We start from the raw sequence: 69,960 nt of genomic DNA on the forward strand, positions 1-69,960 counted from the left end.
ACAATTGTAAGACGGTATAATCTAAGAATCCAGTGTGAATCACTGTAAGCTTTTTCCACCATCCTCGACCTGTTTATCAGAAAACCAGTCGTATGTCGGGAGATGGAAAATTTTAAAAATATACAATTAAAACAAACGAAAATTTAATGTATAAAAGGGATTTCTGGTGTTCTTGTCACTGTCTTTCCCGAGCTATAAATTTTACTTAGTCATAAAAATATACTCTTAGTTACGTTCTTTTGAGCCTTCACGTTGATTTGATTATCAAGACATAGAATCACATACTACGCGTTGGTGGCATATAAGGAAGCTTGATCTTTACGAGATGACATTCATTTCTTAGTTCTTACCCCTAAAATGCATGTTCTTAAGTATTTTCACTTTTTTAGACTTCCTCTTTTATCTTCACAATTTTTTTTCTTATTGAAATAAGACCATTTTCATCATTAACCATATTGCTGTACGAAATTTCTTGCACTAGCACAGCATACCTAACCAACGTCCCCTTTTTTTATTGAAGCTGCTTATATGTGCTATATTGATGCATGATTTTTCATGCGTTAGTATGGTCAATGACTAAAATATCTTTAGTTTACACCTGAAACAAACTTTTTCTAAAGGCAAAATTGAAAATTAAAAAAAAATAAGAAACTATAGAAGACATTTCTTTTTAATAAATTATCAAAATATCATTTTCTCCTTTACAACTGCACACGGTGCATACCTTGAGCCCTTGGCTCCTTATGCTGCCCTTAGGTTCACTAACCCCTCTCCATGTGTTGGTGTGTCGTCGTCTTTACGTGGCTTCTCCTTGCTCTTCTCGCCGTCCTCGTTGCCCCACTTTATAGTTTATACTTCTGCAGCCTGCCTTGCTTCCTTGGTGCTGCTGATTGCTTATTGGTTGTTATTTGTCATAGAAGCACGTGTTGGTTTCTCCCGATAATTTCCTGTCGTGTTTGTGTCCGTGTGACATCACCCAAAATATTTAACAACAGCGTATCTTCCTGAGGTAATATCTGAGAAGCGGAAAGCGTATGAACAGGTGGTGCTCTGAGAGTTTGTTTGATTCACTCCGCTTGTTTGGTTCGTCAGGCATGAAATCATATGAAAACTAAGAAAGTTCTTCATTGGTATGAGTAATTTTCTATCATCTGGAAGCTTATAGGAAAGAACATTTTCTTTTCCCGGCCCCGCATGCAGGTCCAAAATCGTTCTGCGCTTGTCCTGCAAATGGTTCAAACTTCAAACCAGCAAACTCTGTTTGTTCAACAGGCATGCTCCTTTAGACACTTCCTAGTCTCTTATGTACCAAGAGCAATCAAGGCCCTTAGCGAATTTTGTGGGTCCCCTTCATTAGGTGCCGGTACCATCATTATGGCTCTCTCTCTCTCTCTCTCTCTCTCTCTCTCTCTCTCTCTATATATATATATATATATATATATATATATATATATAGTGTCCTGCCCACCAACCGTTCTCTGCAATTCACTTGCCAAGATTCTTCATTGGATCCATTCAGTCATATTAGGATCGAATCACAAACGTCCTACCTAACCTTCTGATGCTATTCCCGTCGGTGGCGTCATGTTACTTCTACTGGCAATTCTTTGCAGTAATATAAGAGGCCATGGTTGGCTCTACGTCACTGATGACTGCAGCCATATGTTTTACAACACATATACCCAAAAAGTCACCAGTTTGGTCGAAATTCAAATCCATCTGATAGTTAGCTGTGGCGGAAATTCTGATTCTTCTTTGGTGATTTTAAGTATATATTGCATCATATGAAAGAAAGACTTCTGCTTCCATATCGGTTTGTAATTTGACACGTCATCAAAGTGGGAATTGCAGATCTGCAGAAAAGACTCTCTTACAGCAATGTTTCATCTGACTGGTGCCTTAAGGAAGGCATTGACTGTAAGAGGCCAATGTGTGAAAGTTAAGCATAGAAGTGTCTGCTCATGATTCATGAAGTCGGAGTCTAGAAAAAGATCTATCTTAACCATTATTGAACACAGGACTACCGCCACCCGTTACCGATTCCACATCCTCTGGTCAAGCTTACCAATCTGCAGATATCTAAACTTCATTTTCTGCTTGGCTGTTTGCATTTACAATACGGTATTTCAGCAACATAGGCTGTATGCCCACCTAACAGCATCAGCAATTAAATGCCTTCATGTTTCAATAACGATGTTATAAAAAGCAAAATTCATCCTTGGAAGCCTCGTAGTGGCACCATGGTTTGTTAGCTTTGCAAATTAGTCTTCTAATAAATTATAGCAAAGCCGAGGCAATGGGGAGATTTTTCTTGCAACAGGAGAAGGGTGCCCGGCTGGGGATTTACAGTAACATTGTATTGAGTAAACTCGGCAATCCGCCGTATAAAAAAGCTCCTACCAATCGGAGATCAGTGATATGATTGATACAAACAGAGGAATTTAATAAACAATACAATTTTACAGGTCAATCAAAGGCATCAATGCAATTGCATGCGGTCCTCCACTGCATTTATTTCACCTAAGTTTCTGATCAGACTAAGACGACCAGTTGGAAGAATTCCTTTGCATTTCCCATTCACATTTACCTGAAAGCCCAACTAGCTCAGCAGCTACACTCAGGTTAATTCCATCTCTAACTTCCATTAATAACACAAATTGGGAATGCTGTTTATTTGCATGTCACAAATTTCCACTTGGGGCTTGCATCTCTGCTTTCTGCATGCTGTGTTATGGGATGAAACCAAAATTTAGAAAAATTAAGGAGCAGCTCAGATGGGGTTTAGTTTCTAGAAAGCAAAAGCAAATCTCCATAAACCAAATTCATTTCGATTGTAGTTTGAGGCAGATGGATCAGTATATCGGGTCAGGTATATTATAAATAATGGATCCCCAGGATTAACGCACGTTAATTTATGGTTGTAAACGGTTCATGTTTGAGTTAGGGCGTTTCCATCTTTAATTGGTACTGTAACAAGATCCAGATCTGATTCTGACCTAATTAATCTCTAACATATATTTCCCGGATTTCGCAGTTTGGAGATAGAATAATACTCCAACTCGAGTGCTTAATTTTCCCTATCAAAAACATTTGCAGCTAGCTTAAGCTCCAAAATAATGAAAAACTTTGTGGGATCCATATTTTCACGTTACTGTACTGCTGTTATTGGAGGGGAAGACATATATTTGATTAATGTAACCTCTCCTCATAATTTACGTCCCTAGCTGGGTGTAAAGGGGAATGGGGCCATTTCCTTGCCACACATGCAAGGATGCACGTGGCTCAGATTCGAGGCAGGTCCATTCATTCATCGAGTCCATCCTCCTCGTCCGATTCCAAGAAAGAATTTGGATTCAGACATGAACTCGTACCTTTCTCTTGCCAAACCAAGCGTATGATCTCATTTGTTATAAAGATGTTTATGGGCCAAATCCAGGATAGCAAGATGCATCACAGATCTGTTCAGATCATGAGCTGGAACAAGTAAAAGGAAAACAAAAAAAAAAATTAGAAAAAGAAACATATATAAGATTCAACCTGCAGTTTGCAACCTTACTTTCATCCTGAATACTCTCAAAACCATTTTAAGGGTTGAATGCAAACGAATAGATTTTAGTTGTGAGGTTTGATTTCTTCTGTTTGGTTGTGTTAATTGTAAGTTCGGAAATTTATTTCTTGGGCAATTATCTTATTCAAATCCGATTGGTTTGCACCTTAGTAAGAGAGCGCAGGCGGACAAGCGTAGGTAAACAATTAAAGAAGAAATTTCGTACTGATAAAATAGAAGCATGGATGACGTCTGCATCTTCCATTTATTCCTCTTGGAAGACTTCCAATGAGATCTCTTCTAAACATGTTCACCTAACAGTATGCAGGCCATGGCGTCCCATGCCAACTCCTAAAAGTCATTCAGTACTTTTTGTTCTCTCGCTCTCTCCCCCTCTGATCTGCCCCACTTTTATAATGACCTGCTGGTGGCTTCTTCTTCCTATACAAGGCTGCCAAGGCCGGTTGGTGACCATGTAAGCATCCTTTCATATTATTGGAGCATATTCATTTGAGTAATTCCTTTCATATATTAATAATTTGTATGTTGGGGGATTGGATTTCATTTGACTGTCTGAGGCTCCCTTATGTGTGCTAGGGGTATTTGTATAAATGTATGGCCATGTTATATATGTATAAAAGTGATCATAGATAGTTGGTGGAAAAATTAAGGTATGAGTAGGGGCAAAAGGGGAAGGCTCGAGTGAATTGAAAAAAAAAATTGCATTGAAAAATTTTAATTGCATCATGTATTATTTGGATTAAAGTTCAGTTTGACCCCACCTAAATCAAAAGATAGGACTTTGGTATACCCTTAAAAAAATTCTTGGCTTCGCCCTTAGGTATGAGGCTCCAACAATAAAAGAGGATTCATTAAGTAAAACGTTAAGCTTGTCTTCATGGCTCTTCAAACAGCTACTGCAACGGCCAGTACTACACCTCTAAATGAAAGAAACAATGAATTTGGACATTGGGTTGCAAAACAAATTAATAGCAAGATAATCTCAAAATAAATTAGATTCCCTTCAATGATTGCGCTGCTGTTTACTTATATTGAAGGTTATAAAGAGTAGGACATTTTCTCAAGCATACATGGGATCAATTTAATTAGATTAAACATTTTTTCTCGGGATTTGAGTTTCAGTACAAAATTAATATTGTTCAAGTGTTTCTTGAAACAGCTGTCAAGAAATTTTAATTTGTGTGTGTGTGTGTTTGTGTGATATACAATGGATGCCAGTGTACAGCCTGAAAGAAGACGAAACAAGAGAAGAAGCGAGAAATAACATCCGGCGGCCAGAAAGCCTTCACAATAGCTAGAAGCTCCACGTGCAAAGAATGGTGGAAATCAAAAGCACGCGCTACGAAAGATGATATCATTCTGAGTGAGCTAATTCTGCCACCAAAAGATAAACCATGTACGCCAAAGAAATAGCCAACACTTAGACTTGCGGAGAGCCAGCAGTTTGACATGCAAAGGAAGATGGAGAAACCACCAGAGCAGGAGAATGACAAGAAGCATGAAAAGTAGCTGAACCTCGTGACAATCCCAAAGCAAGTGATAAGAACTTTCGACAACCCGTTCACAAAGAACACAACTACTAGCAGGGGGCCAACCCTATGCTTGCAGGTTGATCTAAGTCTGAACTTTATCCTGTAAGACAAACCAACCACGAAGACGGGTTCGAGGTGAGAATCCAAGAGCCCAAACGAGGCATTTAGGAAAGGGAGCAGGGACATGGGGAGCAGAGAAGCATAAACAAGGGAAGTGGAGTAATGTGCACCAAAAGTCTAATGAAGCGAAAGAGAAGGAATAGAACACCAGTATGAGAAATAACGCAACTCGTAACCAGACACCGAATAGATAGATTTGTGAAGTCGGGGCAAAGAATATGGAAGAGCAAAGAAGGAAACAAGAAGAGATACTTTTGGTGCAGCAGCAAACAAGAAGCAGGGTCACCATGGGCCAAAACAAACCATCGTTTAAGAGCTAACACAATACTCTTAGATCTCAAATTAGACACCGATAAACCTCCCAGGGCTTTGGATAGACAGAGCAACGGCCTTGACACTCGATGTTGCTTGGAGGTCGACAACAGTGGATCATCCCAAAAGAATATTTGCAAACAAGAATTAATGGATTTCACCAACTAGTGATATCAGATGCATAGGAATAGTACATAGAACATGTTTAATAAGAGTGAGATGCCTAGCCATAGAGAGGTATTTGCCTTGTCATCATAGAAGTCGACTTTCAAGCTTGTCCATATAAACAGCCAATCAAAAGAGGAGGTAACGGCAATGTGCTCGGAGAGAGAGAAAGAGAGCTACCAAAGTGAGAAAGACGAGAAAATCCTCCATCTTAAGCAATTCAAAAGCTTGAGAAGCCATTGGCATCCCTAGATCTAGAATATTTGGATGATATATAAACAGTGGCAGAGACACATACAGGCTTGTGTTGGCAATTGCTCAAACAAGCAAATGCCCGATGATCATTTAATTATTTACATATTAGTTGCTCCTTAAAAGTTACAATTCCAAGTATTAGCGTTGCTCCAATCAGCCAGAAATTTCTGGCTCTACCAATGCCATCATATAGCAAACAATTTCCACTGCTATTCTAAATCCAACCAATTGACAATAAAAAAAAAAAAAAGAAGAATCCATGACATAAGAAAACAAATGAATCGGATCCTACTTGTGTGAACACAAAATCTTATAAAAGAACAGCTGCATATAATGCATATCCTCGAGTTTGTTGCAGCTCATGCTCATTCTTGCATGTGAAGCTGTTATATGTACAAGCCTGTCCAATGTGCATCTTTGCATTGCACATAGGACCATGTGCATAACACACATACCCTTAGGAGTAGCCTAGAGGCCCAATGGAAGTGGGTTAGGAAGACAGATGTCGTGCACTAAGGGCTGTGCGTTGTGCATGCCCATGCAGGTAACCATTGTCTCATGTTAACTACTAATTCAAGTAGCTCTAGTTGATTGGGCCCAACAAATTTGAAGCCAAGTAAGCGCATACCAAGTCCTGACTTCTTCTAGTGTTGGCTGCTAATGCAGATTAATCTTCATGTTACTTAAGTAGATTTTTTAGAGTACCATAAACCGATATATCCTCGTTTAGGGATTCTTCGACATGGACCTCACAATAGTATTTGAATATGTGAATGCTTTTCCCTTAATATATCATGTGACGATGTTGCGAAGTTCATAAACTTACGACTTTCTATCACTCATCAAACTTTCTGATTTTGCTAACGGTGATGTAACAAATACTGCATGCAGCCTACAAACTATGCATTCTGAATGCAGTACCTCCGGCATGCGTAATTTAAAATTTGAAAATGAAAAACTGCGTCTAATTTTTGAATGTATTAATGAGATTATGAAGACAAATTGCAAAGATCATAAAGAATACATAAATGCTCAAAATAAATGTATAAATAAGTCGCTGAAAGCCCTTTTGAATATCTAAGTTCATTTGGCTAGGGATACAAATGAACAGAAAAACAATTTTTTATGGTATTCTTGTCTTTACACATAGATAAATTGTTATTTTTGAAGGGAACCTAACCAAATCACAGGGACGAAATTACTGTCGCTTTCTTCTTCGTTTTTGGTTCTGTTCTCTTTCTTCCTGCACGCACGAGTCGAAAACAAAACGAAAGGCGGAGATGGAGAAACGTGCTTTCCTAGTATGGAGATAGCGGGCTGCCCGCAGAAACATCGGAGGATTTAAGCCCTCTGACCGTTAGATTGGGTTTTGTAATGGTTAGATTGGTGGGAGGCTGATGTCGGTCGTCTGCTTCCATCTGCCAATTGGCTTCGCTTCTGCCCTATAAAATCTCTGCTACATATTTGAATAATGCACTCAGACCTCACCTTCCTCCTTTTCATCTTTTCTCCTTCCTCTAACTAATATACGCCAACAAAAGTTAACTCTCTCGTTCTCTCTCTCGTGGGGAACTCTGTGTGGTGGCGATGGCGGTAGCCGAGTTCCTGTACTCCGCATGCTCCATCACCGCCACAGCCTCCACCGACCGCCATTGCTCCTCCTCCTCCTTCCTTCCTTCCAAGGCGTACCGCCTGTTGAAGTACCACCCTCCTGGATTGCAGCTTACCAGCTCTCCTCGACGCCAACAAGCGTTCAAGTTGGTCTGCTCGGCCGCACCACAGTGAGACTTTCGCTTTCTCTCCCTCTGTAAAGCACGGTTACAAACTAAATTATAAGTAGGAAGGAGGAAGGAGGAGTACTTGCTCAAGATTTACTACTTCCGGTTGAGTAGAGTCGAGTCGAGTCGACGTTGCAAGCGTTGAAACTCTACAACCATCACTTTGTTCATAGATGGAAGACTCCTAGCCGATTCTTACAAAGCCAGGAAATATTATTTTGATAACCATCTAATGCTTCAGTCCAATCAAGAAAATAAACTTTTCCGGTGAACAAGGAATGGAACCCTATTATTTGGATGTGTTTCTATAAAAACGGTTGTACTCCTATTTAAAAAACTAAACAAAGAGTGAAATAAGAGAATTGCAATGTTGTTTCAGTTAGTTGGTAGCGGTGTATATACAGTCTTGGATGACAATTTTGTTGTTGGGTATGTAGGATTTTCATGTCTGGAAGATTGGTCTTGCTTGGTTTCACTTACTTTAGGTATTTGAATTTCAGAATGTTGGTTGTTCAGCATTCTTGTTTTTCCCTGTGCTTGTAGGCAAGTGGAAGCCCCGGCTCCGGCTGCATCTGCTGCCGTGTCTCCTTCGCTTAACGGGAAGCCTAAATTGGAGAGTTCCGAGTGCTACGGTGTTTTCTGCCTCCATTATGACTTCAAAACGGTAAGATGCCCTTCTCAATTTTACGTTCCATTTTTTTTTTTTGAAAGAGAAAGAGAGATATCTATCTATTTGAATTTCAAGGGCATAAAATCGATGGCTTTCATTGGTCCAAAAGTTTTCCTTCTTTTTGTCCGGGTGCTCCCGCTTTTCTTCTTTTTGAGAGGTGTTAATGTTTTCTGCAAAAGATGCTCCGCCTTACCCTAATTTTTTTTTTGAAACTGCTTTGTTTTATACGAATTTGCAAAAACGATCCTTTCTTTTTGCCAAATCTCTCCAAAGGGCCCTAATTTCTAATTAAGTTGACGGCAATCCCTTATAATTCCCTTCAAAGGGTTAAGATTACGGGGTATTACCACCTTCCTTAGCTATCTAACCTTGATTGACATCCGACCACATGCAGTCCCTGTTCTTCCCTGTAGTGGAATCACAAAGCTGACACGGTTAAACAAGGCATCCTTTTGTCGAAACACTTAGGCAGAGGTTTACAACAAAACCATGGTGAAAAAAAAACTTGGGGGGTTTTCTTAGAAACCTCTTTTTTGAATGATGGGTTGTTTTATTTTCTAGGACCTGGAGTGTATCATCCAAACACAAAAACACAAAAACTGAAAACTCATTGAAGAACTTAACTTTTTATGAAACTAAATTTTCGATGGTGTCATCCTAACGCCCCTTAAAACTCCTTTGACATTATTGGGCAATGTCATTGTGATTGACTTGTAATACTCAAGCCTAGATTTCCACTTGAAAGCGGCCGATTCCAGTTTATTGTTTCCTTTTCGTTGGCCGATATCCCATAGGCAGCATGATCACGTTCATATAGCTACCTGTCATTCTGCATTGACTGGAAGCTAACCATGGCCTCTTTTTATTGTCCCAATATATATATATATATATATATATATACATATATATATATATATATATATATATATATATATATATATATATATATATATTATGGCAGACGAAGGAGAATATTAATGAAGGGCATTTGCAAATGGGGGCCAGTGGGAGGAGACGACTCAGACGAGGCCCCCTTGATTTTAATATTTTAAAAACGGATCCATTTCATTTGAAAAAGCTTTTTAAGTTTGTAGAGAATATGGTTAGGCTTCCCTTAGAAGTTGTAAAAAAAAAAAAACATAAGCCAGTGTGCCACCAGAACCCACTGATATTAATCTGATAGTTTGACGATATTCTGACTTCTTATATGTCCTAATGCACTTAACTTTAAGAGCACATAGCCTTGGAAAAGTTATTTTACATCTTGTAAACAACCGCTCTCATAATTCTCATATTTTCTACGGTACATCTTTTAGAAGCCCTCATCCACATGCATACACATGCTTATCGTTTAATCTTCTTTTCCATTATTTCTTCTATCTTTAATTTTCAATTCAAAAACTTGTCGGTCACATTGCTTCTTCTTCTGGAATTTTCTCTATAAACTTTCTCCCACGGTTTGTGTTTTCCACTAGATATACCCTTCAGTTGTTGAATACATAATGCGAGTTGGAGACGACTAAGAAGCATAAGCAGAGCTATGTTTCTAATTTTTTCTCCTAATTTTCCTTTTTGGTAGGATGGGGAGACAAGGGCATGGAAGAAACTGATAAAAGTTGCAGTTTCAGGTGCTGCTGGAATGATTTCAAACCACCTACTCTTCAAGGTAAATCATGTCCATCTTATTTTTGTGTTAGGTATGAAGTTAATGAAAAGTCGATAGTTTAGTGGCTTTTCACAATCTTTGGGACCAGATCAAATCCAATGATCTTTCTACATTATCACCACATACATTTTCAAAATATAATGTGTTTAATTTCCAACTCAATTCTATCTTCATTTGAATGCCAACTTCTATGTTTGTAATAACGAGTCGAAAAGTGAGCTATCTGTCCTCTTCTATGCGGCTATCCCCATGTCACAAGTCTGAAGGCGTCATCTTTCCACGTGAAGTTCATTGTTTTCTGCATACAATGTAGCAACCTACTTTTTCTTTTTCAGATTGCATCTGGTGAGGTGTTTGGACAAGATCAACCAGTCGCGTTGAGATTATTGGGTTCTGAAAGGTCGTTTCGAGCTCTTGAAGGTATGTTTATTTGGAAAGTAATAGACAAACATATTAGGGAGATGGCACTAGAATGTATGTTACCGTCGAAAGTAACTCATGTACCTCATAATGTGGTGCACGTCACTGAGCCTCGGAAAAAGTTTCTTCTTTTGTTCTTGGGACCTGTTAAGCAATCTCAATATAGAACAAGTGTACGGTACTTATCTTTCAGTTTCAGCAATAGATGGTCATAAAGCAGCCTTTTAATTGCTCAACTGTTTTAGACAGACTACAAGATCTATTCCTTGGTACGAATTAATCACTTCGAAGTACGGTTTCACAAGATTATATTCCACAATTACAGAGATGTATATAATAAAGTCATGTAGTCTGATCTTATTAGTTCGGCAATGTTTCCAATAGTATAACTGGATTCTTCTGATCGTGTAGGGGTTGCAATGGAGTTGGAGGATTCCTTGTTTCCTTTGTTGAGAGAGGTTAGCGTTGGTATAGATCCTTATGAGGTATTCAAAGATGCAGAATGGGCACTTCTAATAGGTGCAAAGCCACGGGGGCCCGGAATGGAAAGGGGAGACTTGCTAGATATAAATGGAAAGATCTTTGCCAAACAGGTTCCATGCTAATTCTCCTTTAAGTTCAATAATGGTTATCAGTTTTAAGGCCCTGTCTAACTTTCACATTCATGTTCAACCATGCAGGGTAGAGCTCTCAATGCGGTTGCGTCTCGCAATGTCAAGGTCATAGTTGTTGGCAATCCTTGCAACACAAAGTAAGATATGTCTGTACCTGGTAAATATGTTAAATTAACCCAGAACAACAGTAGTAATCAGTATTTTCTGGTGTCAGTACTCTGATTTGTTTGAAGAATGCACCAAATATTCCTGCAAAGAACTTTCATGCTCTAACAAGGTTGGATGAGAACAGAGCTAAATGCCAAGTACGTTTCCTGATTTTAAGCTCTCCCCATGTTAGGGTACTGCGGTGACTTTCTGGCTTCTGATGTTCATACAACATTTTAAATAATACTTGAGAAATTGCATATTGCAGCTGGCCCTGAAAGCTGGTGTATTTTATGATAAAGTTTCAAATATGACCATATGGGGAAACCATTCAACGACCCAGGTAACTAAATGCAATTTTTATCAGCAATCATGTTAGCAACGAAAGCTAGAACTGGGCTATTAATGAGGTCTAACCAGTTCATAAAATAACAGGTTCCAGATTTTTTAAATGCTAGAATCCTTGGCTTACCAGTGAAAGAAGTTATTACAGACACCCAATGGTTGGAACATGAATTCACCCAAAAGGTTCAAAAGGTATGTAAATTAAGCATTTCTGAGGCTGGGAGAAGATTCTGCATCTGTTTATCAAAGGGTCGCTTCTCATCTTAGCATTGCAATTTCAGGCAAAGCACCTGATAAATATGATCGCTTAAGATCAAGTTTATTCTTGCAGAGAGGCGGTGAACTTATCAAGAAGTGGGGGAGATCATCAGCTGCATCAACGGCAGTATCTATTGTTGACGCCATAAGGTCCCTTGTTTTCCCCACACCTGAAGGAGACTGGTTTTCTTCAGCGGTATGTTCTATGGACAACAGTATCTTTGATCTCTGAAAGGAATTGATCCCTTTTAGTTTCTTGAATTTAGAAATTGATTCTGCATCACCGCAGTTCTTATGAACAACTCTTACGCAAACCAATCGTATACACTATGCACTGTACCATTATATCTTATTGAGTGCTCAACCTACTCAGTGGGCTACTGCTGGCCCTATTGTCCACTTTCTCACCCTGAAGGCACAGGGCACTCTACTTACAGGCCTAAATCATTTATTGGCAGAAATTTGTCGTTGTTGAGATCTAAGGACAACGAGAAAAATGTCGTCCAGTTGCCCTTTCTGCCACAAAAATTTCTCTATGAGCACTATATTTTCTACAATGCAGCAGAATAGTCTCCAAGTATCTTGCTGCATTTTTTCTGACTGTTTTTGGTTGGTCTGAAGTTTTCAGCATAGACTATGATGATTTATGTTCTGTGAAGATGAAAGTTTCAACAGAAAAAGAAATAATTTCATCAAATAAACGGACTTCAGAAAATCAGGTTTCTCGCAGGTCATCATGATTACTGATCCATAAATATGCTAGTTTGCTCCTCGCTCTACCCACAATATCTTTAGCTCATTTTGTTATTCCAGCTTGCAATTTTGATCATCTAGCTCTTTATACACAAAAATCATGAACAAATGAAACAAAACAGAGTTGTCTGCTACCTATTAGAAGCTGGGAATTATTAATATATTTTGTGACAACAGTATCAATTATTTCTCAAATTTCCTTGTCTACCACAACAGGTTTATACCAACGGCAACCCTTACGGCATAGCAGACGATATTGTTTTCAGTATGCCTTGCAGATCAAAGGTTAATATTTTACATACTCGGGTTCATCAATTAATAAATACATTTTTGTTTTCTCTCAATGTACATGAAAAACTGCATCCCTGAACCTGGTATTTGTCATGTCAGGGTAATGGAGATTATGAGCTGGTGGAAGATGTAATTATTGACGACTTCCTTCGACAACGAATAAAGAAAGTAAGTTTTTACTATTCCTTGCAAACTTTGCGTAACTCTTATCAGCTTAAGCGGTATCAACCTGATATCAAGCTGCTGGAACAGAGTGAAGCTGAGTTGCTTGCTGAAAAGAAATGTGTTGCACACCTCACCGGAGATATCTTTAGGTTCAAGAAGTGCAACCTCAATGGCAATGGATACTGTGACCTGCCTGGGGATACCATGCTTCCTGGAGAACAATAGACCGAACAATTGGTGCACCTTCTTTTAAGAGCTTAATCAATCAGAATTTGCATATTCAGCAAAACATCTTGTAGAAGTACCAAATAGGTACAGAGGCATAAAGATTGAATGTTGTAGGCAGATGTTTGGCCACATAAATAACAGAGGCAGCTCATGTGTCGTGTGTCTTGGGGTCATGATGACATCCTCAGTGTGAAAATTGTTGTAATAATAATAATAGTTTATTCCTGCACATGGTGCATCGATGTCACGCAAACAAATAATGGAAGAGCATTTTCATGGACATCTGAAAACTTTTGTCTGTATTTGAGACTAGAATTTCTTTTCGCCGTTCAGACCAATAGTGATTTGTTGTCAACACATTCACAATTATGAAATGCAGATGCAATTTTAGCTTGTCATTCTCATCCTTGGGGAACACATGCATCGCTGTTTCACTCGGTAAATTTTGTGGGCAGCTTTTGAAACACTGCATTCATACAAATTCCAATTGCAGCAAACCAAGAAAACGTACTGACGGAAAGTTTACTGTCTTAATTAGCAGCCTGTCATGCACTGGCAGACGCCATTAACTTCTCGGAGTCACCTGTTATTATTAACTTCTGAAACGATGACTAAATTCAATATACGGAAACGGAAGAACATTTTCTGTTGTTACCAAAAGTTGGACTGCGGCTGTCCGGCAGCAAGCCACAAATAAAACAGCGTAAAATTGAACAAAGTCGACAGAGAAGAGAAAGGAGAATATTTATCAGAAAGCGTGTCAGCTCTATGATTAGCTTTCCGAGAATTGGATTCTATCACATTAGATTGCCCCTTTGGAAGTCGACAGAAACATCTTCAGTCCTCGGGGTGCCAGAAGTGCACCTTGCTTGCAACCAATCTTCGTAGTTCCAACCAAAAAATAATCAATGAGCTTCTTCCGGCTCCATTTTTATACTCTCTCAGCTTTCTTAACATCGATATCGTAGCCGAATCGGCAGTTTGTCGATGCCGATGCGTTATGGAAACGGATATAACTCCCTTCGGAGATCGACACATGCCAACCAACATGGGCTAATGCACATCTATATATTAATAAAAATTTAATTTGAAACCGTTTAAGGCCGACGATGCATAAAGCCAACAGACAATTGTTTTCTTGATTTCTGATACATGAAGAAAACCAATATTTGCAACATTATTTTCTGCTACCCAAGTTCTTGATTTTCCTTTGCTGGCTCATCGAAGTATGAATCAGCAATATTTTCGTTCATTAGGTAGCTAAGATATGAATTGGACAAAGTTCGTTCAGTTACGATCGGGAAGGTATCGACGCAAGATATGATTAATAAAGAGGGTGTTTGCTTACCCAGGAGTTTAGAATTATGAATGTGGTAAAAAGTCTTGAAATCTACAGTTCATCAAATTATGGATCTTAAAAGTTCTGAAATTTTCATGTTACCTGTCTCATTTGAAAGAGACTGATTTAAGATTAGACGGAGATTTAAGAAGTCTTGAAATCTACAGTTCATGGATCTGATGCTCTCAGAATCTTAAATCAGAGCGGAATAAAGGTAATCAAATGCCCTCAAAACCTAGTCGTACAGCTGCAATACTCACCAAGTTTCAGGTATCAAAATCCATTGGTCTTCTTCACAAAAATAAGAAAATATGGTAACGAGGGGGGATTTCGATTAGTGAATTCTTGATTCCACTCGGCTTCTTTGATTCTTGTTAGTATGGTAGAGGAGGCACCTTCTGTCCGCTGCATCAGTATCACAGCAGAAGATTGGAGGAAACAGCACATGTTAGTGGAAAAGAAATGTACAAAACCTGGATTAGGCAGACTGCTACCAGTTTATGCCCAGAGATGAGATCCAAGCACTAAGGTGTTTACTTTTTTGGCTCGGAGTTTTTTAACAGGCAGGAGTGGGTTTGTCAACAGATAATAAAGTAGAATGAATATGTAGTTAGTACAAAAGATGCGAGATGTATAAGGTAAAAATTGAAAAAAAAAAGGACATTTGCACGTAGACCCAACAGTTGCCCCTCGTTTTCAGAAAAATCCCTTCAGTTTCTGAAATTTAGAACTTGGCTGTATGGAACTCGAGCGGCCAGATGCTGGTATCATGTTCCACTGGGCCTCGCATAGGCTCAACCAGACATAGATTTTGATTCTCTGTATTTTAGAGAGAGCGAGAGGGGTTTCTTTCATCTGTTTAGCCGTACATATTCAGGCGCTGATACTTGGGTTGCATTAATTTTGTATTTTAATAAAGAAGCAGCAAAATAAAAAATTTTATTGATTAAAGCAGTCCAAGCATCTGCAATATCAGAACTTCAAACTTGTTCATATGCTCACATTGATACAACATTTAACAGTAGATTGATCTTATCAATCTTACCTCTGCTGCTCCAACAACCCTCATTGTGAGGAAAAATTTCTCTTACAAGATCCACTTTCGAGGAATGGATCAATACCTACCTGCTTCTTCAGTTCTATATTCTAGTTGGCAATGCTAATCCTCTAGCTAATAGTTTCAAATCTAAACAAATATTGGTGGTCAGCGAAGGGTTAATATTGGCATTCGAACTCACTGCTTGAAGATCATTCGGCATATTGAACCCCAAACGTGGACAATAACACCAGTTAATTCAAAGCAAGACAGAAGGTTAATTACTCACATATTTATACCAAAGAACACCAGGGAATTGAAAAAAATCTAAGACAGGAGTTGGTTCTATTCTGGTAAGAAAGGACGAAGATACAGTAAGATGACCCACATAAGAGAGGACAAAAGACGATGGGTCATGCTCATCTCAGTTACTCTTTTTTTCAGTGAGCAGCGTGTACCTTCATAAAGCAAAAAAAAATTGTTTTGACATAACCACGTCCAAATGTTTGTGTGGCCTCTGCCTCTTTAACGCCGATGCCTTCATAGGAAGTTGGTTGAGATTGTGACAAGCTTCCTGCTTCAAGTAGCTCATCTGGTCCTGAAGCTCCTGACCAACTCAGTATTTGCTAGTTGGCAAACACATTCACCCTTAACCGAGCAGTGACTTCAGGATGAAGCTTAAGCTCTGCAATGTATTCTCCTACTTCACGAATCTCAGGCATTGTGACAATTCGCTTATCAATATCCCTAAATAAAGAGAGACTCGTGAGTTTTATACTCCATACAGGAAAAGGCCCACAAGATCATACATACATACCTCTGCAATTGTGCTTTGATTATGTCTACAAGGTCTTGCGCAGTGACTCTGTCAAGGATAGATTGCGTTAGTCAATATAGCTCTTCACGAGGTAGAGAGAGAAAAAATTAAATCTGGAAATGGAGAAGCAATGTGGTGACTTACGAGCCAAAAATTTGCTTTCCTTTTCCACCTTTTCGCTTTACTTTGAAGGCTCCAACCGTTTCAAAAACTCGTGCAAGTTGTTCTGCTTCTTCTTTGACCTATAAAAATTTACAGATTATAGGATCAGCTTGCAAATTATTCTCCAGTTCAGGAAGCTTTCTCCTAAATGCCAGCATATTAGAAATTTATCAAGGGATATCACATAAAGTAACCTTGTAAATATCATCTAAGACAAGATTACATTTTAAACAATGTGAAGAAGAAACAAGAACAAATAACGCTTAAGTGCCGGGGGGTGGGGGGTGGGGTGTTGTTCCACCTTTCCTTTTGGTTACACAAAAATGGCTCATTGAGACCATCATCGGTTCTGCTTATGGACAGTCAGGGGAAGGTTCAGATGTAGTGACAAAAGACATACAAAAGCACATTAAGATTTGACAAATGACAGTCAAACAACAAAATTGATGGAATAGAGAAGTAAAATACAAGAGGAATGAGGTTTCAGTCCCATACCCGCTGTTTCTCTGCTTCAATTCTCTCCTCCTCTAGTCTCATCTCCCTAAGCAAATGGAAAAATGAGATTGCCAGCCATTATAGTCTAGCAAATAAAGAACACATACCCCTGGAGATATATGCAGCCATCACTTAAGCAAAGTTTTTAATTACCTTTTTTTTTTCTTCACATAATTTTCAAGCATTTCATTCAATTAACTGAGATAAGCAGTGATGCAGGTGAATTAGCTTATTTCCTAAGCTTTGGCTATTAAACTTGGCTTCAGGTAAAAGCTTCATACGAGGCGAAGCTAAAAGCCAGCCAAGTAAACCAAGAAACAGGTACAAACACATCAAACGTTTGATAGCATTAAGTAAGAAGAGATCAGAAGAATTCTAGATTCGTAAGGCAACTCACATCTGCAACTGATACCAAAATACCTCGGATTGGTGGGTCAATTCTACTCGACTGAGCCTGAATGAACTTCTTCATGGAGCAAAATTGGTCCGTCAGTTACTCATCTTGTATATACAACATCTCCTTCCACAGTTGCAGGCCACATCACTACTTTCTTTCTCAACGTTCCACAAATAAACACAGTCAGCTTCACTTTCTGTTAAGCACTGGAGCTTGTGATCCAGGTTGCTTTATGAAAGAATCCTTAAGTGCATACAATCACCCTATGGTCACTGCCCACTCTCAACTTTCAATACCAGCTTGCCTCATTTTTAAAATCTTACGTTAAGTGAATCTCAATAAAAAAAAAGCCCAAAAATTTTCTCTTTGATGCTTTCACACAGCATTCACTTCATCAAAGCCTCGAAAAGATTAATCAAACCACTTCTTTTTTGACATTGTTCTGAATCTCTGATGGTGTAGCTTAAAGAACACGACGTACTGGAGATGTATTTGGTTTCAAAGAGATATTCCGATGGTTTAATAAGGCAAAGGAACCAAATGACAGTTTCAATCAACATCACTAGTTATCTTACGTGAACACCTGCTAGAACTCTACCCCGAGGTCAGGAGCCTGACTTGTTCAGATACTTGTATCCATCTTTGAAGCATGAAATTTATGATGTCATTTCCAAGGGGGCGCCATGCAGCTAGTACGGGACTACGAATGTGTAATAGCAAAATTTCCCACCTTAACAGATTAGGGACTGGTTGGGAAGCTTTCAAGCCATGTCTTCTCTTAGCAAGTCAGCTTGGAATGTGGTAAATCAAATCAATCGATTAAGATCGCCAATGAAAGAGATGAAAGATGAACTCCATTAAGGAATTTAGCTCGGAACTTCTCAAGAAAATGCAAAGGACATAAGGAAGCCAGAAGGCATGAGTATCAATTCCATAGAATAAAAAAGGTCAAGGTACCAAAGAAGCTACAAATTCACTTGGGCAACTAAAGTGACTTTTCCCTATTATATGGTATTCATTCTATGACACACCCACTCAAGAGTTCTGGGCAGAAACTTTTCTCACTTCTTCACCTAGATCGTTCTAATGAATCCCATCCCCGCAAGAAAAAAAGAAAAAGAAAAAAGAAAAAGACAGTAACTAAAAACAGAGACGAAACAAGAAAACTGTCGTAGGCCAAGTTTCTCTCGAGGTCGTGACATGAATAATAGAAACAAAAGAGGAAAGGCACATCAATGAACAGACATCTTACTTACTTGGGAAAGCAGAATAGTTAGAAGAACTATTGATACACGAGGTAATGTACCATTAGATGAAAAAACTTCTTACCGCTACACATATCGTCATTGCAACTGAACGAGCAACAGCACACATTCTATGTCGAAAAAACCCGTATCCATTTTTCTTATACACGAAAAAAAATGGCAAAGAAAATACTCACTTGAGCAAAATGGGTGTCATAATTTGTGCCATTCCCAATGGATGCAAGTAATTTCTGAAGTAACCAGCTTTGACTTCGAGCAAGTCTCCCTTCTTTCCCACCTGAGGCACGTCTTCCTTCAAAATTACCTGCACTTCCATAGGTACCCAAAAAAAGGAATTAAAACCGACAAATAATTCAATATGAATGCGAAACAGAAATAGGCCCGAAACCAAAGCTAAGAGGAAGAAGAAGAAGAAGAGATTTTGGTTAGAGTTCTACCTTACGCGTTTTCTTTGCCTTCTTTTGAGCCACCACCAACATCGTGGAACCATTCGTGCTCCTCTTCTCTTCCGTCTTCTGAGAGCAATTTCCACCACTCAAGCTCCTTTGAAGCCACGAAGTAGAGTGCCATGACAACGCCATTCTCTCTCCTCTCCCTCTCGCTCTCTCTCTTATCCGCTACTCCGAAGGAAGTAAAACCAGAGTGATTTTAAACCGTCCCTCTTTCAGCAGGGCATCATCCCAGCTGGTGTGCTGGGGCATGGACCCAATTATCAATCCCGTGGTCCATATGGAAGCAACCGGGTCGGATCCCGTTCTAGTATCCTGTTCCCTGTTTTTCTTTTTCTCTTCTGAATCGACTGAGAGAGTGAGGTTTGGATTCTGGTTCCAGGAGAAATATGTGGCATAAATGTGCCTATGGTTAGGGATGTAAACTCCAAGAACAGGTTGATCCCTTGCTTACCAAATTCGCCTTAGTTGAACTGATCTGGCTTGCCTGAATTGAATACATCTCGGACTCGATTTCAGAGTTCAGACTTGGTTTCTAAAAACCGAATTTGCATCTACAAGGGCAAGACCCGAACTTTTATACGGCAAACCGTTTGGATCTTGGATTCAAATTCATGTTCAGTGTCTTAAATCCGGTGCCTGTGAGAGGCCGGTATAGAAAACATGGAGCCGTGCGTCTGTAATGCCAAACTGTACAGATCTGCTGCATTAGTAACTATTTGATCGTTAGTTTGGAACAGGAGTTAGGCAAAATAGAGTAGAGTTTTATAAGCAATTTCATCTTGCATAAGCATAAATTATGCATACTTATATATAGTCTTTTTCGGTTGCTCCCATAATAAGCTACGACTTGAAACTTTTCTTTCCGCCATGCAGATAGAAGAGGACTGCCAAAATAAAGATGGAAACTGAGAAAATTAAGTCTCGAAACACCAACAACTTCGCATTTGCCCGGCAAATCCCAAGGCTCAGGCATGAGGTTAAACCGTTAGCGGTTAGCAGGTTTTCTTGGTTTAACTTGCAGGGCACTGAAGTTAAAATGGCATTCGGTTTGCCGAGCCTGAAATGAAGCGCGAATTGCGGGAAGCAAACAGACTTGCTACGATCACTCCCAACCAGTGGGTAGTTAGTGGAGAGGAAATCTAGCGACACCTCAAAGGAGGACTATATAGTGGATCAGGCGCAGGAGTTCATCCACATCTCTCTCTTTCTCTTTCTAGAAATGGCTGCCTCAAAGCAAGTCTCGATGCCGCCGGCGCTGCTGCTCCTGTTGCTGCCGCTGTTGGTGCAGGCCAACTTCAAGGGACCTTACAAGGGTGGAGAGTGGAAGTCGGCCCATGCCACATTCTATGGTCATAATGATGGCTCGGGAACTATTGGTGAGTATATGTATATATTAAAATGTCGCTGGTCTGCAGAATAGTGGCCGGACTTGGTCCGAACCTAATAACTAACTTTCTGATTATGCTAATTAATTTAACATCTACCTAATAAAAACTACAATGGAAGGTTGAACCGAAGCGCCATTGGTCCGGTTTTGGCCCTCCCTGATCACAGGTGAATTTAAACCCATGACAGAAAACATTGATTTTAAACTAATGGGTGCCTGGAAGTTTCTGCAAACGAATCACGATGAATGAATTGCAGAGGGGGCATGCGGGTATGGAGAACCGCACAAGCAGAGCTACGGCCTGCAAACTGCTGCATTGAGCGAAGCGATATTCAATTCGGGGTTCAGCTGCGGGCAGTGCTACGAGATCAAGTGCGTGAACGACGACCAGTGGTGCAAGCCGGGGAACCCTTCCCTGTTCATCACCGGCACCAACCTCTGCCCTCCCAACCCTTCCCTCCCCAACGACAATGGCGGTTGGTGCAACCATCCCCGTGAACATTTCGATCTGTCCATGCCTGCGTTTGCCACCATTGCAGAATTCAAGGCCGGCATCATCCCTATCGCATACCGCAGGTTCCTCTCCCTCTCTCCACCACATTACATAGTTAGGAAATATTTTTATTAACATATTAGAAATTTTTCAACAAAAGACTAATTGTATTAAAAAGGTGCGCATATTTTAATGTTATTTTTACATGGTGAACAGGTAAATTTTTCTGTTTTAACGATTGCGTTATTCTCAAAAATAATCTTAATCTGTTTTTTATCAACTATAGAAAAACTTAGGCATGTTTTTAACAATGTGAAGGTGAAAATAAGGCCCTCCTCCCATCTCCAGAAAAAAAAAACAAAAAAAAGTGAAATTTGGTCTACACCAATTTTCACATCTGCTTAACTAATCAAGGCCCATTTTTTTATGGAGGATTTTATGTAAGACATGTATGGTTGTCGTTCTTCAGGGTTCCATGCAAGAGACAAGGGGGGATCAAATTTACCATAAACGGCCACCAATACTTCACCCTGGTCCTCGTTTGGAACGTCGCCGGCGCCGGCGACGTCACCAGTGTGAAGATCAAAGGAGACAAGACGGGGTGGACGAACATGAAGAAGAACTGGGGCCAGAACTGGGAAACTGATGTCGATTTCACCGGTCAGTCCCTCAGTTTCAGGGTCACTACCAGCGACAGCAGGACCTCAACCTCCTGGCACGTTGTTCCTCGAGACTGGCAGTATGGCCAAACCTTTGAAGGCAAGAATTTTAACTCCTGATTCTGGCCGGAAATCAATGTCTGCCATATTAGCTCTCTCTCTCTCTCTCTGTGTGTGTGTGAAATCAGCCTAGGGTGTCATAGTTGGCTCCTTTTGTAGGAAGACATGTATTAACGTGAATGAGAACACAGAAAGTTTTGCTTTGGAAGGCTACTGCTTGTCACCTGAAAAAGGTGAATCTGATTTATTTTCATATTTGCATATATAGACGCCTATATGATTGGATGATTTAAACTTGGTCGTTTAACATAAAGAACGAGAAAGTTTTACAACCAAATTATGGATCACGGCGTCGTACCGGCCATTGATTGTATTGATCGAAGAAACTCATGAAATATACGATGGTGTACATGCAACATTGAGCCAGAACTAGCTGATTTCCTTTAGCAATAGTTATATGTACAGCAGAAAAGAAAGCAAAAAGGTAGAAGGGAGCAAGTCCAAGTTCCGGTTGATTCAGAGAGAGAGAGAGAGAGAGAATCTGGGACCAAAGTCCGAGTTGCAAAGACTGCTAGGGTCTTGACTAATTAATACTTCTTGCCATCTGCCCAAGCCCCAATCTTTTCCTTCAAAGCTTCCTCATCCACCTCGTCGGGCACCCGTACCTATCATTCCAAATCAGAGAAAGAACGGATCATCGAATATATTATTTGATTTTCTTCATACGGTTTGAGCTAATTGCTACCAATTATAGTTAAACATATACCAATTATTACTTTCAAATAACAAAGAGAAATTAAGCACTTCAGTGCTAATCATTGGTGCAAAATCCCTAGATCCATCTTGAGGTGCACTAAAATTTCTAGTTTGTACTTACACCAAAAGGGATCTACCTGTGGGTTTCTAAGAGACATACTACTTCTACAACTTTGCCAATGTATAACAACCACTGTATATGTACAGATCTGGCGATAATTAAAGAAAGGTGTTGGAAGGGGCCGAAATTAACACTATATTGAAGATGGCACTATAATATTAAGTGGTTTAGATGCTTCTGGTTTTTGAAGGTTTCTCGACAAAGAAGTGAAAACATGGAAATTAAATTACTTCCACGAATGGGCGATACCATTTAGGATTGGAGGGTCAAGAACTCGGAAATTAGTTAACTCTTCCAGGATTTGAATAAAAGGAACTATTATAAGTGATGAATGGCGTCTCGACCACAGAGGAAACTATGAGGAGGAGTTTCGATTAATATTACCTGGACGGTATAGCAGGCCTTTGTTTCGGTGCAGTACTGGTGTTGGAACACTAGATCGAGACTTTCCTTCTCCAGCAGAGCGAAGAGACGAGAGGCGAGGGCCACTTTCTTGAGAACCACCAAGCTGATGAGCAGCGTGCCGTCTGACTTTCTCAATTTGATGGATGGCTTGAATTTTTTCTGCTTCGATTCATCCTCGTGACCATGGCCTTTGGCCTGATCATTAATGTTAGCATCGCCAGCATCACCTTCACCAGTACTCCCCACACTGTCAGCAACTTCCACAGATCGATCTAGGCTTTCGTCGTCATCGGAACCATCATTCTGCGGTATCTCGTCCATATTTGGCTGAATTTCCGAAGGCTTTAGATGGAAATGAGCTATTACTTTACTTTAAAAGAAAAGAATCCCAATATTTTTAGAGAGAGAGAGAGAGTGTGTGTGATTGAGTGAGCAGTAGTCATCAGTGGATATATATGTGAATAGATTTCGTACCTGGTGCAAGTTGGAAGGTTTAGGAAGTAAAGATCTAAGTTTGAGGTAGAGAAGATTCTGGCGGAGGCGATGAAGGAGGAGGAGTTTCTCATGGGAACCTGGTCTGCTGACTGATAGAGATCGAGTGCTGATCCTCAAACGCTTGGCATCAGAAGGTGCTGCTGGGCTCTTCATGGCTACCAAGAAACAAGAAGAGAGAGAGAGAGAGAGAAGCTCTGCAGAATTGGAGACAGGCATGAGTCACTCATGTATATAAAGTAGAGTAACTTTCTTAATTGTCCTTATCCTTTCTATCTATTTTGTATGTCCGACCTTTCCTTTTTGAAATATTTTGTTATGCAAAGACAACAGTAATCATATTATTACTTAATTTTAAGGGGTCATTAGGTAGCTTGATATTATGTTTCATGAATAGGCTTTAATTTTGAAATTAATTCATAGGACAGTTGTTATTGGCTAATAATCCTCCACGTAATCGCTTGTCCTTTCCAAATCATTTATCTTGTTCTACCTCTAATTATTTCTTCATCCTTCCACATGCAACCTCCAAATAGCCTCATAAAAACAAGGTACGGATCTTAGTAAAGGGACCAGTAGTCCATGCCGTATTCCATTGTAATCCCCGCATCATATGGTTTTGCAGGTTCATCTCTTTCTTTGCACATGTATATCGCTCCCCATCTCCATGACCCTCAAAGGGCAGTGCTGCAACTTTACCATTCGTATGTCACAAAATAAGCTGAACCGAATGCAATTTATATATCCAAAACTTAGGCACCGGGGCCAAAAACATAAGCAAAAGATTATTGTCTATATATACATATTATATATACAAGGTTAAGAACCCACTTTCCAACCACATATTCTTAATTGGTTGATACAAATGTTGTTTGTTGTATTTGCAACTATCTTTAATAAAATCGATGTGATCTTCACACCCGACAATAGGCAAATTTTATGATGCATAAATAGGGTTTTATAAGCCACAACATCCGATAAATTTTTGTATGTAGATTGCAAGGCACGTTTAATGTCCATATAGGTTAACTTACGCGTATTTCTGCCGTGTAGCTTTGTGAGAAAAAGAAGAAGAAGAATCTGCAGTATTTTGGACAGTTTACTTTTTGATATCAATTTTCGAAACTGCTTTTTCGAATAAACACCGATTGCTCCTTCTAATCACTTTATCAAAGAAAAAGTGCAGCGAATGAGTCGAAAAAGAAACTCGGCATTTGGAAAATAAGGAGTACGAAGAGCAGTATCATGGAAAATCGGTATAATAGATAAAGAGAAAGAGAGACGCCCACGAGGATCTCGAGGGCTGGTTGCAGACTTTGGCCTATTTCAAGGCGCTGCTAGTGGACCTACCGAAATTGTCAAGATCCGCATTGGTAAATAAATATTCTTCCTTCTCAAGCTTTTAATATCTCATAGATCCAACTGAGTAATATGGATATGATCCAGCTGCTGCGTACCAGTTGGCCAAGTGAAAAGAAAAGGGCAAAAAAAAAAAAAAAACACAAAAGTGGGTGTTGACCGCGTGCCTGGGTCTTGCAAGTTGGCGTCTAATCCATTTAATGGATGAGTTACAGTCAACGCGCCGCCTTACATGGTTATGGTTGTACATGAGCCGAGTGGAACTCGACACATATCTTACTCGGCTCTAGATGGAGTCGAGCTGCACAGAGTCGGTTCTAGCTGGAGTCGAGTTCCACCAAGTCGGCTCGGGTTTGATTCGATAGATTTGAGTCTTTACTTACTCAAACTCGATTCGTTTAAATTTGTTTATCAATTATGTGTTTGACTTAATTTATTTTTTTGGTCTTAAGTTTAAAATTTATAGAAAAACAAAAGAAAATTAAGTTGGTGGTAGCTGCTTATGCCACTGTTCTTTTTTTCATTTGCTTAAAATTGATATATATGGTGCCCTCAACAGGTACTTGGAGTGCTTCTCTTGCATAATCTGCAGTGAAAAAAAACCATTAAAAACTGGTCCAGGTTAATCCGGTGATATAATCACTGGTATACATGCCAATGGCCTTAGTTGTCAAGGCGTCGCTTAGGCGTGGACTAGTAAAAAATCCACATCCCATGCCTCAGCCCATCACTTAGGTGTGGGGTGTAGGTTTGGTGCCTAGGCTGCGCCTAGTCTATTTGGGTGTTTGGGTGATTTTAGTCTCTAATACTTGTTTTGTTTTGCTTTCCAAGACCTGTTATCTCTTGAATTTAGCTTAATTTTATTGTCGGGAGTCTGATTTGACCTAGTGGTTGCAAAATTTATGTTTTTTGCTATAAGTGTTTCAAAAAATTACAATTTGTGCATAAATTAGATTGCTTGCAAGGTCTATTTTTCACCTAAATTGATTGAGTTAAGATTGTAGGTGAGATTTGAGTTCGATGAATGTATCAATTAAACAACCTAAGTCAGAGTCGTGTAGGCGTCTTTCACAGTCTTCCAAATTTGTTTATATTCAATTGCCATCTACCATAGGTTCAGTTGAGAGAGCACAGATTTCAAAATATTATTTTGGTTATTTTTTTTTGTTTCATGTATATTGTTTAGAGATCAAATTCAATTCTACAATGAGAAGTCTATCATCTGGTTTATTCACCAAACTTTTTTTCCTAGTCCTAAGTTGCTAACATGCTTAACTTAGTACATAAACATAAATTTTAAAATTAAAAATAACTAAACAAAATTGCAACGATTTTTGGATGCCTTTTTAGGCTAGGAGCCACTTTGACAACTAAGCCGATGTCACTGCCCTTATGCCTGTCTTGTTTACTAGGTCAATCTTATTTAATAAATGGATCGAATTTGAGCTGAAAAGCTAAATTTTTCTTTAGAAAAGGAAAAAAAAAAAAGAAAAAAGAAAAGAGAGCAAACTTGATGGTAAGCTTGTTTAAGGCATGGACATGCCAGATCTTTCACAATTTTATCATAACGGCCCCGGACTCAAACTCGATTTGTCATTAAAAGTTGTTAAGAGGTTATTGCACTTATGTTGCATTTGCATACTGAAAATCTCAGCTCCCTGGGTTTAAGGTCTAAACCTATGGTTTTTTTTGTATATAGCATAGATTTTAGATCCATGTTATTGAAGTCCGTGTTTAAACAGCAGACCTTACATTGCTATCAAAGGTGGTCTTAATTTAATTTACTCAAGATTGATACATCATTTTATTTTGTTAAATCTAAAAGTTCGTATCCGCAATCTTATTCTCGTGAGGAAATGTCAGCGAGCTAGCATGATATGTTCTAATGCATGCATCAGAATCGATGTACGTAAACAGAGGTGGAACCAAGATAGGACTGTTAGGATCGGCAGGGGCCCTGGTCCCACCTCAAAAAAATTACATGTAAATTTTAAAAAATAATCACTTTTGAAAAATAATATTTTGGTCAATGTTAACATTTAAAAACTTTAATTTGATTTTTTTATGAAAAAAATTATATATATATATTACGGGTTCGAGCTAATTATTCCGTGTAGCTGTATAGTTCGCATTAAAAAGATGATGGGACGTATGTACTTATGAACAGCCACTTTCCAATCTTTTTGTGTCATGCCTTGGGTGGCAAGGCAATCGTTCCACCATGTATCAAATTTCCATTTAAGATCGTCGGGTGAGTGAATCATTGCCATCGCTTTCAAGAGAGGCAACTGCTTCCTTCTTGTACCCATCACCCCCAGATTCAGATTGCCCCTAAATTAGTTCAACTAAATTTTCACTTATTTTATGAAGTGTAGTTAATAATCTAACTAATTGGGGGCTGTTTTACTTAAAATACGAAAAGGGGAGAGGGAGGGAGGGAGAGAGAGAGAGATCTACTCTTCTTCTTGTTGGTCCAAGCAGACCAATGAATCGTCCCACCTTGTTGTCGCCAATCTACTGCTAATCGACAACTCTTTTCAACAGTGAAAAGATAAGAAAATCTGCAGCTGTCCACCTACAAGAAGTACTGCTGAACAAGCATGGCGATGTCAATGTGACCGTTTAGCTGACGGCTCCGCTGCCGTTACCGGGCACCTGTTAGATTGCTCTCCAAGACGAGCTTCCCTTTCAAATATTGTGTCTGCATGTCATCTGCAGTTGATTATTTTGGGTTTGAAGGCCGCCAAGCAATGGTGGAGCTAAGACTTTGTGGCTGAGGGGCACTAGTTATAAAACTCATACCTTAAGGAGCAGTTCTATATGTAACTGAGCATTGAACATATTTTTTTAAAGTATCAATATGAAAATAAAGAGATTTTGTGGGTATAGTGTAGGCAACTGCCCACGTCCGCTTATATGTATGTGGCTCTGCCACTGCCGCCAAGAGGATTAGATTAATTTATTGGAGCAATGATCTGCTGAGACCGTTGTTCATGCATATGTATATAGAATTTTGAATCATGCACTTATTGTGAACACTGATATTTGAACATGCACCTTCCTAAGAAAAGTAGGTCCGGTTTATATCATCAACTAGAAAACCTAGCTATCTCAACATCTTGTGGATAGCTCTTTGAAAATCATTCATGCCGGATGGGGAGACCTGGGATAGTGCTGCACGTTACTCCATTTCCACCGGCAACATAATTGAGGGAGGTTACGTCGGGATAGAATAGAACACACTGGTGCTCATGTGTTGGATCCCTCACAGGCCACCACGTCAAGCACTCGAAAAGGAAAGTTTTTGTCTTTATAAAGAGAGACTTTTTTTTTTCTCTCCCTCTGTCTTTTACGTTTTTTTTTGTGTGGGCAGATGTTGAGCGTCCCAATTACAATATGCTTCGGTCAGATTTTATATATATCTCTCCTTAAGTTATTTATTTATTTAAAAGGTTCTGACGCATATGCATACTTAGAATATCAATGACGAAAGCTAAAATGGAAGATCGGATATATTTGACCGCAGCAGCAATTAGTTGACAGCTCTCCATGTGTAGCGTTAATGCAACGGCCGGCAATAGCGCTGCTCTCTCTTGTGATCAGGACGGTCAGCTCTACTGCAATGTAAACCTCCAGGGTTTGGAAGCAGCATGTTACTCTTTCATTTATGAAACATCTTTTATAAATTTAACCAAATTTTGGGTTAAATGCATTCTTTTGCTGTTCCTAACAACCCCTTAAAAGAACAAGTAAATAACACCACTCTAGATCTTTCCTTTTTCCTTTTTTTTTTTTCTTTGACAGATGAAGGAGAAAGTTTAACACGTCTTTTAACTTCCAACGGCTATCTGAAATGACAAGCGTTACTCTTAACAACAAGGACGCACCAAAGCGGGGTGAAAGCTTTTATTGCAATTTTTTATAAAATAATAGGTAGTTTAGACTTTTTTAGTTTTTCACAATCTTTTTTTACCCTTTTTAACATGTTTCTTTATTTTAATATGGGTATTTTGGCCATTGTACCTCTTTTTGTAGTCAAGCTGGGTTGGACAGTCTCTCGGGCCACCCTGTGCACTTATGTGCGAAATGACCAAAATACCTTCGATTTATTTGTGAGAGCAAAAAAAGGTAAAATGTTTTAATGGCCATTTCTCAAAATACCTAAAATGCCCTTTTTTTGTGCACATGCGTGTGTGTACACTAGAGAGGTGCATGCACGCAACCAGGTCTAGCCCTTAGTTATATATATATATATATATATATACCGACCTTTAGTGATAGATTGTTTATGTTGACAAGAATAAGGGGAAAAAAGGGGGATGGTTGAATCAATTGTCGATAGCAGCGTAGTCATGAAATTGCAGTCGCTATAATGGGCATGACATTTTCAACACCGATAATATATATATATATATATATATATATATATATATATATATATATATATATATATATATAAGCCGACCTTTAGATATAGCCGGGAAAGACCTTGTTTATGTTCACCAGAAGAAGGGAAAAAAAGCGATGGTTAAATCGATTGTTGATAACGAGACGGAGTCCTGAAATTGCAGTAGCTAAGAGGCATTACATCCTCAACTGCGAGAATGTTCGTCGTTAATGCCAGAGATAATAGTTATAAGAGTCGACTAACGAGTCTTCCACACCCACATCCCTGTCTACTTGCCAAGCATTGAACCTTACCATGGTCCTCGCCGATGAACATCTGAACTTTGCATTTCATGACAGACTTCTCTCTGCTCTTTGCATGGGATGAAATTGAATGAGGATACCTCAAATTTTTAGGGAAATAACTCGATTACTTTTCTCTCATTATGAAAATACAATAGTGGATTTGGTGGAACTGATCACATGCACAATATTCCGGTGTTTTCATTATAAGGGAAAGTACTGCAGGTACTCTGTGAAGCTTAAATTGCTTATGAATTGCATGCGCCCCCAACTGCAAGTGATTATGAACAAGGGTTGCAATGTTGCACGAACACTGCATTTGGGAGCACAATTTTTGTGGTGTTCATGCTAAAAAGCGAGACTTCAACCTCATCTGAGGTCACAAGACAACACACTGAACATCTGAAGTCACAAGAAATTTCTCATCAGAACGAGTTCTACCATTGGAGTTAACAGAAGAAACAGTAGTCGCCCGGCCTATTAAACAAACAAGCACCATTCCCACATACACACACACACACACACACACACCGAGAGAGAGAGAGAGAGAGAGAGAGAGAGAGAGAGAGAGAGAGTTCCCTCTCGGCGTGAGAGAAAAAGAAAAATCAATATTACTCAAAACAGCATCCTTCAACTAGAAGTTGGAAGGATACAAAACCAGGTGTACAAAAAATCCCACTACCCAATACAAAGGAGGTGAACCAGGCCAACAAAAGGCAAAAAAAAAAGAAAGCATGCCATCCAAAACCAGGCCATGAAAAGAGCTTACCACTCAATTCATAAGCACAACATACTGAAAATATCCTTAGGAGTCCTCTGTTGTCAATTCCTTTGCCCTCTCCTCTCTTAATTACCTCGAAGATGCTTGCCCTGCCTAGTTAAGTTACTTAAATCAGCAGAATGCTCTGCGGCTAGACCGGATACCAGCACAGAGAAAGAAGTTTGAATTTCTGGAATCAGTAAGCAACGACAAGTGCACCAATTCAATTCAGTTAAATACAAAGGGGGTGACAGCCTGATTGAGTTTTTGATGCCACATAAAGCAGCCTTCTCTAGAAGCTATAAGCAACTAAACTTGTGATCTGCGTGCCATGCTGTTCCACCTGGTCTGTACTCTAAATTTGAAGGGAAGCTCTCCAATCGGAGAGACCAACTAGCTAAGGTGGTTTTGACTCAAGCCATCTCAAGCGTACTGTCCTTCCCTACATATATTCCGACTCCCGTTCTCGAGTCATACTGACTAAATCCATGCTTAGTTTCTTCTCTTTGATCACCACAGTTGAGAAAGAAAAGCATCCAACTCTATGTTGGAATAAATCAACATCTGGTAATTAATTCGGAAAAATAAAAAAAAAATTACACCATAACGGGCTACACGCAGAAAAGAGAGAGTATCTGTGCTTCTATGCCTTCTTCCCAGCTGTTCAAGCCTTAAGTTTGTCATTGAATGCTTCCACGTCCCACTGCACAGGCACTCGTACCTGTGATGCCTAGGAGGACGAGAAATAATGGTTCAGCAAAGATGAACAACATAATTATATATAGTAGACATTTCTTTCTTAGCTAGGTGTGATAAATTCGACTGTATAATTGCTTATTCCCTTAGACAAGCTCCGCCTACTGCTGGATTCGGCTCTTAGGCCAAACCAAAACCTTGAAAACTATCCACCCATGAGCCAAGAGCAAGTCTGGCACCTCCACGTACTTCAACGGCGCATTATGTATGATTGCACATATTTTTTTGTGCAATTATTTTAAGAGAGAATTCTCTCATTTTTTTTCCTAATCGCATCAAGGGTGTTCTGGCTGGTGCAAAACATAGAAATGCATTTTTAGATCAGTTAATTTACCTATGCCTATGTATATATAAATCTCCTATGCAGATATAAGGATTTTAATATATATATATATATATATATATATATATATATGTGTGTGTGTGTGTGTGTGTGTGTGTGTTGAAAATCCACAAAACCCTGAAAAAATCCATAAAAATACCCGAAAATCAAAACTGCCATGTCCAAGTGTGTCACCGTACCCGTGTCAGCAGCCTTCCAGCCGTGTCTATGTTATTTAATTTTTATGCTTCGAATAATAATATTGTACATCACCTCTGTGCTGCTAGAATTTTTGAAAAAATGAACAAAAGTTGTGCGGTATTTACACTCCACCAGACTTGTCCTATTGGTGCCCGACAACGTGCTATACAATTGAAGTTCGACAACTCAAAACTCTAGCAACGTTTTGTTGATGTTCTTGCCCATGTTAACGTGGGAAGAGAGCTATTTGTCGTCATCAAGCACCGAGGCGCGCGATCTTGCCTGGATGGTGTAGCAGGCCTTTGTTTCGGTTCGGTGCTGTTGTGCAAAGACTACGTCGAGATTTTCATTTTCTCGCAGAGAGAAGAGAGGTGATCGCCAGTTTCTTGAGAGCCACCAAAGCCAATGAGAAGGCTGCTGTCAATTTTTGTCAGTTCGATGGATGGATTGAAGCCTTCACGGTTTGCTTCATACTCGTCGCTAGCATCGTCCTCAATGCAACCACAGGCCACAGCCATCATCATCACCACCACGATAGTCAACATCTTCACTACCAACACGGCTTTTACTGTTCTCAAGGACTTCCATTGATGGTTCTAGGCTTTCTTCATCGTCACAAACATCGACCGCCGGCATGCCATCCACGTTAGACTGAATTTCTTTCCGACTGCGTAAACAGGAAAAGTTATATGTGTTAGCCAACATACAAGAGAATTTTAATTGAGATAGGGAAGGAGGGAAGGAGTAGTTCTCAACGCGCACTTCTTACCTGGTTCAAGTTGGAAGGCTTACGATTTAGGAAGTAAATATCTAAGCTTGAGGTAGAGAAGATTTTGGCGCAACCGATGGAGGAGTTCCTCATGAGGACTTGGTTTCCTGACGACTGCAGATCGAGTGTTGATCTTCAAACGCTTAGCATCAGCAGTGCTGCTGGCCTCTTCATGGCTACCAAGAAACGAGAGAGAGAGTCTCATAGTTGCCCCAAATCTATATATGTAAAAGAAAGGGAGGAGGGAGCCCACGAGGATGTCGAGGGCCGGCGGCTTAGGCAGTTAAGAACGGTCCCACCGAACCATAAACGACACCAGTCGGCCGCTTTGGTCAGACTACTTTTTCTCAATATTCCCAGTTCATCTTCATCCTTCTCTCTTTCCAGAACTCGGACTCGAGACAGGTAGAGAGGTCATTATGCAGGCGTTACAAATTTTGATTAATCCCTGCGGTAGATCATTTTCTTGTTCCAAAAAGTCCAGTGATCCAATATTATATTAGAAAATAGCCACATGCAAACTAGCTTTACAATGTAAAATAGATCATGACAATTTGGATAAATTATTTTCGTCAATGGGTTGTGAATCGAATCTCGTCAATGCTCATTTAACAGAAAAAGAAAATCAGAAGCAATATCTGGAAGAACAAAATATAATTCAAAACGTCGAAAGTCTTGGCAACGCTAAAAGGGTTTGTGAGGGGTGGAACACGTGAGGTGGGCGTGTCCGTATAAACACTTTGACTATGAGATTCACATGTTTTGGTTGAACATCAAATCGTATCTTATAAGAGCAAATTTATATCTTTATACGTCTTCACAGTTATTTAAAGAAGACAAGGGTTCACAAGATATCAAGAGTAAAATTACTTTTTAAAACCAAAGTACTAGTCATGAACTATTAATGAAATCAAGCAAACCGCTAACATTTAGTCCCTACATTTCATAATTATAAATATATCGACTAACTGTAAACAAAAACATTCCCAACCTCTTCCGTAAGCAACTAATAAGAGAATCTGAGCTCCCGAACAATGTTTCATAAAGCGAAAAAATCAAGATGCGAATATACAAACATGCGCCATAAATTACTTCATAAACAGACCATGTTCCCACGAAAGTGTACATACATTTCAACCCGAAAGCCAAATTTTTCCACATGTGGTATGACTGAATATCCAACTCCAAAGGAATTGAGAAAGTAATTCACAAACTACGGATCATCAGAGAAGACAAAGTTAGTTATTTATATACATCAGTCATTTCCTATCTGATACAGACACTAGAAAGCAGTGTGCAAGTTTTTCACTGACTACTTTGTACAGGAATTCTGAAGTAGCAGCATTTACATATTACTACAGATGCCGGTGCTTGCTTGATGCATCACATGTCCATGTCGTAGAACAGGTCATCGTTGTCGACAACATCATACCCATTTGGCACCTCGTCGGCAAGCCAGTCGTCCATATTCAACTTGCTGTAACATTTTTTTTGAAAGACAATCTCAGCACCATGCTAACAATTACAAAAGAGAAAGGAAGCCACCATGCACACAACCGTGTTCATGTTAACAACTAGGGAGCCACTCTTCCAGTACCCATGCAACAGAGGTACATGTAGTAATTGAAAAACCAATCGTGAGAAATCTAGCAGGCATAGGGTTATGGACCCATTTAATCAGTCCGCTCCCCTTACCACACTAGATGGGCTTGCACACCACCAAAGCAGAAGCCCCAAAAATACAAGTCAAGGGAACAACTAGAAATTTCCACTCGCACGGTCCATATCAACAATATTTTTAGATCGGGTAAAAGATCATAGAAGATTCTACAGTTCGATATTTACACCATAAAATTCCTCTCTCTCTCTCTCTCTCTCCCTCTCTCTCACACACACACACACATATTTGCCGTTACTTCTTAGATAACTAAAATCACATGACAACCGTTGTTCATGAAATCAAAAGTAAAGTGAACAGACCTCGTGCAACAACAGCGAAAGCTAAGGATTCGCTTCAACTTCCTGTTGTAAAAGAAGAAATTGACAGACCATCTGCAACAACATGAACCAGTTAATTACCCATCCATAAGAAGGATCACAGATAATTTACAGCACTGAAGTTCTTACACTGCACCCCTTTGCAGGAACGGATCTCCTTCAATGTCTGGACTGTAACTGTAGACTTCACATTCAGCCAATTTGATGACCTGGAGCAAGAGACTCCTTATAGTTTAGCAACTAATGTCAATGACTTCTAAGTTATATCTAAGCCAAAATAAAACTTGGCTTTGTCATCTCACCTCATCGATGGCTCTCAGCATGCACTCCAAAAGAGAATCCCCCTCATTGTTCAAAGCCCACTCCTTTAGTTTTAAGCAAAGAAAAGTAAAGTATTAAATAACATAGAGATTATATTGAAACAATCCTATCCCTGGCCGTAACACATTGGAAGCTGGAAAGAAGAAACTGCAATTAAAGCCCGAGAAACAAAGAAAACACTAGACCGAGACTGAAAGCCTAATTGCATCCACAAACTTATGAAAGAGACGTGCAATCAAAAGAATTGGTTACATGAAAGATTTGATTAATCCAGACTCCAGAGTGAGAAATAAGCATGAAACCAAGCACCGTAACAAAGAAATAGTTTTCCTTTTTTAAGAGATTCAACAGACCCCAGTGAGAGTGAAGTACCTTGAAGATAGACAGCTAAGATCTATTACATGTAGGAAAAAGAGAACCCAAATTGTCATGCTGGAAACAAACGACTGAGTGCTCTATACCTTTTCAGCCTCCAGCATGTAGGTTTCATACATCTGCTTGAAATTATCCCAGCCTTCTTCTCTGAAAAAATGGTGAGTCTGCACAGCACTGATAGTGTGTCCATGGCAGTTTAAAATTTCATTAAGCAAAAGTACATCAGTGAGCAATAAGGTGAAACATGTTAATTCATCTTGACAATGAAGCACCAGCATCAGTAATGGTGAGGGAAATGGAGAGATTTGAACTCTCAGCTCCAAATGGAGCAACAGTTGCATCAACTGTCTGTCAAGCCATTTGACACCATCCCCATTACACATAGAGAGAGGATAAAGCAGTGGGTTGCCATGCCGCCAACCAGCTGACATTGGCATTACCCCTAAATCCTTCTCCATATTACAATTGAAAATGTAAAAAGCCAAAAGATGAGAGAATGGTGATACCTGAAGTCATAATCTGGATACATATGATTAAGTGTAAGAATCAAATAGATCAGTGTCTTCCGGCTGTTTGAAAATAATAGGTGTAAGTTCAATAAAAGAGAGAGAATATTTGTATCATTCCAAGAAGACTATCACAACCTTGTTCTGCTGGACAAAAGATTTGTTGAAGAAGGTGGAGAAATTTCCAAAGATTGAGCAAGATAATCGAGGATCTGCTCAAATTCAAATATGAAATCCAATTATGCAGCTCCTTGGCAAATATTTCTAACAAAAATTCAAGCATAATGATAGCAAGACAACAAAAATTGATAAACGAACTGCATCATATGAACCAAAGAAATGCTCCTCCAGAACACTTTTTATGCTAGAACAGTTGGCACCTTATAGCTTTATCATTCAGGCATAATTAATAAATCCTGCATTCAGACTCAAGAAGGAAAAGAAAATAGGAATGTCCTATCAATTGTTTCTAAAGAAAAAATACAAACAAGAAATACCTCCTGCTCCAAGCTAAACGAGAGTTTCCTGTCCATGCCAGCATGTTTACCTGCAATAAATGAAGAGCATGATCTGTCCATGAAAAAGCAAATATTGATGCAGTAAAGATAAAAAACTGCTGTGCAATCAGTAGAACTCACATGAATAAGCTTCCAGTTTTCCTTTTAAAACACAATCTCCAAGATCCACGTGGCTTAGGAAATTGTTTATGCTGAAAAAAAAAAGAAACAAATTTCAACAGAGGAAGAGCATGGTCATATATGAGAAAGTAAACAAAATGAGCAAACTCAACAGAGAAGTGAAACCTAGTTGAAGCTAATCAAGATCTAGTCCAACAAGAAACTTGGGTTTATGTCAATGACTCAGTGGCATGCATGAAGCAACACTTCAAGCAACCACACTTGGACTGCTTCTAACAAATTATGCACCCCATCACTACACATTTCATAAACTCTATTCTGATTGAGTACAATCAATTCAAATACACATAATACCTGTCCAAAGGGGTATATTCCAGAAACTTCATGTTGAATGTTGAAAGTTGAAACCTCTCCAAGTATGTAAACGCTCAGAAGCAATATCCTGGATAGACGGTCACTCAAGATTCAAGTTCTCTGTTCTAATACTGCACATGGAATGACTAAGTAAGGAAATAAGCAACTATGAAATATGAAGAACAATATAAGCATCGACTGATTATCCATCCATAACAATATAAGCAACAGTCAACCTGTTTGTTGCCAAAAAGAAATGGAGAAAATGGGTGCAAAATAGACTTCAGTCTATGGTGTTACTTTTGTTATCTAAAAGTCCCATACCATCTTTGTACAGATACCTATGTTGCATCCTCAACTATACCTAGAAGCATAGCAGGAAGTTCTTATGATATTGTTCTTCAACACACCTTAAGAATAGGCAATCTAGAAAACTATTCAATTTAGGAAAACAAACAAAAAAATTGTCGTAATAATGTGCTACTATCAGGATATTATTCAGATAACTATTCTCTAAGATATATTTGTGATATTTTCAAATTAATGTTTAAGACTAGAGATGCTCTGTGCTTACCTAGACAGGGTCACGAATATCTCATTAAATTTTTGTGCTCCATCTAAGTCAACACTGTATGCTTCTCTTCTTTTCCGCCAGTTTATACGACCTACAATATCTTACATGACTTTCCCAATCACTCTTCCTTTCAGTAGCAAAAAAAAGTAAAAAAACATTTTAAGGTAGAGATCCCAGTGGATTCATTTAATCTGCTGTACATATGTTGCCTCCCCAACATGTGTAATCTTCTGAGGTGAAAGCTCACTGAACCACCTTATAAGCCTTCACTTGAATAAGCCCGACCAGGAGATCATATGAGAGTTGAACCACGACGTCACCAAGAAATAAGGTCTTCCCACATTGTGCAACTGCAACACATTGGACTCTAAACCCTTGGTCGATTGTTCATTATTTGGCCAACCAATTCTTCCTGGCTATATGCTAATTTGCAGACTTTTTATTCTTTTTTCCCTCTTTTCATTTTCTTAAATTATTCTCCTTTTCATTTGTGCTTCAAATTCCTTTTTCCTACCCTTCATTTTCTTCTTCATATTCTTCTTAAGATGAAAGCAGTTAGTTGATAAAAATCAACTTCATCTGCTCTTTCAGCAGGGGATCCAAATACCTTCTAATTCCTTTTAGAAGACCATTAATATGTACCATGTCGGCATGTCATATTTCAAACCACTTGAATCAAAAAATTGGTGTGATCTCCATCTCTCAATTTAATAAAGGAAGATACACTCAAAGGACAGCAACAACCTCACTTTGGTAAATAGACAAAACATGGCATAAAAGAACAACCAGGTCTCTATAAAAACCAGTAATCTATGTAACATGGGTACGTTAATTTTGGTGTACCCGTACTGGTGTCGCAATCTATGTAACATGGGTACGTTAATTTTGGTGTACCCGTACTGGTCGGGTGCGACACCAGTACGGGTACAGATACTCCGTCGGACACGGCCCGAGTACAGGTCAACACGTACCGAGTACAGTCAACATACCCGGATCCATATCCATCCAAAAACAAAATCAATCAATGTTGACCGAGTCCATTTTCATCCAAAATTAGGGGTTTTTTTCATATTTCCTTTCAGAAACACAGAGCCTCGACAAAACTCCAACGATGGCTCTGTTTTGCTCTTCTTCACTGCTATTTGCTGAGGAAGAACTCAAGCAACCTCCAGTGACCGCCAACGGAAACGATTTGGGCCAACATTGGCTGATTTGGATGATATTTCTTCCGTCGACCACCGACTATGTCCAGCGACCTCTGGCGACCTTCCTGCATCAACCATTTTTCTTTTTATTGTTGTTCTTACTTCTTATCTTAGTATTATTTTTGTTTTCCTTCTTTTACTAGTTTGTCGTTTTTAATCTTCTTTTTCTTCTTCGAAAATCATATAGTCTGCCCTTCCTCTTTTACATTTATATGCAACCATGCTCCACAATGTTGAGCCATTCCAATATTTTTTGTATTTGGTGCCTAAATCCTGCATTTTCTGTAACTGAGCCACTCCAGTTCAGCATTTAGTGCTTAGATTCTAGTTCCACAATGTTGAGCTATGTTTTGGATGTGAAAATTCAACTGATGTTCATATTTGACTGTCTAAGGGGCTGCTCGGTTGTCCATATGTTTAAAGTTTTTCATAAATTTCTTAAACACACTCTGCAAAAGCCGTTGATATATATTTTCTATGTTGTTTATTTGTTTATGTTGATGTATATTTTCTATTTTGATATATATTTTATAAGTATTTCTTCTTGTATATATATATATATATATATATATAAAGTTTTTTGAAAATGTCTGTACCATTACCCGCACCGACACCCATACCCTTACCTATGTGACATAGCCGGTATCTAGGATATTGCTAAGCAATGAAATGAGCTGAAGAAGGTTGAACTCTCCCAAGCAGATTGCAAAACCTCAAAGGTGGATGTCTTAGTTGTAAGAACGATCCCAGTATCTCCTACCTGCCTTATCATATGGATGAACTTCACAATGTCTAGAAAAGGTGGTTATGTACAAGATTGACCTAGATAATGCTGCTAAGCTTTGAAGCGATTTGGGGGTTCAAGTCTCCAAGCACATTCCCAAACCAAAAATATGAATTTGTTAGTTGTAAGAAGGATGTTCATACGAGTCCAAAACTCCCAAGCTAAAATTAGACATATCTATACTTGACTATGTCCTGTTCAAGTTCAACACCCCATATCAAACGACGACAAAGCTCATTATGCTTTTTCATACCCCTAGTGTTGGATTTTGGGAACTTTTCTACGCATGTTACAACAGATTTTTATCATGTTAAAATAACACAAAACTTTGAAAAGAAAACCCATATTCTAGATTCTATAGCAGTCACAATGTGTTGTTCATAGTATTAAATAAATGCAACCACACATGTTAGTCGAGTAGGCTAAAGCAAAGACTGGCTAGATACTAATGACTAGTTACCAACTTCTTCAACTACAGCCACTTGGGCAGTCAAAATAAACAACTGAACAAAAGGCTCATTTATGTTCACAAACATATAGAATGGATTCATGGAATCTTGTCAATATGTTGGAATTTTGGCTAAAATCACAAAAACGGCCAAAAATAAGACAATCAGTATGCCCCAGAATGGCAGAACCATTACCACGCCTAATGCGCAGACAGCTAGAAGAAGAAAACTCACATTTTGCGGCGCGAACACTCTCACAAGTCTCGAGAACGATCGCGTATAACGAACAGAAAGCGATAAGAAGAGTAAGAAAAAACTAAGTAACATGATTAAACGAAAAATTAAAAATAAGAAACAGAAAACGAAACTCAATTCTAGCTCTCTATCGGTTCGAACCAGAAACTTTCACGCCCTAATATTATCGGTTCTGGTATTCCACCATAAGACCGACCACAAATGAGGAGCTCAATTAAAAAAATAAATAAACATCAAACAAAATTCAACCAACCCAAAGTAGAGCGGGAGAGAGAGAGAGAGGAACCTGATCTCCGTGGGAAGAAGAAGAAAAGGCAACCGAGAAGAACGAAGACGAAACCCTCCGCAGTCTGGGGAAACGGAACAGCGGGTTTCCCCATTTATAGATACACCAGGTGTTAGGTGGTCTGCCCTTCTCTGGGGCCCACATGCCGCGTTCTGATTTGCTTTTCCTCGCTCCCCCGGCTCTCCTTTTCGGACCAAAAACGGAATCTCAGGCATATGCCGTCCCCGCTACTCACGCACTCCTTACTTGAAACGGATCTAACGTAACGTCGGATTCCGGCTCCAACCGAGCAGCTGTCCTCAGACCCAAGACCATGTCAATCCAACCTCAGAGAATATGATACATCCGATCATCAATTTAAATCCGAAACCTTTAGCTAGATTGGTGAAGATTGCTAATCGGATTTCGATTCAGTATACACTTACACAATTGAATTCAAGTCCAAGCCCGACTGGAACCAAGGTCTGACGCTAGTCAGATCTGGATTCGGCCCAAAAACCAGGTCTCGACTTGTGTCCAACTTTTAAATTCAAATTCGGTAAAAGATGTCTCGGTCAGCCCCTGCCGGCTGCCGGATGGAATCAAACTGTGTAGATTAGGATTCGACGGAATATCCCGCACAAGCATGTCCAGTCATTACTCTTTGGTCTACGTGCGTTCGTTACTGGATCCAAATCAAAGAAAAGACAAAAAACACATACCCAGCATTATAATATGTTTCTGCGGAACAAAAAGATTTGCCAGTGTCTTGTCCGATCACAAGAGGCACATATCGATGCCAAAATCTTTAAACTAGATCCGCCCTTCTGACAACCCTGATGGCCAGGAAGATTCAAATAATAGTCAATCGTAAGATTCAATTGGTTAAAGAGCATCGACGCGCTAACCAAAAACAAAAGCAAACCATTCAAACACCAAATAAAGAAAAAATAACTCTCTTGCTCACCGCACAAACACAAAAGCATTCAGTTAATATTAATTACACTGTCTGCCGACTTCGGAATCCAAAATTTGAAATTCGAATTCAAATTATTCCGGTCGTGGGTATAGTTCCTAGTATATACATACAAACAGGTGCCAAAGATTTTTTTTTTTTGGAAACAAGAAGATATCTACAAAGGAACGCATAACCAGTTGCCGGAGTTCCACCGATCAGAGTCGCCTGTGATTTGGAACAATCGGATCATTAACGATCAAGGAGGAAAGGCAACGTTTCGTCCATTCGGCTCCCAACTAGAAGAAGAACAGGCAACTAGATTTCTTCTTCACACCTTCCTCTTCTTCCAAGGAAAGAACGCCAACAAAGAATTACATAAGTCACTGTGACTGATTAGCGTTGAGGACATGTCCACGAGATGGTACGTACCATGTAACGTTAAAGTTTTATATGTTTGCCGTGAAGACATTTCCACCAACATAAAGGATTTGACAACCTGGGAACCCACTGCTTTCCTTCTCCAATTACAGATTCTGAAACCTATCCGACCTGCAATAACCTTGTGAAGTTTCAACTGTAAGTGACCTTACGAAGCTGTGGCTTCAAACAACTGGGAACACTGTTGAACAGGGGTAGTCGGAACGCCTTCCGGCAAGAGAGCCATAAGCAATCACCTGTGGATCCAGACTTGTGTCTCCATCTACTACAAAATCTTTATTGCCCATACCGGCAGACAACAAACGACCAGGGCAGAACTCCATATTCCAAAAAGGCCTTGACATAGCTGAGAGGTGATGACCACAAGGTGTAGCATCATAGGCCTGAACCCACAAGTATCTCAAAGATTTTAACTTAGGAACCTCACGAGCTAGCGCAGCTTCGCTGAACCAACATCCTCTCATCTCCAGCTTTTCTAGCCGAGGACAACCACTACATAGGTCTCTGAGCCCCTTGTCAGTCTCACCAGCAAAGCCAAGTAGCAACCAATTTAAACTGAGCCCAAACTGTCCAATATAGGCCAGGCCAGCATCTGTAATTCCTCCTGGTCTTAGATACATGGCAAACCTTCGGAGCCGTGGGCATCCAACCAGCAGAGCTCTGACCCCTCTGTCTAGAGGTAGTTCAGTTGGATTTTCTTCTTTGTCCAAAAGACACAAACGGAAATCAGTGAGATTCCTGCAACACCTTGAAATTGTCTCGAGAGCAGAATTACAGACATCAGAAACATAAGTTGCCATGTACTCAATTAGGGGACAGCCTTCAGCAACTACAGACAATCCATTCAAAGAAATCCATCCCTTCTCATCATCCAAGCCTTGCCCATCTGCTCCTCTCTCCACTCTAAGTTTTCTCAACCTCTTACAGGTAGTTCCTATCACCACCAGCCCCTCATCCCCTATCACATTACGCACCTACATAACAATGTCCAATATCAGCTTCAGTGGATTGTCAAGGGGTTGATCAAGGAAAACACCAAATGGGATATCACAGCAAAATGCATGTAAAGGTATATGCAAGCATGAAGACTAGGCAGAGATCAATTACAGATAATGAAAAGTCAGAAAAGCATGAGCGTTAGGCAATAGAATATGGTTATGTACTTATTATCACAGAGAAAACTTTGTGCAGAGTTCTTATTGCAACTACCAGATGACGGAAATTTTCTCACAGGCAAGGTGCTTTAACTAAGCCGATCTTATGGCTTCTCCATTGCCTGCCTGTGGTTTTTTTCTCAAGTGTACGTCTTTCTAGGCCTTCAATTTAATAGCTTGACTTAGCAGTCGTGGCTATCAGCAAGCAATTCAACAATCAAAACTCTGAAATCAGAAGAAACTAAAGTTGCTCCTGCTGCTCATTTTAAGGCTCCAAGTCCAGTAGAAATATATCATTATGTAACAAATTATACACGTGGAAAATGCATTTTCGTGGCTTGTATTCTTCATTTTCATTTGATGGCTTATCCATCTTACCAGCATTATATCTATCTATATTGTTCTTCTCATCCTATAGATTGCATTTAACGATTATAAAATATTCTCCATTCCAAGGTCCAATCCTCAAGAGAAGAGATGCAAGTACAATTTCACGAGGACATGAGAGGAGTCATAGTCGTACTATTGGAACTGGTGGTGGTATAGTACCTACTTTGAGGTCGAGTATTGGATCTGGCTCGATCAAGAACTTTTTTCCCACTTACACTGTTCCAGGTGCTCATTCATACAACCATGTGTTCAAAGGATATTATTGACGTCACATTCATTCCCTTTAATGCAGCAAACTCTTATCATTTTCAGCCTATAGCAGATGCAATCGATTCTATAAGCCGAGGGTATAAAATGTTCTCTTATCATAAATTGAGGGGTAAAATTCTTAATAATGCAGTCAAAGATGTCAAGGCATATTGTGATGAACTGAAATTGAGCTGGAAAGACACATGATGCAGTGTAATGACAGACGGGCGGACGGACATCAAGAACACAACATTGGTGAACTTCCTTGCATATTGCCCCTTAGGTTCAATGTTCTTAAAATCTATTGATTTGTCTGATACTCCTAAGGCTGCTAATGTTTTGTATGAGATTTAGTTATACAAGAAGTTCAGCCTAAGAATGTCGTGCAAATTATCACAAATAATGCGGCAAATTATAAAACTACAAATGAAATGTTAGCAGCAGGATATAGGACATTTTATTGGAACCCACTTGCTGCTCACTGTTTAAATCTAATGCTTCAGGATCTTGGTGAAAGAGATGATATGAAGTGGACAGTTCGAAGATACTGGAGCACGTGTACCTGAAACAAACATCCTAACCAGGAGGTAGGTCCTCAAAGATCAACCGCCAACTTAACCTAAAACTATGCAGAAATCCGATTGCAAAAGATTTTATATGTAAAAAACGTTCACAGTAGCAGAGACGATTATTAAATTTTTTACCCCATAAAACCTAAAATGTGTGTGATTTCAAAGAGCCTAAGGCTTGCACGATCAGGAAGGCACCTGATCATCCTATTCACCATGAACTTCTCACGAAGGCAACAGGATACAAAAGAGGAGCCGCCCAAAGCGTGGAAAAAGACATACGAGCCAAAAGTTTGACTGATGAAAGAAGATGCGGTCTATGTTTACATGAAAAAAGCAAACCAACAACAAACAAGAACAATAAAGGAAACAATCAACACGAAATACAAGAACAACAGCAAAAGGCAGAGAGCAAGATTCATGCTTAACGGAAGGAAGGACGCCAATATAACTTTTTGCCAGAAAGGTACAGAAGGAAAAATCAAGGAACACAAAGATCCTAAGGAAAAATCAAGGAACACAAATATCCCAACCTTACGATTGCCAAGGAAGAAGGGCAGTTACAATTTTAATCGTAAAAACACATTCCTTACCTCCAATTCCTCAAGGTTGACGCAGAGAGATATCAATCGGCAGAGGCTCTGAGAGTCGAGAAGCGTGTACTGTAAATCCAAACCCTTCAACCTCGCAGCAACAGGCAGGACCGCCGAGAGCTCCATAGAGGTCATGAAGTTCAGCCCCACGATCGAAGTCAAGCCTCCCGAGAAGTTCAAATGAAACCTCTCGTACGCAGCAAGCGGCTCCTGGCTGCCGAAGCACTGGCCGCCGCCCCATTTCTTGAGCTTCGTAGCGCTTGCCAAGACCCCGCCCAACTGGAGGAGGTCGGTGTTGGCGACAACAAGCGTCGACAGGCGAGGGCAATTGGCAGCGATCATCTCCAGGTCCCGAACGCCAACCATCTCCAAGTCGGTCATGTAGAGGTCTAAGGTTTCCAAAGTGGTGTTGGAGAGAGCCAGCTGGTGTATCCATTCGCCGCTCCTCTCATCGACCAGGCTTTCCGTTACAGACAAGACCTTGAGGTTCCTAAAAACAACAGACAATTGAGGAACGCTCACTACAGGCATCGCCTATCGATGGCACCAATTTTGGTTTGTCTGGTTGACCGTCAAACAGTGACCGGCCATCGGAAGGAACAGTTCGAGCTTTTCAGACAGAGTCGCGGACTTCGTTCAGGTGAACTAAAGACCTATTGTGAGATGCAGAGTACGTGGTTTTCTGGAAGCCTACACAGGCAAGTCAGCTCGGAATATTATCCGGGCCGAACCAGCACAACCGCCAACTGGAAATATGTGGCTGAGTGCGACGCATCTTTCTTTCCTTTCATGTTCGTATGCGGTTAAACGGCAAAAAGCCATCAACAATTTGGAAAAGCAAAAAATAAGCTGTCAGGGGCAGTTGGAACAATTAAATACATGGCATCATTTAGTACGAAAAAATTTATTTCAGCCGACAATTAGGCTGACTAAAAAGTTGAAATCGAAGCTTTTAAACCAAAACAATCATCCTTTTACTGATGTATTTACCAAGAAGAGATTGGGAACCAAGACCGCACAAATCTCAATCGGAGCCTGACGGGTCGGCGAATTTCTCTTTTTCTTCCGACTGATGGTTACGAAGATGAGGACTAGAGACAGACAAACTGCTAATGAACTGGTTGAATGGATGGGGAGAAATTTTAAAGAAAAGGCCAGGCGGAAAACCCCAAACGCTTGTGCAAGACGACCGCGAGAAGATATCTACCAACGGAGAGGACCAGCTTACCGGCAACGCGCGGCGATATAATAGAGCGCGTCGGTGGAAAACCCCGAGCACTTCTCCAGGACGATACTCTCCAGGACGCTGTGGCCGCTGCACCCGCCGGCGGCGGTAAGGATCTCGGCATCGGCGTCGCCGACGACCATCCGGCGGAGGTGAAGCGACTTGAGCCACGAGAGGTAGCTGCCGGAACTCAGATGCCTGATCCATCGGCCGGCGTACCCTCCCCAATCTTGAGGAATGAGGCCGTACATGGAGGCCCGGGGCTTGCCCTTGATGGTGAGGCTTTCCAAGAGGGGGAAGCGGCGGGTGAGCTGCTCCGGGGTGGCGGCGTAGCAGAAGCGGACGGTGACGTGCCGGCGGGTGCGGGAGTCGACGCGGCGCCACTGCCTGCACACCAGCGACGCCGCGCTGCGATCGCGCGGGTCGCGGATGTAGGACATCACGCACTCCAGCGCCTCGTCGGGGACCTCCACCGTCTTCCTCCTTCCCATCTCTCCACCCGGCGGACGGACGTTCTCTTCTCGATTCCTCCCTCCCTCGCAGTCGCAGCGGGCGGAGACGCCTCCTCCTTTTCAGTTTTCACCTTTTGCGGGGGAGATGGGGCGGGGCCCGCCGCCTTATTGTTTCTGCCAAGGGTGGCCCCACACCCATGGACCTTTACTATCAGCGGGACCCACCGCCCTGCCTCACCAACGCCCCCACGCCCATGGACCTTTACTGCTAGCGGGACCCACCAACGGGTCTCAGCAACGCCCCCCCGCCATTCTTTAAAATTACGGTATGGTGTCGCTTTCTGATCGCGACCGAATTTTACCCCAGCCCTCTCATGTCCCCCGAATGAGACGTTTTCTTTTTCCTTGTTTGGCTATCCGCAAAGTGCCCTTAAGCCAAAGAGGAGATGCATTTTGTCTGCGTCTTATTGAAAATACTTCTTGCTAACATTATCTTATATAACAAAGTTTAAATACCTGGAGGAATCATCAAATTCTCTGTCTTTGTCCTAAACCTCTATGGTTCACATACCAAAATAGAGAGACCTCCTGCCTTTCCCGGCGACGGCAACTCCCGTTGGGTGGCAGTCGGACAACCTTGGACTCCCACTTGGCTTCACTGTTCTCCTTGGGCTTCCAATGCCATCTCGCGCCTGCAGTTATGCCGCACTCCTCATATCATATCTGGCTTTTAATGTTGGGTGGTTGTTTCCATTACTCACGCCATTTGTCTAAGAGTTGCAGTCATGGTCCCTCGGTTACTAAGCTCGTGGTCCCTCGGTTACTAATGTTACAGATTAGAGAAAATCACCTCATGAGTTGCCTTATTTTGTTATGGAAAGACAACTCCTAAAAGAACGTTGAAGAAATGAACGTTGTCTTCTTTCCTTCCTCTCGTTGTTTCCTCTCTTAGCTCTTTAGCCGTTGTAAACTCCAAATAAAGAGTATCACTGCAACGAGCAAAAGAATGTAACAGAAATAAAAAAATTGGTGACTTCTCCCGTGGATGTAGGCATTCAAGCCGAACCACGTAAATCTTGCCCCTGTTTTTTCTTCTCTAGCTTGACACACCATTAGATTCAGGATTTTAACATGGTATCAGAGCACATCTCTGCATAAGGCCCTGCTCTTTTTCCTCCTGTTATCAAGAACATCCTCTGCTCATACCTATGGCAGAATCCCATGGTAACGAGAGCAGAGATTCATCCAAAACGTCAAAGGATGATCACAGCAATCATACTCTGAAGATCACCTCAACGTTGCTGAATGGAGCAAACTACCTCAGCTGGGCTAGAGCAGCTCGACTCTTCCTCAGCGGCAGATCAAAGATTGGGTACATAAATGGCGACATCAAACAGCCACCCAAGACAGATCCGCAATACAAAGGATGGGAATCTGAGAACGATCTGGTAATGTCCTGGCTCTTAAACTCTATGGAATCTCATATATCTGATACACTTTTATATCAAGAGACTGCAAAAGAAATATGGGAAACTTTGAAAGATCTTTTTAGTGAACAAAATAATGCTGCTAGAGTCTATCAGATTCAGGTCGAAATTGCTAAGCTAATCCTTGGAGACAAGCCTTTACACATGTACTTGAGCCAAAATCGCAGTTTGTGGGAAGAACTTATGCAATATAGACCACCGACCTCAGATCCAGAAATTTACAAACAACGTGTTGAGGAAGACAAGGTGTTCAAAATTCTTGCTGGCCTTGGCAGTGACTATGAAGGATTCAGAAGTCAAATTCTTATGACTACTCCCCTTCCTAGTTTCAATAGTGTATGTCAAGCTATACAACGAGAACACTCTAGGCGCAAGGTCATGAATCAATTGCCCAATACCCAAACCAGTGAGGAATCATCTGAGAAGATGGCTTATCTTGCTCTCAACTCCAAAAATCAAAATAGCAGCAGCAACTACCAAAGAAATCGGAACAAGATCAAGTGCACTCATTGCAAAAAACTTGGTCATATCCGTGAGAAATGCTGGGAATTGGTTGGACGTCCTACTAGGGAGAAGGTACCCACGTCCAAGGAAAGTGACGCAGCAAATTTCGTCACCAAAGGAGATCTGGAAAAATTTTTTCAACAATTTTCCAAGACTAATTTAGTTTCCTCCCAACCTGTCCACAACAAAGAAGGTACGTCTCATGCTCTTTACACTTTTTTTAATGAATCTCCTTGGATTATTGATTCTGGTGCTACAGATCACATGACGAGTGACTCTTTAAAACTAGCTAATTTAGAAAATGTAAAAAGGGGTCCTGTTTTTACTGCTAATGGAGCCCCTATTGCCGTCAAAGGGATTGGAAAAACTTCTTTGCTTGAGAATAAAGCATGCTCTACAATTTTATATGTGCCCCAAATTTCTGCTAGTTTAATTTCTGTTAGTAAATTAACAAAATCTCACAACTGTCTGGTTACTTTTTCTCCAAAGGAAGTGATCTTTCAGGACCTTACAACGAGGAGGGAGATTGGTAGGGGGCGTGAACTCAATGGGCTGTACGTGTTGGATCAGCCAGACTCTAGCCTTCTTACCTACTCCAAGAATGCATGTTTTTCAGAATATCATAAATGGCACTCACGTTTGGGGCATATTTCAGACCGTACTTTTAAACTTTTGTTTCCTAATGTTCATGTTGGTAATTTTGCTTGCGATGCATGTGAATTTGCTAAGTCAGTTAGATTACCTTTTCATCATACTGCTGAACGATCTGCTGAATTCTTTGATTTGGTACATTCCGATGTTTGGGGACCAGCCCCGGTAGACTCTTATTTGGGTTATAAATATTATGTGACTTTCATTGATGACAAGTCTCGTGTTACATGGTTATTTTTTCTAAAATTCAAAAGTGAAGTACCACAAATTTTTGAAGAATTTTATAACATGATTTTTACACAATATGGAATTAAAATAAAAAAGCTTCGGTCTGACAATGGTGGGGAATACATGCACGAAACTTTAAAAGAGTTCATGAGAAAACGCGGAATTCAACCACAAAACTCTTGTGCCGGAACTCCGCAACAAAACGGAGTGGCGGAACGCAAAAATCGGCAATTACTCAATATTGCCCGTTCTCTCATGATACACATGAACGTTCCCCAACATTTTTGGACTGATGCTATTGGAACAGCCTGCTACCTCGCCAATAGAATTCCAAGTTCTAGTATTGACTACAAAATTCCTCTTGAAATCTTGTTAAATCGAAAAATTTCCATCCAACACTTAAAAGTGTTTGGATGCAAGTGTTTTGCTCACATACAAGCAGGTTTTCGAAATAAATTTGACAAAAGAGCTATGAAATGTATTTTTCTTGGTTATTCTAGTAGAAAAAAGGGATACAAATGTTATGATCCTCATTCAAAAAAATATTTTGTGACTCGAGACGTCAAATTCTTCGAGCAAGAGCCATATTATGTTTTTTCTAGACAGGGAGAAACAAGTTCCACAAAAGACGACAACTCTATTCGTCCACTACTTAGAATTTTTGATGAAGTTCATGGATCTTATCATACGGCTCCTGAGCCTCTTGTCGATGAAAATGCCTCCAATGAAGTGCTACACCAAAACCTTTATGAACCCGAGTCAGCTGAATTAGCTCCTCAACCTGAACCTACCATTCAGTCAAACCAACCTGTAGTGAACCAACAAACAAGACCCCTTGAGTTCATCACTACGGAAAACCCTAGGAAATCATCAAGACTACATAAACCTCCATCAAAGCTTAGTGACTACTACACTTATCTGTCCACCCACAACTCTCACTCCATCGACAACTACTTTACCTTTGACAACATGTCTAAATCCTACAAAGACTATATCCTAAAAACCTATTCTATCCAAGAACCAAAAAACTATGAGGAGGCTAGCAAAAATAAACAGTGGAGGGATGCCATGACAGAGGAAATTTCAGGAAATTTCAGCACTACAGAAAAATAACACTTGGGACCTAGTACCATTGCCAGATGGAAAGAAGATCGTTGGGTGCAAATGGATCTACAAGGTAAAATATAAAAGTGATGGTTCTATTGAACGTTTTAAAGCCCGACTAGTAGCAAAAGGCTTTACTCAGACTGAAGGAGAAGATTACACTGAAACTTTTGCACCAGTTGCAAAAATGAATTCGATCAGAACATTGCTCTCAGTTGCTGCAAATAAAGAATGGGATATTATGCAACTTGACGTAAAAAATGCATTTTTGCATGGAAACATCAATGAAGAGGTCTACATGGAGGTCCCTCAAGGCATTGAAAGCAAGATGGGCTATGTGTGTCGATTAAAAAAGGCCCTCTATGGACTTAAGCAATCTCCACGTGCATGGTTTTCTCGTCTTAGTGATGCGCTTGCCAAGATTGGATTCAAAAGAAGCTCCGCTGATTACACTATGTTTGTTTCCACACGAGATTCGAAGATCACAATTCTTCTTGTGTATGTTGACGACATCATTATGACAGGAGACGACACTGACTTCATGAGTCGAGTCAAAAAGTACCTTCACAGCCAATTTGAAATAAAAGATTTAGGCATATTAAGGTACTTTCTGGGTATAGAAGTGGCACATTCAGATAAAGGAATTTTCTTGTGTCAACGAAAATATGTCTTGGATCTCCTTCAGGAAACCGGATGCATGGGAGCTAAGCCAGTCGACACTCCATTGGAACTCAACTGCAAACTCACACATGACGATGGTGAAATAGTGAAAAATGTCCATAGCTTCCAAAAATTAGTTGGCAAGCTAATTTACCTAACTGTCACTCGTCCGGATATTACTTATGCAGTTAGCCTTATAAGTCAATTCATGCATAAACCAAGATCAACACATGTGGAAGCAGCTCATAGAATAGTAAGGTATCTAAAGGGGTCTCCTGGAAAAGGAATTTTAATGAAAAGAAACAAATCTTTTGATGTCTTTGGATACTCCGATGCAGACTGGGCTGGTAATCCCAATGACAGAAGATCTACATCAGGCTATTGCACATTTGTTGGAGGAAATCTAGTAACATGGAGAAGCAAAAAACAGTCAGTCGTAGCTCGATCAAGCGCAGAGGCAGAGTATAGGGCTATGGCATCTTGCACATGTGAACTGGTGTGGTTGAAATCGTTACTGAAAGACATGCTTGTGGACGTAAAGATTCCCATGAAACTTCTTTGTGACAACATGGCAGCAATTCACATTGGAGCAAATCCAGTTTTTCATGAGAGGACAAAGCATATAGAAGTTGACTGTCACTTTATCAGAGAAAAAATTCAAGACGGGACTATAGAAACTCCATATGTTAACAGTGACAATCAACTTGCAGATATTTTGACGAAGACCCTTGGACGAAACAAGCACCAATACATTTCAAACAAGTTGGGACAGATTGACATCTGTGCACCAACTTGAGGGGGAGATTGTTACAGATTAGAGAAAATCACCTCATGAGTTGCCTTATTTTGTTATGGAAAGACAACTCCTAAAAGAACGTTGAAGAAATGAACGTTGTCTTCTTTCCTTCCTCTCGTTGTTTCCTCTCTTAGCTCTTTAGCCGTTGTAAACTCCAAATAAAGAGTATCACTGCAACGAGCAAAAGAATGTAACAGTAATAAAAAAATTGGTGACTTCTCCCGTGGATGTAGGCATTCAAGCCGAACCACGTAAATCTTGCCCCTGTTTTTTCTTCTCTAGCTTGACACACCATTAGATTCAGGATTTTAACAACTAAGTTCCGCCTTCTTCCCAGTAAGCTTGTCCCATTGAGCAACTTGATTGATGATGAAATTGGTTTTTTTTAGCTTCTACTTGCCCTTGTTTCTGGTCCATTTATATTGAATTGAACTCAAGTTTTTTATTCCAACTACCCGTTGGAACTTTTCGATGTTATTTAATCTCTCTCTCTCTCTCTTTATTAACATATTTCTATTAGTAAAGCCGAATGAATGCATTGGTTATCTTTTCATGTGAAACATAAGTCTCAGAATTTCAGGTGGACCAAATCTGGTTTGTAGGTTTGTTCGATGTTTTATAATGCTTGTTTCAATTCAGATCTGACCACCGATGTGCTTAACTTTTTTTGGTCCGTCCCAATTTACAGCAGGCACCGACAGCCCTTAGGACCATAGAGAGAGAAGCATGGTTTTCCCTGGTTTCAAAATCATCTTCCCTAAAGTACTTACACTCACCTCTTGAGATGATAAATCTTTTGTCACTTTCCGTCAACCCGACCACCTAAAGAGAGAGGAAGGAGATTCGGAATTAGTGGAGGAGATGGGAGCAAAAAAAAAAAAGGCTAAAGGGCACTACTCAGCTACTGGCATAGTAGAATGAACCTAAGTTTGGTATCGACACAACGTATGGCTGAACCTAGGTTCAACTCAATCACAATAAGATATTTCAAGGGCTTGTGTGGGCAGTGGCCTACACCAGTCAAGCCTTTAAAGCACCTCAAAGGGTGCTATATTTGCAAGATAGAAATCTTAATGCACCACTTTAGTTAGTTATTTGCAAAAATTTGGACGGTGCTTCTTCGCCAATTATGTTGTCTTTCTTAAAGGTCGTTTGGCATTATTTTGTGAATCTTTAGTTATTTGCAAAGATTTGGACGGTGCTTCTTCGCCAATTATGTTGTCTTTCTTAAAGGTCGTTTGGCATTATTTTGTGAATCTTTAGTTATTTGCAAAGATTTGGACGGTGCTTCTTCGCCAATTATGTTGTCTTTCTTAAAGGTCATTTTGCATTATTTTGTGAATCTGTTTTAAAAATTTGAAAAAAAAAAAAAAAAAAAGTGTTCCGGAACAACCCATCAGGGTGGCTTGTTGCCACAGCTCATCATCAATGAAAGAAGACAATTGTGACGTCTTATTCAGAGGAAGACAGTATCCCGACTATTGCTGCCGGAAGAGTGCATGAAATGCCATTTACTCCTTGACAGATAGGACAGAGGCTGATGACGGGTGATTGATGAGGAACCGTAAAACAGCGACCCCACTCTGAATTATGATGTTCTTCTGCCTGCAGATCCTCCAATGCCAACATGTGCATTCAAGAAACACTCTTGTGAAATTAATATCCAATGGAAAACTTACCCACTACGTACAAAGTAAAACCAGAACCAATGAATACGTATAATGCTAATGCTCGGGTAATCTATTAATATTGAAGAGGAAATTATAAGTTTTTTTTTTTTTTTTTTTTTTTTTGGGGATAGGAGTCAAGTTGAGCTCAAACTTGGGCAGTTGGAAAAACTCACCTCGATTCAAACTTGACTCGACTACACAAAATCAAGCTCGAACTCGACTCGTTTGAGTGTTAACTTGTTTAGCATTAACTCGTATAAGCATTAACTGGTTTAATTCGTTTAAACATGAACTCATGTAACTCGTTTAACTTGTTAAAATTTGTTATAATATAATACCGATTTGCAAGTCGACTAGAAGATAAACAAGTTGAGCTCCTGAAACTCGAACTCGACTTGTTTATCATCGTTTCGAGTATCTTTGTAAGCTCGAACTCGACTCGTTTATTAATGAATCAAGCACTAGCCGAGTTTTTTCGAGCAAGTTAGAGTTGGGCCCGAGTTGAATCAGGTTGTTGTGGTTTGTCGCTCGAAAATATTTTGTTGCTCGTCGAGGCATAGAACCCACAAGGTTGCTTAATGCACCGTCAACTTGCACCTCGCCTCGCTGTCTCATATAAATAGAAAACACAGTACTTTTGTAAATTGAATTGAATCGGACACGCAAAAGTTTCGTCGTGCTTCTACTATCCAACCAATAGTGCTATACTCCTCAACCCTAAAAGAAAGAAAAAAAAAAAAAAAGGAACAATCAAAGTTAAGTACAATAGATAATATAAAATAAAAGAAAGAGACACTACTTTGTCAATTACCATGTAAAAAGAAAGGAAATTCTTGCTTTGTGCGTTTTGCCCCCATAATACATACACAAGTTGCTCTTTAAGCTTACATTGTTTTTTTTAAAATAGTTTAAAATATTTTAAATTGATATATTATATGCAAGTACAATAAAAGAAGTAAGCGTGAACGTGTATGGATAATGTCCACACAAATTGATTCTTTTTCAGAAGCAAGTACGATAAAAGAGTTAGAGGCAAACGTGTATGGGGCGTTGTCCACATAAATTAACTCATTTTCAAAATGAAAGCAAGTACAAAAGCAGAGTGGGGCTTGGACGTATATATATGGGATGGAAATGAATTAATTTTCAAAAAAATGAGGGAGACCGGTAATATGCGCTGTCTAGACTTGGACAGGAGCACTAACCATAAAATAATTTGGGCTCCTCCACGCCTACGGCTAGTATTGTATTTTGAGTTCCACTTGACTTAGAAAACCAGAGCTCGAATTTGGTTCGAACTTGAGCCGAGCTCCCTAGAACGGGCATGAGATTGATTCGATGTCAAGCACAAGCTCGATTTGCTTAACTCGTTTTTGTTGATTCATTAGCTCGTGTAGTTGCTATGTGTTTAACCAATTTTAGCATAGTTGAGCTGAGTCGAGTTATTACAATCCGAACTCAACTCTTTTAATATTTTGAGCATGCATTTGAACTATGAAAATTAATTTTTTGTTTATATAAAAGAGTTCAACTCGAGCCAAGTTTTTAAATAAGCGAGTTCGAGTGGAGCTCAACCTGGCTTGACCGGTTGTGCAGTCCCACCCCTGATCATTAAGATTGTGTTTGCGTGCGTTAATAATAATTGAATCAAGGACTGAGCTTCTCCAAGTCACTAGTATAACCAGTTAATTCAAATCCCTTAGATGGTGTTTGGATGACACCCACATCTAATCCAGTTTTTTGAAAACTTGGAAAACCAAGTATTTCTTTTAAAACCTTGTTTTTGTTTGGGTAACACATGTAAAACCTCGACTTTGAATAACTTAAGGGAGCCACTTTTTTTTGCTTCCTTTCACAAAACCAGACATTGTCAAAACTGGGTTTTCTTCGATCCTAATTTTGATAGCATCCAAACACTCCAAAAACTTAGTTTTAGAGGTCAAACCAGGTTTTTAAACCTGGTTTTGAAGTGTCATGCAAACACACCCACTCAACAGTTCTGTTAATATATATATATATATATATTGGTGTTCTACTTCTGATTCTCTTATCTCGTTTTCTAGGATGCATGTGTCCATTTCTTTTTCTTTTTTTTAATTTACACACATTTATCTATTTAGACAAATTTTAATTCAGTATAAAAGGGAAATTTAAATTTGCTTCCCCATAACTTAATAACAGATAAAACTCCAATTCCTTCATATCTGCAAGCAACTTTTCGAAAACTACCTTTGAGAGGTAATATGTTCGGCTTCCAACACAAGACTGCATGTTCGAGTCCAAAATGACTGAAGTACCCTTTTACGATTAAAAAAAAAAGAAAAAAAAAAAAGAAAGCTTCTCCCTGCATCAAACATGAAACTCAAAAAAGGAAGATTACATAATTTAACCGAAGCTAGTTATAATATAATCAAAGTAGATTATATACACAAGCATGTACATGTGTGCATCGTATGTACATGTACATATGTACACTGTATGTACATGATACGTAGCTTGGAGAGTAAGGTTAAGAAGATACATTATAAAAAATGTCATGCACAGAGTGCTATGCACGGTGCGCCCAGCTAAAAGCTGTCCTTCCCCTCAAATCCGTGCAAGGAAAAACCCAAGCAGCCGCTTCACTACTTGATCTTATCCGAGCGGCTGCCCTGGTGCTGGGGTTTCAGGTTTCACCCGGCCGGCTGGGTTAGGGCAAGGCGGGCGCTGCCCTCGCCCTATGGCGGGTCCGGTGGCGCCCCTTCCCGCCTGCCGGCGTGGCCCCAAGTCCGGTGCATGCCTGCGATGACGACTGCCCGCGGCTTAAGCTCTTATCCCTACGCGGGCTTCTCCAACCCATCATTTCCCCCCCTAGCTCGCTTTTATGTTTTGTTTTGGTTGCTTTCCTTTTTTCCCTTTATCGTTTGTTGAATACCTTTCTCGGTATATTGGCTAAGCTCAAGTGTGGTATCTGTTCCTTTTTCATTTGTTGAAGCCATTGATCTTTCTTTTCTCGTTTTTAGACTTTTGATTGCCTTGGATTTGCAGGTGGTTTCGTTCTTATGTTTATATGTTAGAATTTGTTCCGGTTACTGTAACCTAATTTTTTTTTGCTATTGTTGTTATTTGAGGGACGAATGAGTTTGTTAATCTAGTGAGCTAAGTTCTTAGCTATTGTTGGCATTAAGTGAGGGATTAGTTTGTTCATCTACTTATAGTTTGTTAACCTTGGGTTGGAGTTTTTCCTCTGGAATAATGGGTTTAAAGACGTGTTCAGGGTTTAGGACCTGAAGTTTTTGATAGTGTGGGGATTTGAGGTTCCGAGCTAATCTGTTTGTCGTGATATATAAGTTGGTTCAGAATTCTAATTCCAGCAGTGCGGAGTTCCGTAAATGGGATAAGAATGTCTAGCTACACGCTCTGCCAAATATGGCTCATATTGCCTACTAAATGGGTCGGACTTCCGGTAGAGGTTGTGTTTTTGGATTTTTGAGCGCCACCAGCAGGATCTCCCTCGAGGCTGCGTGAAATTGAATTAGGTGAAGAGTCAGTGGGAGAAGTCTATCTCTGTTGTTGAATGTGTTTAGGTTTTTACCCGTCTTGTCCTATCAAAAGAATTTGGTCTTAATCAAACATATAAACGTGATCGAATTTTATCTGCCTTTGAGAAATAACTGGGTTCGGCATTAATACTTCGTGAATTTTGTGATTTCGAAATAAACTTTTGCTTAACATTATGATTCGGAAGTGGATTCTTATGAAGTGGATCATGTGGTGCAAGTTCGAGCAAACAATTGAAGTCATTGAGATTCCAAGGATGCTTGTTCTGAACCTTTTATTCTCTTCTTTATGACCTCAACAACCTCGATCTGTTCAATTATATATCAACTATTTTGACGTAAGCGTGAAGTTACACCTTTTTTGTGTATGTTTTATTGTTGACGTGTTTTTTTACCCTATGTCACATAGACATACTCAGAACGGAGACTTGACATTGTGTTTGTGGTTTTCCTTGAGACGAACGCATATGTGACCCGAAGAGATCTTCCTGCTTTCATTTGTACTTCTGTTAATCTTTCTGTTGAAAACCTTTTTGAAATATGTCTTTACATTATAGTTGTAGTTTTGTTCAGACCCATGTGTCTGTCACACGCAGAGATCTTCCTGCTTTTGTTTGACTTCTGTTAGTATTTTTGTTTAAACCATTGTGAGAGATATGGTATTTGCTGTTCTATCATTGTATGTGAGTGAGAGAGAAAGAGGGAGAGAGAGAGAGAGAGAGAGAGAGAGAGAGAGATATTCTACAAGCAATTGCTGACGAAGGAGGTGGATAGAGTCTGCAATTTGTTCTTCAAAACTTGTTTTGGTATAACCGCTTATTTATTGCTTGTCACTGGAGGGCACATCCAACTTCTTACTTCGTGGCAAGGAAGGCAACACAAGTCAGCTGACATGAATGGAGCCCGTGGGCGTGCATTTGGCTATCATTGGAGGCGCCAATACTCCAAAAGGTGTTTTGATCGGTCCTTTCATTGTCAAGGTCAGATATACGTATGTCGAATTGCAGTTGCGGCGTAGAAGGATTTTATGCTTAATCATCAACTAGTGATCCGCGCATAAATTGCCAGATTATTCTGTGGAGTAAATTGTTGTTCGGGAGAAGGAAATTTTCCTTGGCCTAATCAACTGAAAGGAGAAAACATGGAATCCACTCTGAATGAGATGAGATTTGGAGACATGGGTGTGATTTGTTCATTCAAGTCTTCATGTTCTTCTTGTACCATTCCTTTGCCAAGTCAAGAGGAACTATCTTGAGCAATAATTGAGGGATCTGCATGGAAACCTGTGGCTGTGTCGCTCTGGCGCTGAATTAGGAAGAGGTGGTTCAGGTGTCGAACAAAAAGTCTTGTCCTTCTTCAAACAGAATGATGCCATTGTTGGTTCATCTGTTTCTTCACGAGAACGAGGCGATATCGAAATTCAAATGCTATATGCATTTATCAATAAATCTTCGCATCTTATGCGTAAACTGAACGAGACCTTTCTCCAGGCGTCAATAGGCCCAGGCAAATTTGAGTAGCTGCCTTTGAATCATCTAGTCACCTCTCACAAGCACCTTGGGAAGCTGAATGAAAAAACTTTTGGTTGAGTGCCGTCAATCAAATTCATCGTCATCATCCGGGAATATTCTATTGTTCATAATGTGATAAAAGTCAGCTCGAGAATTTGGTTTATTGATTCTTATGTTTCATCAATGGGCTGGCTTTGGCTTTTGCTGCGAGAAGATGGGTTCCTTTGACTATAACAGGAGCGATTTGTTGTTTTATTCTCTGTTTTCCATGTAGCTGTGCTGAATCCGAACTATTGAAGTTCATTGTCCCTTCAAAACCACCAAATTTTTCTGTTCCATCAAAAGCTGGAGGTCTCTTGGGCACTTATAAGATATAAAATCCCAACATATGCTTCTAGATATTTTGGACACTTTTAAAAATCTAAAAATTTTTATTGTTCCTAAAATCTTTATGCTTCAGATTGGTCAAACGCGCAACAAAATTAGAACAGAGAGGTCGTTCACTCAAAGGCGGTTAGATGCAAATCTAGCACTTCATTAACTAAAATATTAAACTTATCCTTATGTTCAGATCCCGGCTATTGAAATGTGCTATTAAAAGTTAGAACTGCAGTGTTTGATCCTCATTTTGATGCCCTAGTACGACTATAAGATATTATAGCGAGGAAAATCAAAGGTGCAAGATCGCTTACCTTTAGACAAGGGGGGTGTTACTGAGATTTGATTAAGCATTGGCTATTTATTCGCGTCACAGGCCAAGAAACTTGGATAGTACTCGCAAATAAAGATCAGATAAAATATCCCCCGTAAGTGCATCGTGAAGAATGACAAAAGCCAGAAGAGGAAAAGGAACTCGATTAAAAGTTTCACCACTACAACAGAAGCCGCCAAACCAAGAAAAAAGATCGATAGGAAAGAGTTAATCTGTCGAGAAAAATGGCTGCAAGCTACTGGAGCACGAGTACCTGAAGCTACAATCAAACAAACACCCTAAAACTTGTGCAATTTCAAAGAGCCTAAGGCTTGCATGATCAGGAAGGCACTTGACCATCATATTCACAATTAACTTTCTCGCCAAGGCAACAGGATACAAAAAAGGAGTGAGTGTGACCGAAAGCGTGGAAAAAAGACATACGAGCCAAAAGTTTGAGAGATGAAAGAAGATGCGGTCGAAACAGCAAAGCACACAAACAAGGAGAACAAAGGTAACAATCAACGGGCAACACAATAAACACAGTAAGAGGCAGCGAGCAAGATTCATGCTTAACGACGAAAGGACGCCCAGATAATTTTTTGCCAGAAAGGTAAAGGAAGAAAAATCAAGGAACAAAAAGAGACTAAAGCAAAATCAAGAAACACAAAGATCCCAACCTTAAGATTATATTCCAATTCCTCAAAGTTGACGCAGAGAGAGATCAAATGGCAGAGGCTCTGAGAGTCGAGAAGCGTGTACTGCAAATCTAACCCCTCCAACCTCGCAGTAACAGGCAGGACGCCGGAGAGCTCTATAGAAATTCAGCCCCATTATCGAAGTCAAGCCTCCAGAGAAGTTCAAACGAAACCTCTCGTACGCAGCAAGCGACTCCTGGCTGCCGGAGCATTGCCTGCCGCCCCACTTCTTGAGTGGGGTGGACAAACTTCAATACGCGTCTTGGTAGTTATCTAAAGAAATCAATTTGTTCACAAGATATAATGTATAAAATTAATTTTCGAAATCAAAATACTAGTTTCAATTAATTAATTAAATTGTTCAAACTGCTAATTTATTCAGTCCCCATATCTCATAACTATAGACTAAATGTTAACGAAACTTGCCCGACGTCTGTAGTCATTAGATTCACATTAGCAAGCAACTAAGAGGAGAAGTACTGTGCGAGTATTTCACTGACTACTTTGTAGAAAAATTCTGAAGCAGCAGCATTTACATATTACGACAGATGCCGGTGCTTGCCTGATGCATCACATGTCCATGCCGTAGAACAGGTCATTAATGTCGCTGTATTCATCATGTTCACAAGTAGAGTGATTTTTCCAGTACCCATGCAACAGAAGTATGTGCAATAGCTAAAAACCAAATCGTGAGAGCTCAAATAATCATAGGGTTATGTAGACCAACTTAATCAATTCGTTTTCCTAACCGCATAAGATGCGCTTGCAGCACTACTGCTTTGATTGTCCTTCTCTAATTCTTATCTTGGTATCCATCAGTGCGATGGAGAATTTCAGCACTGTATCGCATCCTGCACTGTAAGAACTTCAACGCCATCTATTGTCGGCGATTCTCATTACAGATGGATGCCTCAAGAGGCTTTGCGTATCTTGTTAGATCAGTAGGTCGGTGAAAGTTTGGTTGTCAACTCAATTGATAAATTGATGTTGATACTATTCTTCTTAACTTTAATTGGTAGGTCGGTGAAAGTTTGGTTGTCAACTCAATTCATGTGGATACTATTCTTCTGAACTTCAAACAGTTGATGTATAATATTCTATTTGATGGGTGTATGCTCCAAATCAAAGGTAATAGACAAGGAGCTTCGGCCTCTTTGGAGTATCTCAGCTCCCTTCCCTCTCCCCTCCCCTTCTCATCTCCTTACATATGGACAATTAAGTGGTTCATGGTGTTGAGGTTTGTTTGGTGTTGTAAACAATAGTTGTCATGCGGTTTTGCGACCTAAGAAGTAGCAACAAATGTGTGTTTGTGTGTGTGTGTGTGTGTGAGAGAGAGAGAGAGAGAGAGAGAGGCAAATTTTAATTTTTACCAAAACAAGTTCATGGTCGGTGAAAAACATAACTGTAACATCCTATTCTCTTAATGACATCCTATTCTTTTAATTCTTGTTTAGACTGACCTATGGTACACCTTCAAAATGTGTGTTCTAGGTGAGATAATTTTTTCCATCAAACATTGCATTGCCCAATAAAAGTACATAAGATGCGCGTGAAACACTAAAGCAGAAGCCCCAAACACACGAGTTAAGAAAACAACCATAAATTTCCTCTCGCACAACATTGCATTGCACGATGTTACAGTTATGTTTTTCACCGACCTTGAACTTGTTTTGGTTTTCATTGGAACACCTTAAAAATTTAGTTTCATATTAAAAATCATGAAGGATCTTATAAAAGTGGTTATTAAATAGATGGTTGTTCAGGTTCTTAGCCTCTTTGAGGTTGAAGCCGAAACTACTAGGGAGCGAGTTGGGATCCGCTGAACCAGAAGCTCGAGTCTAGAAGTGGGTTGGGTTGTTACATTGACAAGCATCATAGGTTGCCAATACTTTGGACTTTTGAATTAATTTTGTTCTTCCAAATATCTTCTCTGATTTTTTTTTTCCTGAAGTGAGTGTTGATGAGAATCTTATTGTCTATTTTCTCATACTTGCACTAATGCAGCTCTAGACTTGTTGGCACCTTAGCCTTTGTATCATTTCATCGATTCAAACATGAAAAAGGAGGTTTTCAGGCCGCCATAGAAACTCATGCATGAAGGAACCGAGTAAACGTCAAATCTACATCTGTACATGAAGAGACAGAGGACTTGGTCTTCTTCTAATCTTTTGTTTTTTGTCCAGCAAAAGGGAAAAAGATTTGGCAAGAAAAGCCACATAGACGTAGCAGCCTTATAACTTCTTCGTGCCTTATAAGAATGGGGATGCTCAAACACTACCGTGCTTTTCTTCACAAACATTTGTGTTTGGAGGCAGCGAAGGAGGTGGTGGCAAAACAAGGTCATCCATGAGAATGATATATTGTTAATAAGCAAGATCAAAGTCACAAGCTCACGAAACGTGAGACACAGGAACCCTACAAGCAGGACTAAGCCACATAAACTCACTAAACTTGAGACACAAAAATGCTACAAGCAAACAAGTTTAACTCACGAAAGAAACATGAGAGACACAGAAATCCTACCACAGAGAGAGTGAGGGAGGACAAATCCTTCTCTGTTTACATAATGACAAGTTCAACCAAGCAAGGAAGGCAACGACTCCAACCAATTGAGTAACTATACTTGAAACTCTTCCCTAAATCAGTCATCCCGTTCATATTTGAAAACTAGACTCAGCGATTCAAAAAGCCAAACTCAATTGTTTTGTCGCATGACAAACCAAAGATATGAACCTGCAACCAAGGTCAAATAGAGAACAAACCTGAGAAACCAGCATCACAAAATTCCCTACGGTCCTTCAGGTTTTCCTGACAGGAGGGACAATCATCATTGAATCCCTCCACATCAATTATCACGGAAGCTCTAAGGCCAAAATTCGGAATAAGAAAACCCTAGCTCCAAAATCAGAGTCTTCGTCCAAAGTTCAGCTATGAAATCAACCGAGAAAAACCGCAAGAATCAGGAAAAAATGGATATGCACTTGGGATGATTTCAGATATGAACTTTGGAGGAAAACCAAAATTTTGGAGCTAGGGTTTTTTTTATTCTAGATTTTGGCCTTACGGCTCCATGATAAAGGATATGGAGGGATTTGCCGATGATGGTTCCTCCTCTGACCACTTAGGAAGGCCTCAAAGGCACTAGGGAATTTGCGCAATGCTGGTTTCTCAGGTTGGTTCGCTATTTGACCTTGGTTACAGGTTCATATCCTTGGTATGTGAGGCAACGAAAGAATCGAGTTTGTCCATTTGAATAGCTGGGTCTAGCTTTCAGATATGCGTGAGATGACTGATTTAGGGATGATGATTGAATGATTTAGGGAAGAAGTTTTTGTACAGTAACACAACAAGCTAGAGTCGCTTCATTTTTTTCTTGGTTGAACATATTATAATGTTAAAGAGAAGGATTCATCCTCCTGAAAAAAAAAGATGATGTGCATAGTGATGCTGATGATGCAGACCTTGCGGTGCATGCTTTTGGATTTTGGTGATGGTGAGGTTGGCACAGCTGCGGTTGAGTGTATTGGTGTTACAGTAGTTGTTGGCAGAAGTGAAGTTGTGGTCAAAGGCATATAGCAGAAGAAACATGCCTGCGAAGAGGAGCGTGAAGAACATGACCGGGCTAATGAAAGACATACAAACATCGGCTGGGATAAAACAGGGAAGAGTTGATGAAGGTATAAGGAGGGCAGACATGAATGCCAACAGAAGAAATAGGAATTATACTTATCAGAGATTTGTTGGTGGCTTGAAATTGTTGGCCTAAGAAATGAAATGGTAAATAAAATATGTCAACATTCTCATGCCACCATGAAATGTCTCACACATACAATTCCTATTTCGTCTTTCATCATCCACTTCTACCCTCCTATACGTTCATTAACTCTTCATTCTTTTCATCCCGGTCAGTTTTAGATCTCATTCACATTTTGTCACCCTTGCTCTATCTTTCATGGCTTCCATTAGCCCTGTCATTCTCTTCGCCCTTCTCTTCTCAATGTGTTTTCTCTACTCTATGCCTATGACAACACCAGCACATTCAAGTCAATTTCAAGTAAAAGAAAAAAAAATGTCTCATTCGAGAGACATGAAAAGGTTGAGGTAACATTTAGTCGCCATCAGAGGATTCAAAATATAGGCTCGGCAAGAAAAGGTAGATGATGGGTATGTGTGATTCCATGGGCTGACACCTACATGCACATAGAAGCCCTTTCCACCATATCAAACCATGGTGAAAAGTTTGAGTGGAGTTACACTAAAGTGCCTCTTGATTAGTATCCTGATTGTATTTAAGTATACTTGATTGAACAAGACGCCCTATTCTGTGTGTATGTCATGAACATGCTGGAAATTTTGAAGAACGATAATCAATCAAATTGTGGTTGAATGAATGAATGAACAAGTATATTGGTGTCAATACTCTGTTGTAGTATGTGATTGGTACGATCACTAAGGGTTATGTAAAATTGCATTGTGAGAGTGAAAAACGGGCTTTGGTAGAGACCTACAAGGCTAACATGTTATCATAATATAGCATACGAACCTGTGATAGATAAATGCCAATATCTTTTAAAATATATGTGATAAGTGTGTGTTCTACTGAAGCAGACACCATTGCCCATTCTAGCAAACTTTATGCATATCTTCTGTTATTTAAAAACAACCGGAACAATGCCTTGACAACTGCGACACCAAGGAAGTGATAGAGATATCCAAGATGCTCCATCGAAAATTCACTAGAAGTTCAATGACAAACTTTTGAACAAAAGATAATTCTTTTCTGGTTAACATGATGGTCATCGACATAGAGAAGTAATGAAACAATGCCCTTTACGACGTAACAAAAAGATCGAAAAAAAGATAAACACTTGAACAAAATCTCGTGGCCAGCACCAAGTCGATCATACCGAGCTCGAGGAGCTTGGCAAAGCCCATATAGTGGACGATGAAGTCCGCGCAAATATGTGCTGGTTTGGTTGATCAATGAAGCCTTATGTTTGTTCAATGAAGAACGTTTGACATAAGTAAACACGGAGTGCCATTGCTTTTTAACTTGTTCTTACAAACTCATCGAGTGGTCACCACGTCCACATTGAGTTGATTATACTCAGGTATATGTTCGACATTGATGAAGGAGACGTCTAGCTCGTTTAATGGCTTTGACCCAATCGTCATGCCTGAGGGCCTCTTTAACCATTTTCAGTTGAAGCAGAATATTAATAGACAAAAAAAATTCTTATGGTTGGGTGTAGAAATCCCAAACTTAGCTCTACCAATCCTGTTATAGTTATTAATGCTTCTACATATGTCAATGTTTTGACCATCAGTAGATGCTGCAAATATTTTTAGAGCAATTTCTTCACTTGATTTTACAGTAATTTCTTGACATGATTGGGCAATTGAAGTGAGAACTAATGTCTCCTCACCGCTAATGCAAGTGTTGGAGGCTATAGGTTCGTTTTTATTACTATAGTAGGGGCGGAGGTGTAGGCACTGTGTGGGCAATTGCCCTCACAAACCCAAAAAAATTGCTTATTTTCATATTGATACTTCAAGATAATTTTTCTCATTTACATATAGGCACTCTTTAAAAAATTAAATTTTTATAACTAGTGTCCTATAGCTAGAATTTTTTGGTTCCGCCCCTGGACCCTACGGGTGATGTATATGCCTGAGTCTTAAGAGCTCTAAATTCTGCCTCAACCCCTGGACTATCATGGTGATGCATGGCTGAGTCTAAGGGCTCTTTCCAACCTCTAGCTCAGTTCCAGCTATGGAAAATTACCCTCCAAACTTAAGAAAGGAAAACCAACCCGATATTTTGCACAATCGACTCAGTTCAGCTGGTTTGGAATTGCAGCTGAACTCGTGACTCGTGAGCACATTGTTGGATCCAATGCTTTATAAATTAAATGCCTTACCTCGTGCAAGTGACAATACGGGCCACATTTTGTATCTTTGTTTGTATTGGTGTTTGTCTGCAGGTGCGCGTGCACATATATTATGCGTTTAAATGTAATATGATCATCAATATATGATTGTATTTGTCAAGCCAATTTCTTAATGGGAGTCTGGAGACCACCAATGTGAAAATAAACAAAAATTGTGGGTTGTGTGGGCAACGATCACACATGCCCACCTGTGGCTCGGCCCCTATTGCTTTGTGCGAGGCAACGCAACCCATCTGGGTTACCCATCCCATTAATGATGAAAAGGAGTACAAAGAACAAAAGAATCCAAGAATACGATGAACACCTGAAGAATCATGAAAAAACTAAACCTCAACCAGCCTCTACACTCTCTTGCTCAACTAGGCCCCTATTGCTTAGTCACCCTTATAAATCCATGAATTCCAACAAATACTTGCATTAACTGGAACCTTATACTGCCTCGTTCCCTTACCTCAGCAGTACATCTAGCTATAATATCTTGAGTACTACACAAGCCCCCTTGTTTGGAAAAAGCAAAAAACGGCCTATCCCCGGCTATATGGAGGTGGAGCACAATTTAGGCCCCAACAATGCTTTAGGACTTAAAGGCAATGGGAAGATGGCTTTGGCCTTCAACGGTAGAATAACTCTTAAGCTACACACCAAAAGGATTATTTATGTTTATGCACAAATCAAAAGAGGTCAGATGTTATACCCATCTCAAGAGACCATATGTTATGGGCTGGAGATGATCAAAATGACGCTGGTGATTAAATGAAAAGCTCCTTCCCATTAGAGCAACAGTGGTACGAGTGATAAACCCCTTGGTTTAAGCTGTAGGAACACGGTGAACCGACAATGACTTCCTTCCATCCAAAGAAGGGAAAGAATGGAAAGGTTGGAACACCTGGAGCCTCTCCCATATTACGCGCCGAGCCACGCAGCCTCCGCCTGTCGATGAGATATCGCAAGTATTGCTCAAGATGGTTAGTCTCACCTGGCAACGGAACGATAAAAAAGAAGAAAATGAAGACTTGAACAAGTCATACACGCGCCTCCAAATCTCAAACTCGGGCAGCGGAATGGGTTCCATGCTTAGGGCAAGGGACAATTCCTCTGAATAATCCAGCAATTCATGCGTAACACCGGTAGATCAACATGATCAAGCATATACTGCTTCTGCCACTGCGATACAAGAGAGGTACATCTCACCATCGCAATAGAAGAGGAAAAAAAAATTAAACACCTCTTAGAACAGGACGATCTCTTGGTGTCACATATGCATACATAGGAAGGATAACTGGTACAAATACAATGTCAAGTTTCTCTTTGAGCGTGTCCATGAGACAAAAGGAAAAGACACGTTTAAATAATAAAAAAAATACACAAACAATACAACATCATCGAGGTTGTTGAGGTCGTGCAGAAGAGAATCGGAAGCTCAGAACAAGCACTCTTGGGATGTCGACGACTTAGACTGTCTGCTCGGTCTTGATCAACATGATCGACTTCAAAAGAATCTTCCGAACCATACTGTTAAGCAAAAGCACATTTCTAAATCACAAAATATAGTGTTAAATGCTAATTCATGTCGTTTCCATGGCTGATTCCTATTAAATGAAAGTCCGATCAGTTTATATGTTTGATAAAAACCAACTTCTTTTGATACAGGCAATACGGGGGCAGGAAAAAATTTTACCAAATAACACCAACAGAAAGACATTTCTCATACTGAACTCTTCACCTCCTTCAATTTCAAGGCCTCGAGGGAGCTGTTGCTGCTGCGCCCAAAGTCCAAAAACAGAGTCTTTGCCGGCAGTCCGACGTATCACGTACGTATGCAACATGAGCCATCTTTGCGAGCCTTTGACCAGACATTCTTATCCCATCCATTGAACTCCGCATCAGAGGAATTAGAATTCTAAACAAACTCATATATCCGGACAAGCAGATTAATTCAGAAATCTCAAGTGCCCACAGTATCTAAACATTCAGGTCCTAAATCCTGAACACACCAAATGGGATCTCCCAACTCAACATCCCAAGAGAACACCAACAAAGGTTAACAACAACTAAAACTCTAGGTAGCTGAACAAACTCATTCCTCATTCAATATCAACAATAGCGAAAAAATTAGGTCGCACAGTAGTCGAACAAATGCTAACAAATAAAAGAACAGCAAAGATACCTGCAAATCCAAGGGAATCAAGAGTCTAAAAACGATCCATGTCTTCAACAAATGAAAATGGACAAAGAAAACAACAACAACAACAAGAAGAAGAAGAAAAATCAAAGCTAGCCTAAAGGGAAGAAAATGATGGGTTGGAGAAGCCCGCGCGTCGATCATCGCCCAGATTGCGAAGGGCTCAAGCCGCGGGCAGTCGTCATCGCAGGGACGCTCCGCACTTTGGGGCCACGCCGGCGGGTGGGCGGGGGCGCCACCGTACCCGCCATAGGGCGAGGGCAGCGCCCGCCTTGCCCAAACCCAGCCGCCGCGGTGAAACCCTAGCACCAAGGCAACTGCTCGGATAAGATCAAGTAGTGAGGCGGCCGCTCAAGTTTTCCAGCCCATTTATAGGGTAAAAAGGGACAGCTTCCCTCATGAACGGCTGACCTGGAAATCGTGCTTAAAATTACACAACCTAAAGTCTTGCTTTATAACGTGTATTATGATTTTCGGACTACGAATTTTTAGTAAGATTTTTTCTAGTGAATTCAATTATATGAACAATCTTATGATGATGTCTACCATAATATGATTCACATAAAAAGAGTCAAATTCAATCCGCAGATCATATTCTGTAAAGCATCCTAACCAACCGTCATAAGCTTGCTCTTGATTTTTTTTTTTTTTTTGAGTTTTGTAGTTTCCCACGATCTGAATCTATTTGTGTAGTTTCAAAATTTATACAAACAACCATAAGATGCTGGGGAAAGTTTGTAATATCTTAATATTCGTAGGTTAAATTTAAGAAGACAAAGACTCATGTAGGTCAAAGTGATGTTTCACTCTCTTTTTAAAAAACCAGGTTTGCCAAAGTTTTTCTTGAACGCCATTTTAATGTCAACCAAACACTCTATAAACATTGTTTCAGAGTGTCTTCCAAATGATCTCACCATTGGGTTTTGCCTCCACAACAACGATTATTCAGACGCCCTCATAATCTCATCGCCATAGTCAACCGAATAGCATGGCGTAGCCACATTATGACTGGTGCGGACAACTGCCCACACCAGTCTCTTAAAAGTTGTTTATTTTTAAGTAAAAATATTAAATATTTATCTTTGTACATATATAAGTGTTCCACCACATTTGAGTATTTTTAAACAAGTACCCCTCCATTGAATAGATCACATAATATAGGTACCTACCACTCCACTAGTTTTTGGTTCCTGAAAAATATATATCATTAGACAACTTTATGTTTAAATTGGTTTTAACTTTTATTGGGTCATGTTTCCTGCCAACCTCCTTTATGTTTAAATTGGTTTTAACTTTTATTGGGTCATGTTTCCTGCCAACCTCCATGTTCTTTTTCTTTAGCAGTAGACTCTACCATGGTTAGAGAAGTGACTACTTGTTGGTATTAGATATCTCCTTTTTCGAGTAAGCCTCCGCTCTATTTAATTTCCTCTCCCACTCTTCAATGAAAGTATTTTTTAAGTAGCAAAGCCATAAATACTTAGGTTATCTTTACATGTGAAGCAAGGTCTTAGAATTGGAAATAGACCAAGTCAGGATTTGTTGGATATTTTATAGTGTTCGTTCAATTAGGATCAGACCTTGTTTTTAATTATTGGATTTGGGTAGATTTAAGTCTAATTATATAGATTTGTCCCACCCGACGACTCATGTCACTACCCCAAGAACAATTAAAAATTTGTTAACTATATATTTAATGCGTCACAAACAAAAAAATTTGGCTCTACCCTTGGCGGAGGCAAGTGAAGTGTGGGTGGAGGTACGCCATTGCCAACACCGACCCATAATCAGTTTTCTTTAGCCAAAATTTTCTGTTTTCGCTTCCGTCGAAATGATGAATAATGAACATGGCAACCCCTCTCTAGGGGCAGAGTAAGAAATTTTTCATGAAGGGGCTAAATTAAAGTTTTTAAATTTTGATTAGGGCTAAAATATCATTTTTCAAAATTTTTATATAAAACAAGTAAAATTATCTAGACTCCGCCCCTGTCCCTCTCTACATTATAACGCTTTTCTCCTGCCTAATGATCCAGCAATGGCTGGTGTAAGGGGTGGTG

At 39.9% G+C, this 69,960-nt stretch overlaps 6 protein-coding genes and 1 long non-coding RNA gene across 8 annotated transcripts; 3 read left to right on the forward strand and 4 right to left on the reverse strand.

Moving 5' to 3' along the window:
• The first annotated feature begins 7,409 nt into the window (after nucleotides 1-7,409).
• Nucleotides 7,410-13,567, forward strand: LOC116252083 (malate dehydrogenase [NADP], chloroplastic-like). The gene is made up of 13 exons (XM_031626135.2): nucleotides 7,410-7,733; nucleotides 8,274-8,394; nucleotides 9,980-10,066; nucleotides 10,402-10,486; nucleotides 10,898-11,079; nucleotides 11,167-11,237; nucleotides 11,315-11,405; nucleotides 11,516-11,590; nucleotides 11,683-11,784; nucleotides 11,924-12,046; nucleotides 12,820-12,888; nucleotides 12,994-13,062; nucleotides 13,147-13,567. The coding sequence occupies exons 1-13, from the start codon at nucleotides 7,540-7,542 to the stop codon at nucleotides 13,282-13,284; spliced, it is 1,407 nt and encodes a 468-aa protein (XP_031481995.1). The 5' UTR covers nucleotides 7,410-7,539; the 3' UTR covers nucleotides 13,285-13,567.
• A 2,349-nt stretch (nucleotides 13,568-15,916) lies between these two features.
• LOC116252125 (50S ribosomal protein L9, chloroplastic) lies at nucleotides 15,917-19,441 on the reverse strand. The gene is made up of 6 exons (XM_031626202.2): nucleotides 19,236-19,441; nucleotides 18,975-19,102; nucleotides 17,137-17,182; nucleotides 16,624-16,721; nucleotides 16,480-16,527; nucleotides 15,917-16,409 (listed from the first exon to the last, which is right to left on the reverse strand). Exons 1-6 carry the CDS (start codon nucleotides 19,377-19,379, stop codon nucleotides 16,289-16,291), a joined length of 585 nt encoding a protein of 194 aa, XP_031482062.1. The 5' UTR covers nucleotides 19,380-19,441; the 3' UTR covers nucleotides 15,917-16,288.
• A 985-nt stretch (nucleotides 19,442-20,426) lies between these two features.
• LOC116252061 (expansin-A16-like) lies at nucleotides 20,427-22,049 on the forward strand. The gene is made up of 3 exons (XM_031626101.2): nucleotides 20,427-20,626; nucleotides 20,895-21,213; nucleotides 21,600-22,049. The coding sequence occupies exons 1-3, from the start codon at nucleotides 20,470-20,472 to the stop codon at nucleotides 21,907-21,909; spliced, it is 786 nt and encodes a 261-aa protein (XP_031481961.1). The 5' UTR covers nucleotides 20,427-20,469; the 3' UTR covers nucleotides 21,910-22,049.
• A 180-nt stretch (nucleotides 22,050-22,229) lies between these two features.
• LOC116252062 (uncharacterized) lies at nucleotides 22,230-23,818 on the reverse strand. Of its 2 annotated transcripts, none has more exons than XM_031626103.2 (3): nucleotides 23,606-23,818; nucleotides 23,111-23,458; nucleotides 22,230-22,514 (listed from the first exon to the last, which is right to left on the reverse strand). In XM_031626103.2, the coding sequence occupies exons 1-3, from the start codon at nucleotides 23,777-23,779 to the stop codon at nucleotides 22,437-22,439; spliced, it is 600 nt and encodes a 199-aa protein (XP_031481963.1). In that variant the 5' UTR covers nucleotides 23,780-23,818; the 3' UTR covers nucleotides 22,230-22,436. The 2 variants fall into 2 exon arrangements, with proteins under 2 accessions (XP_031481963.1, XP_031481962.1); XM_031626102.2 differs by having other exon boundaries at nucleotides 23,111-23,473.
• Nucleotides 23,819-33,546: 9,728 nt separating this feature from the next.
• On the reverse strand, nucleotides 33,547-40,370 carry LOC116253623 (uncharacterized). Its single transcript, XM_031628547.2, has 11 exons — nucleotides 40,225-40,370; nucleotides 36,672-36,802; nucleotides 36,318-36,388; nucleotides 36,177-36,226; nucleotides 35,818-35,891; nucleotides 35,680-35,742; nucleotides 35,260-35,347; nucleotides 34,780-34,842; nucleotides 34,607-34,686; nucleotides 34,460-34,531; nucleotides 33,547-33,956 (listed from the first exon to the last, which is right to left on the reverse strand). Exons 2-11 carry the CDS (start codon nucleotides 36,701-36,703, stop codon nucleotides 33,863-33,865), a joined length of 687 nt encoding a protein of 228 aa, XP_031484407.1. The 5' UTR covers nucleotides 36,704-36,802; nucleotides 40,225-40,370; the 3' UTR covers nucleotides 33,547-33,862.
• Nucleotides 40,371-41,143: 773 nt separating this feature from the next.
• On the reverse strand, nucleotides 41,144-46,351 carry LOC116253319 (coronatine-insensitive protein homolog 1b-like). The gene is made up of 3 exons (XM_031628091.2): nucleotides 45,783-46,351; nucleotides 44,555-45,044; nucleotides 41,144-42,573 (listed from the first exon to the last, which is right to left on the reverse strand). Exons 1-3 carry the CDS (start codon nucleotides 46,268-46,270, stop codon nucleotides 41,764-41,766), a joined length of 1,788 nt encoding a protein of 595 aa, XP_031483951.1. The 5' UTR covers nucleotides 46,271-46,351; the 3' UTR covers nucleotides 41,144-41,763.
• A 9,542-nt stretch (nucleotides 46,352-55,893) lies between these two features.
• Nucleotides 55,894-58,638, forward strand: LOC126410051 (uncharacterized). The gene is made up of 2 exons (XR_007573310.1): nucleotides 55,894-57,850; nucleotides 57,939-58,638. It is a non-coding gene; the product is annotated as an uncharacterized LOC126410051 (long non-coding RNA).
• Nucleotides 58,639-69,960: the final 11,322 nt, after the last annotated feature.

Source organism: Nymphaea colorata, chromosome 4 (genome assembly GCF_008831285.2).
Source record: "Nymphaea colorata isolate Beijing-Zhang1983 chromosome 4, ASM883128v2, whole genome shotgun sequence".
NCBI lineage: Eukaryota > Viridiplantae > Streptophyta > Magnoliopsida > Nymphaeales > Nymphaeaceae > Nymphaea > Nymphaea colorata.

Excerpts from the sequence above, each read along its gene's own strand:
- LOC116253623 (XM_031628547.2), bottom strand. The coding sequence starts at position 36,703 with ATGAAGTTTCTGGAATATACCCCTTTGGACAG. Across the intron at positions 36,227-36,317 it reads AAAACTGGAAGCTTATTCAT|GTAAACATGCTGGCATGGAC; the intron begins GTGAGTTCTACT and ends CATTTATTGCAG. Across the intron at positions 35,348-35,679 it reads TATCCAGATTATGACTTCAG|TGCTGTGCAGACTCACCATT; the intron begins GTATCACCATTC and ends ACACACTATCAG.
- LOC116252061 (XM_031626101.2), top strand. The coding sequence starts at position 20,470 with ATGGCTGCCTCAAAGCAAGTCTCGATGCCGCCGGCGCTGCTGCTCCTG. Across the intron at positions 20,627-20,894 it reads TGATGGCTCGGGAACTATTG|AGGGGGCATGCGGGTATGGA; the intron begins GTGAGTATATGT and ends AATGAATTGCAG. Across the intron at positions 21,214-21,599 it reads ATCCCTATCGCATACCGCAG|GGTTCCATGCAAGAGACAAG; the intron begins GTTCCTCTCCCT and ends GTCGTTCTTCAG.
- LOC116252125 (XM_031626202.2), bottom strand. The coding sequence starts at position 19,379 with ATGGCGTTGTCATGGCACTCTACTTCGTGGCTTCAAAGGAGCTTGAGT. Across the intron at positions 17,183-18,974 it reads ATGACACCCATTTTGCTCAA|GGAGATGAGACTAGAGGAGG; the intron begins GTGAGTATTTTC and ends CCATTTGCTTAG. Across the intron at positions 16,722-17,136 it reads TTGAAGCAGAGAAACAGCGG|GTCAAAGAAGAAGCAGAACA; the intron begins GTATGGGACTGA and ends AAATTTTTATAG.
- LOC116252083 (XM_031626135.2), top strand. The coding sequence starts at position 7,540 with ATGGCGGTAGCCGAGTTCCTGTACTCCGCATGCTCCATCACCGCCACA. Across the intron at positions 10,487-10,897 it reads GTCGTTTCGAGCTCTTGAAG|GGGTTGCAATGGAGTTGGAG; the intron begins GTATGTTTATTT and ends CTGATCGTGTAG. Across the intron at positions 11,591-11,682 it reads GAAACCATTCAACGACCCAG|GTTCCAGATTTTTTAAATGC; the intron begins GTAACTAAATGC and ends ATAAAATAACAG.
- LOC116253319 (XM_031628091.2), bottom strand. The coding sequence starts at position 46,270 with ATGGGAAGGAGGAAGACGGTGGAGGTCCCCGACGAGGCGCTGGAGTGC. Across the intron at positions 45,045-45,782 it reads TATATCGCCGCGCGTTGCCG|GAACCTCAAGGTCTTGTCTG; the intron begins GTAAGCTGGTCC and ends TGTTGTTTTTAG. Across the intron at positions 42,574-44,554 it reads TCAACCTTGAGGAATTGGAG|GTGCGTAATGTGATAGGGGA; the intron begins GTAAGGAATGTG and ends ATTGTTATGTAG.
- LOC116252062 (XM_031626102.2), bottom strand. The coding sequence starts at position 23,779 with ATGAAGAGCCCAGCAGCACCTTCTGATGCCAAGCGTTTGAGGATCAGC. Across the intron at positions 23,474-23,605 it reads AACCTTCCAACTTGCACCAG|CCTTCGGAAATTCAGCCAAA; the intron begins GTACGAAATCTA and ends TTCCATCTAAAG. Across the intron at positions 22,515-23,110 it reads AGGCCTGCTATACCGTCCAG|GTACGGGTGCCCGACGAGGT; the intron begins GTAATATTAATC and ends TTGGAATGATAG.